The following is a 60,948-nucleotide window of genomic DNA, read 5'->3' as shown; positions in this document are numbered from 1 at the left end:
ATATAAATTATAAATTAACATATTTGGCAAATTTTGGTTCATCTCTGATTTATGTTTAAGGAAGATCAATGCCTTTCACCATAGTGAACCCAACCGCTATGATCATAACACTAGGAAAAATCAAGGAGCAGTAACTATTAGATAAGTGTGGGGAGGTGGTCTGTATTATGTTTATGAATAGAAAAGGCAAATAGGAATCATTCAAAGACTTGACTGCTGATGTATAAACTAAAAATAGGTACGTTTACAAAGGGAGAGTTGCTGAAGTTGACTTGGGCATGGATGGGATATTACTATGTAGCTAGAAGAACCCTGTGTTGAAAAATTCATCTTACCTTTTAGTCGTTGAATGGGTTTTTTTTTTCTTTTTTTTTTTTAAATATGAGCAAGAGAAAAGAACATAGAAAATCCAAAGGGTTTCTTAGAGGAAAAGAAATATAAGCCTGGTGAGAAAGCTGCACCGTGGTCCAATTATGAGAAAGACAGATATAAGATACATGTACCAATATCAGACAGCCAAGTTGGAAAAGTGTACCTCTGTCACAACGCGAGAAAAACAGTATTAGATCTGAGATGGGGGAATGGTTACAGTGACACGAATCAACAAGAATATTATTTTGTGAAGTGAGGAGGATGTTCTTTGTCAAATTACTCTTGGTTTTGTTACAGGCTTACCAAGAGGCCTAAGGTCAAGAGTAAAATTGGAAAACAGGAAACAACAGGAGAGAGAAGAAAAATCAAAATGCTGTTGACAAGGCAAAGCTTTTTTTATTAAAGTTTTACGTTGGAAAATTTGAGAAAGTAAAGAAGTTCAGCATTTTCTTGAGCTGAAAACACACCATTGGTCTTACTTTTAAAGCACTTTCTGAATGAAAACAAATAAATAGAGAGTCAACAATGACTAAGTGAGTCAATATTTGCTCTGTATGGTGACCAGAAATATCTGGTGGTAGTTTTTAATTCTGATAATGTAAAATTTTATAAATTTTTACTAAATGTTAAACAAAGAATTGGAAAGACCTTCCTAACAGTAGAAGAGGTTTGCTCTTATAAATGAACTCCAGTTTTAGAATGAAAAGTGTTTTTGTTTTAAAATTTTCAAAATATTTTTGTTTGTCAAAGTTGATGGAATATCTAAATATTGGGAAGTGGGAAAGGAACATACCTATGGAAAGTGCTGGAATCTGTAGTGGAAAAGGAAGCTCCAAGGGGGCTGGGCTTGGCCTGTAGTGAGAGCTGTCATTCTTGACAGCGGCTCTCAGAGGGCACAAAACATTCAGCCCTTATAACATTTGAAGCTTCTTATATTCATTATTAACATTTCATCATTTTCACATAAAAATCTACATTTCTGATTTCTCTTAGAAAAATCTGATAGCATTCCACCATAGCAACTGTCACTGAGTTGGACGGAATAAGCGGCTACTCCTTTGTGTAGGAAGGCTCCCCTTTGTCCCTCTCCTTCTCAACCCTTGATTGTTCTTCAGTCATGAAGGCTGAGTGTCAATTGCCATCCATCCATGTGATCGCACAGTTGTTTGTCTTACGGTGGAATTGATAGGATATTAGAATATGTCCTATAACCTAATCTGTATTAAAAGTGTGATATAGATCAAGATACCACATGAATTAAGAACAATGGGAGAAAGCCTATTTTCTTATACAAGTGAAGAGTATCCTAGGAATTCATGTGCATATAAGCTAGATCTGTACAACAATCACCTGCCTGTTTTACTTACTCATTTCCTCCCTTTTGTAAACTTTGAGTTTAAGATGCCTTTTTTAGCTTTTGTACCTGTGATCTCATCTTTGGGTACAGATCATCCCGGAGGCGGAAATAATATGTTTCCTATCCCAAATGACAGTCTCCTTTTCTTTCTTTTCAGTAAAACTCCAAGTTTTTATGGTGGTAAAGTGCCCACAGAAGGGTCTATGCTGAAATTTCTAATCACATTTCCTTATTTCTCAGCCTCCGTTATGGGTAGCCATGTAACCCAGTTCTGACCAATGAGATGTAGGCAGAATATGCTGATGAGCTGGGGAAGTTTTATTTCCCTGCAAAGGGGACAGGTGCAGTTGGCATGACCCTTGGCCATTCCCCTTTTCTTCCTGCTTTGAAGTGGACAAGCATTCTCTGGATATGCAAAAGCCATCTCGTACCCATGAGGAGACAGTCGTGGGGCAAAAGCCAATTTGTGAAGGGCACTGAGCAGAAATAAAGCAAGAGTCTGGGCCCTTGTGTGTAGCTGAGTTGCTAAACCAATTGCCAGTAACTGCCTAGATTTGGTTATACGAGAAAAATAAATCCTTTGTTGTTTAAGTCATGGTTGTTCAGCTTTTCTGTTACTTGCAGACAAAGGCATTCCTGATCAATACATTCCTCTTCCCTCCTTTTTATTGATATACGTACAATGCTTCCCATTGTTTCTGTACTCCCCACATCTGCCCAATTTTACCAACACCCAGTTCAGTTCCCATTGGACAATATTTTCAAGGCATGGTGTTAGCACTTGGAATGAGGGTCCTACAAAGATGAGGAAGACATGTTTTTTTTTTGTCTTTAAGTAGCTTGTTATTTCCAAGGGAGAATTAGACACATGTAGGCATAATTGCAACACAAAATAGGATAAGGACAATGTCATGGGCGAAATGGAGGTTGTTACTGAGTGTTCAAAATGGGCTGACCTAAGTGATCTTGCACCGGGTTTCTGACTGGCGTCATCTGGAGATTTCTTGGAGAAGTTGGAATTTGAGATGAATCTTGAATGGTGGATAACATTTTAAAGAATTGCCTTCTAGGAAGAGAGACTGGCAGAGGAAAGGCATGGAGGCAGAAACGTGCAGAACAGCTTGGGGAGCCTGGTTTCTGCAGCCTCCTGCTCCCACACTCCAGGCCCACTGGCCCCTCTCCCAGCTCTGTGCCCTCACACGGCCTTCTCCTCCTGCTTGTGGGTCCTACCCTTCGCCTGTCTTCTGGCCATCCTGGGAATATTGTTTCCTTAGGAGGGACACCTCTGAGTAGCCAAACTCAAGTGGGCCCCACCTGCTATTCTCTCTCTTATATTCTTTGTACTATATTCTTTGCCTTTACAAAATTTAGATGTTCATTTGTTTAGCAGTTGCTAGTATTTATTGAAGATCTGTTGTATTCCAGTCACTGGACTCACCTACTAGCTATATTAGTTAATAAAACTGTCCAGCCCCAGGCCTTTACCTTCGGATAGGTGCACAGACAATAAACAAAGAAAGAAAGAAAGAAACATATAATTGTTACCGATTATATTCAATGCTAGGAAGAAAATAATGGTGATCTGATTGGGAGAAACCTGGGAACTGGCAGGAAGGGGTAAACTCTGTTAATAACAGGACCTACTTCAGAGAATTTTGTGGTAATAATAAAGCTAATAGTATACATAAAGAGCTAAATAGAGTGACTGGCACATAATCAGCAATAAAATTAGTAATTATAAATTTGTATTTCTAAGCAAACTTTTAATTGAAATACGTATGAGTATACAGGAAATAGCACAAATCAAAAAGTATACAGTCTGGTGAATATTTATAAATGAAACACATACATGTAAGCAGCCCCAGATCAAGAAAGAGAATATGACTAGGGTGCTTACGTTCCCATCAAGCTTCCTTCTAGTCAGTTCTTAAACTGAAGGGGTTATTTTTATTATTTTGACCTCTAACAGCATAGAATTTTGCCTGCTTTTTGAACTTTATATAAATAAAATCATAAGGCATGTACGTGTTTGTACTTGGGTTTTTTTTTTTTCTCCTGAAAAATGATATAATTAACAGTGTGGGGATTTTTAAAAAATGTGTTGTATTGAAAATACTGATATTCAAAGAAATAGTTTTGGATCTATTCTAAAAATTTAGATTTCACTAATTAATTAAAATCAGTGCTGATCTTTTTCTTAGAATAAATATTCTTGTAAATCTTAATTGAGATTTAATGCCTATATAAATGATTGTTTGTTATACAAATGATTAAATATAAACCACAGGGTAGCAAGAATATAAATGAGCAAACATAATTATTTACCCAGCAAAAGAAACAATTAACAAAGTAATTGGAATGGGAAAAAAATATTTGCAAACCATATATCTGATAAGAGGTTAATATCCAAAACATATAAGGAACTCATACAATTGAATAGCAAAAAAACCCACACATAATAAAAAATTGGCAAAATACCTCAATAGACATTTTTTCCAAACAAGATATATAAGTGAGCAACAGGTGCATGAAAAGATGCTCAATATCACTAGTTATTAGGGAAATGCAAATCAAAACAACAGTGAGATATTACCTCATGCCTGTCAGAATGGTTATCATTTAAAAGACAAGAGATAACAAATGCTGGTGAGGATGTGGAGAAAAGGGAATCCTTGTGCACCATTTGTGGGAATGTAAACTGGTCCAACCACTATGGAAAACAGTACAGAGGCTCCTCAAAAAAACACACACAACAACACACACTAACTTGAAAAGATATCTACACCTCTATGTTTATAGCAACATTATTTACAATAACCAAGACTTGGAAACAACCTAAGTGTTCATCAATAGATGAATAGATCAAGAAGTGGTGGTACATATGTAAATGGAATATTATTCAGCCATAAAAAATGAGGAAATCCTGACATTTGCAACAACTTGGATGGACCTTGAGGGCATTATGCTAAGTGACATAAGACAGACAGAGAAAGACAAATACTGCATGATTTCACTTATATGTGGAATCCTAAAAAAAAAAAAAAAAACTCATAGAAAGAGATCAGATGTGTGGTTATCTGAGGTGGGGAGTGGGAAAAGGGAAATTGGAAGAAGGTGGTCAAAAGGTACAAACTTCCAGTTATAAGGTAAATGAGTAGTAGGGATGTACTATACGACATGGTGAATATAGTTAACATTGCTGTGTGATACATGAAAGTTGTTAAGAGAGTAAATACTAAGAGTTCTCATCACAAGGAAAAGAAATGTTTCTTTTCTTTTTTTAAAAAATTGTATCTATAGGGGCGCCTGGTTAGCTCAGTTGGTTAGAGAGCAATACTCTTAACAACAAGGTTGCCGGTTCGATCCCCACATGTGCCACTGTGAGCTGCGCCTTCCACAACTAGACTGAAACAACTACTTGTCTTGAAACTGATGGGTCCTGGAAAAACACACTTAAATAAATAAAAGTAAAAAAAAAAAATGGAGGACCACAAAGAATTAAAAAAATAATTGTATCTATATGAGATGATGGATGTTAACTAAATTTATTGTAGTATTAATTTTACAATATATGCACATAAAACCATTATACTGTTCACCTTAAACTTACACAGTACTGTATATCAATTATATCAATAAAACTGGGGAAAAATAATTATTTAATCAGTAGTAATAATCCAGACTACCTTTCTCCCATCCAAGTACTAACGAGGCCCGACCCTGCTTAGCTTCCAAGATCAGAGGAGATCGGGTGTGTTCAAGATCGGGTGCATTCAGGGTGGTATGGCCCTAGACCAGACTACCTTTCTAAGAATTTTGGATACATAAAGAATGAGAAAATATTGCAGCATACAAAAGCATTTGATCTTAGTTCCACACTGTTGATACTCCTTCTTCTTTAGCAGTGATGAACCTGCATTATCTCCTGTCAGTTCATTAGGTTTATTACATGAACCATAATGCAAGCATGTGTGCAGGCTAGATTTTGAATACCAACATGTGCCACAGGCTGCTTTAATAAGACCCAGGACTTCAATGTTGATTTTATTTACTAGGCTTTTCCTTCTTTTCTTCTGAGATGGATCATACTATCCTTCTGATGTTTTTTTAATTCAGGAGGAATGGATGAGTGCACTTGGCTGCTGGGACTGGCGATTACCAAAGAAGGCAGTGAAGAAAGCCACTCTGACACTGTGTGCTCTCAGGGGCCGGGGTGGTTTAGGACTCATCGGAAGTGGCACCTTCTCTGCGCAGGTGCATTCTCTAGCACCTCTCTGAGGACGTTTACCTTTAGTATAATAGAAACTGCCGCTCCTGCAGCAGGGTTGGCCGCCTTCGTCTTAGCTGGGCCATGCTGTTGCCTGTGATTGTAGTTTGTTCATTTTCATTGCTGTGTATCATTCCATTGTGTGAGCCTGCCACAATGTATTTATCTGTTTCACTGTTGATGGATTCTTTTTTAACATTTGTCATTCCATTAGGCTTCATCTCCAGGCAGGGTTCAATAGACTTTTGTTGGATGAATGGATACCGAGTGGGTGATGTGAGATAATATTGGAAAAGCTAGTTGAGGTCATATTGGGGAGAAATGTAAAAGTCTGGTAAGAAGTTTGCACTAATTTCTTAGGCAAAGAAGCTTCATGGAGGAGAGGGTAAAAGCATGGACTATAGAGCTGGACTGTTTGGGTCTGATGGCCGATGCTACATGTTAGCTCTTATTAGCTGTGTAACCTCGGGGTAACATACCTAATAGATCTGTGCCCCAGGTTCCTTAGCTAAAAAAATGGCTAGCATAGGGAGATTGTGAAGATTAGTGATTTAATACCTATAAGTTGCTTAGGCTAGTACCCAGAACTTAATAAGTTCTACAACAGTAACTGTTAAATAAAATGAGGGGCCTCTGTAGGTTTTTGAAAGGGAAGTGGTGTTTTTGGTGCAGGGTGAGAGGATGTAATAAAGGCAGGACCGTGGTCCAGCTACAGGTACTGTTTTTATCAGAAGGCTGATTCTTGCTGGCTAAGGCACATTGCTTGTGTAGGAAATGCTGGTGAGCAACTCACATGCAGAGAAAAAACTTGAAATGGGGAAGAGAAAATTACGTTTCAAAGATTCTATCCTTAGCCTTTGCAGACAAGTTGTGAATTGGCAGTTTGAAATTATAACTTGTAATTAGAAAATTTTCATCTTTTGTAACCATCAGTCAGTGAGAAAACTGTAGTTATTATAGTGATGGAATTTCAGAGAGCTGGAAGGGATTTTTTTCCATCCCACTGAATGTAAGAGTCTCCCTCTGTTGCCTATATGTAAGGCTGGTCTGTTGAGATTTGCAGCAATTTCTAGTGGAAATTTCCCGAAGTGAAGTTGTCTGTGTTGTGCTAGGTTATCGCACTGGAGCCAAACTGTGGAGAGTGAATATGTAGGAGTCTGGGAAGAAACAGATGCTACATTCCAACTGCGTAATTGGAAAAGTTTAAGGACCATTTACAGAGTTAGGTAAAACAACAAAGGATAGTGCAGAACCTTGGGACCAGCAACCTTGGGAAGACCTGACCACACTAGGCCTGAAGAGGCAATGGCAGGGAGGGCTTACCAGCACCCAGGGAGGGCCAAGGACAAAAGCTGGACTTTGGAAGAGGGGGCCTCCAGCCAATGACTCCCTGATAAGGCTGGAGTTGTGAGAGTGAATAGCAGACTTGCCTTTACCCCACCGTTTAATCTCTTGCCAGTGCACCCACTGGCTGAACCTGTATGGAAGCTGGAAGGAGCAGGAGTCCATTGATGCAGCTCACAACAGTCGGCCTTCCCAAGGCACAGAGCAGGTGGTGAAGGCGGGCATGTGGACCTGACGGGCCAAATAATGTATGTGCAGCAGAAACACAGAACAATGGCACGGGCCAGGCAGTTCATTTGGCTGCTTCCGAAGTCGACCTAATCTCATAAAACAGCTGTAATTAGTATTAACAGTAATAATTGGTATAGTAAAAATGTGACTTGATCTATTGGGCATCCCCTAGGGGCCAGGCTTTGGGCTCAGCGCCTCGTGTACTTGATTTCATTTAATCTTCACAATATTCCTCTAGCTAGTATCAATGCTATCCTGCAGATTAGGAAAACTGAGGCTTAGAGAACTTAAGTGACTTGCCTGAAGTCCCAGAGCTCATAAGAAGCTGTCAGTTTAGTCCCATGTTTCCTGAAGCCGAAGTCCAGGACCCTTTTTACCACTTGAGTCATTTACCGATCCCTTTTACTTATACATTCATTTACAGTATTTTCTACTTAGGTGAATATATTTACATGAAAATGGAAACAATACAGAAATTTTAGAGTCAAAAGTTCAGTTTAGTCCTTTCCATCTCTGTCTTTCAAAACACGTCCCTCCTCAGAAGTTATCACTGTTAATGGTGAGGTAAGTTTCCTTCCAGACTGCTTTATTTTCTATGTATTTACAAGGTTACATGTATATAAGCACATATATAGCTATTCTATTTTACATAGATAGGGTCATTTGGTTTATAATTTTCTTTAACTTCTTTTTATTCTAGCCTTTCCTTCCCCCTACTTTGGACCCGTCCGTACCATAGTGACTTGAATTATTTTATTATCCTGTGGCATATAAATACAGATATATAATTAGTATATGACTTCCATGTGTTTGGTGGTACACAACTATAAAACCCAAATCAATTAAGGACCAACAATATTTCAAAATAAAAATTATCAATGTTAATGCAATTTAACATGAATCAAATAAAGTTGTAGATAGTTGGGTTTAATTATAGGAAGATGTTTTATGTTTTACTTGATTTGATCCTTTTGATCTTGAGCATGATGGACCGTCATTTATGTTACCATCATTATTATTTTTCCTTTTAAACAGTAAACAATGCACTCTCTTTTGATCCTATGACAATCAATGTAATTATGCTCAAACATACTGAGAAATTTAAAAAGGACCATTTAACAAATATTTTCCATCTCTACAATGATATGTTCTAGTAATAGACTTTTACAAGCTGAATAGCACAGAAGGAGATACATAGAAAGACTCCATTTCCTTCCTGAACGGTATTAACGATTATACCACTTACCTGAGTTACTATGTATAAGGTGATTCGATTCTCCAACAAATTTTTTCCTCCTGAAAATATTGTTAAGCTTTTGCATAGCATAAGATGAGGTAATTTGGCCTCCAGCTGACCTTGGCAGTTCGTTTCCTTTTTAGGTCTGCCTCAATTGTTTCCTTATTAGCCTGCTCCATTAGAGTGTATTATTGCACAATCTATCATTTTCATGATGTCCTATCAAAATCCCAGTTTATTAAGTAACTTACAAAACTAAAGTTTTACTCCATGGAACTGTCTTTCAATTTTGAGTATCATTGCAAGTCTCAAGATTTATCTTCATCATTGGTTACGATAAATCACCTAAGTACAATAGCAGATATAGAATGTTGTCATTTGTATATTAGGATGTGCTGGCTTAAATGCATTCAGTTATGCCTATTAGCACGTAGAAGTTAAATGCTATCCCTTCAAATGATCCATTGATAATAACCTGATTACAAACAGTAATGCAGAAATGTAGGCACTGGAATTAATGGCTATTTGTGGGTCTTCTGGATCCAGATTGATGTTATTTTTTCACGGATATCAAACATATTTTTTTTAAGAAACGAATTAAGATAATCTCATGGTATTTGTCGATACCCCTGCTCCCCAACACTGTGTGAGAATTTCCCAGCTTGAGAATCACTGTGCACTATATTCTACTTTGCTGCATGGGATACAAAGGCAGTCAGGGCAGGGAAGAGAGAACTGTTGGAGAGAAAACAGACATCGTTCAAACTCTCACAGAGTTTCTCTCTGCTGCTGGCCAGGACGTTGGTGTTAAGAATGGGATCCTGTAGGCTGTGTGTGTTTATACCTCCCCAGACCTCTGGCCAAGGAGATATTTCTCCCTTCTGTAGTCACGTAGACTAAATTCTTTCTGTAGATGTCTAGGCCCTGTTAGATTGATGTCAACCTTTCAACTTACCACTCTGCTAGTTTGTACTGTGGCTTGAGGCCTTTGTTCCCCTATTCCAAGATATACTTGCTCACTATAAAGGTATATAATGGCCTCACAAGTGTATTACCCTGCTGTGTAACTCACCCAGGTGGCATGAGTGCCAGAAATATGTTTTATTTCTAGATTCAATGTGGGTATAACTCATTGAAAGGACAGTGTCCCCTTAAAGTACTACTTGTTTCAGAGTAACTGATAGTTAAGAAATGACACAAAGGTTAATGTTTTCTTTTTGCCCCTCTTTTCCGTCTCTCCCTCCTTTCCTTCTCTACCCTTCTCCTTTCTCCTTCCCCTCCTCTTCTTCCATCTTCTTTATTGCTGAAAGTTATCCTTTAGGCAACCTCCTCTGACCTGGAAGTATGAAACAGACATATTCCTCAGTTGATAAAGCTCGTTTGGGTCAGAGCTCTTACTAGACGAGGATCTCCAAGACTCCCAGGACCGTGCTCTCCATACTAGACATCTGCTGAGAAGCAAGAATCAATAATATATTGAGAAACCTCAGCCTTACATAATTCCAGTTATTACGTGTAGAAGGAATGAGGGAAATATAAAGGCACCCTTAGGCAAATGCCACAATAGTAACTGTTGCAGGCAAGATCCACTGATGGATAAAATCCATGGGTGAAAGTTGGAGTCGAAACAGGATATTAGCAAAATCTCAAAGCATCTCCCCCAACGTATTTATCAATTATAAAGGGAAAATAGTAACTTGCAATAGTAACTTACAATGGAGAAACCCAACTGATGCCATAGTAACCAAGTGATCAAAGGTAATATCACTGGCATTGAGACGTATCAGTTAGCACATACCTCTTGATAATGATGGACCAAGAAGGACACAACATCACTTTTGCAGTGATCTTGCCAGAAAGGCTCAAAACCTCTGTTTAATTGTGAGGAAACATCAGATAAACCCAAACTGGGGGACATTCTACAAAATAACCGCCCAATACTCATTAAAAGTGTCAAGGTCATGAAAGACAAGGAAAGATCGAGGAACTGTCACCGATTGTAGGAGACAAAGGAGACAACCAAATGCGATGTGGGACCCTGAATTGATTCTGGAACAGCAAAAGAATATTAACAGAAAAACTAGAGAAACTCAAATAAGATCTATAGTTCAGACAATAGCATTGTACTCATATTAACTTTCTGGTTTGGGTAACTGTGCTATGGTTATACAACCTATTAAGATTAGAAGAAGCTGAGTGAAGAGAGTATATGGAAACTCTCTGAACTGTTTTGGCAACTTTCTGGCAAGTCTAAAATTACTTCATAATAAGAAGTTAAAAAAAAGTTAAAGAAAAAAATAAAAAAGAAACCCAAAAATTCAGGGCAGAGACTCTCCACTTGACAAGGGAAGAAAAATTTGAAATTTTTAGGACCATCTTTAGCGAGTCAGGCAAGTTGACAAAGATCTTTGAGGCATCTGAAACATTTGTATATTGTAGTTTGTGTGAGGAATTTTATTGATTATATTTTGTCCTTACTTTCCCATTCTCCACCAAAATATCTTGCTTTTTCCTTGACAAGTGTGATTTGAAAATTGTGTTGTATTTTAAATGTTATCGCTATAAAATTCTTAGCACACAATTTTTCCTATTGGAAACTCATTTCCAAGTTTACAAGGAGATAAAATGAGTTTTGATTTTCCCAGTTATCTGTGGTAGTCTGCTTTAGGGACTGTAGCTCATCTTTTAAAATGTCACAATTGTATCTGAATCTGATAAATCAATCAATCAGCAAATGTCTCCTTATTACTTGCTGAGAACTCTGAACATAGTTGCAGTCCTCAAGAAGCTCACAATCTCTCTGGAGAAACAAGGTGAACCTGGAAAAATCAGGGCAACACTTTGTCGGAAACCCTGAGTGAGGTCATGGTGCAGAATTTCAGCCTTATGGGAGGAGAGGTTAGGGCAGGGGACCCGAATGGTCGCAGTAAGCTGCCTGTATAAGAAATTATTTGCATATCAAAACATCAAGTTGTACACCTTAAATATATACATTTTTAATAGGCCAACGATATCTCAAAGCTGTTAACAAAAAGAAATTACTTGCTCTCAGCCTCGAACTGTGGGCAGGATTCCACAGATGACAGAGAAGGAAAGGATTCCAGCTTAGGAGAGAACAAGGCACCACTCAAGTGGTCAACGCCAGAAGCAGCCTGCCTGGAGTGGTCAGTGGATGTTGATCTGAGGATGGATCAGTAGCCAGCAGCAGGGGACGAGGGAAGGGTGGATAATGGAAAGTCCTGAAAACCAAGTCAAGGATATTTGATTACAAACCTGCAGTAGGTAATAGAGACTCTTTGCATGTTTGGGAATAGGGAGGCCGTTGTAATAATCTAGATGGGACTTGAGGCCTTGCTAGGTTTGCATGTTGATGGTGGGAATGAGGAGTGGATATGACATAGATGATCACAGGAAACATTCAAAATGTGATGAATATGAGGGAAATGGAAGGAGTCACGGAGGAGTTGAAGATTTTAGGTCCCTTTTTATGCTGTCTCTGATCAGTGTGCTTTCCTGTTGGTCCAATCGTTTCTAAAATAGATCTCAGAGTGTAATAAGTGGAACCAGTGTTTGTATAGAACTCACCCAAATGTGGCATCTTTTCCTTTAATCCTCATCGAGGTACCTGCTCATCGCCTTTGATTCATTGGTGAGTCAGAAGCTCTCGACTATAAGAGGGAACCCTTCCCCTCATTCTCTGGTGCCCTTAAGTATTTTTTCCTCTCCTAATCAAGAGTTTCATGAAATTTTTCCCTCCCTTCCTGACAACCCAGGACCATCACCTGGAAGTGACATTTTAAGCCTCTTATTTTTAAGGCAAAGGTACCACAATTATGATAGGACTGAACTTTATTCTTGCAGGCGTTTAATGTTTTATTTGAGTTTTGGAGAGGAGTGGTCAATTTTGTTTACAAAAAGGATGTATTTTGGGGCCCAAGCAATTGTCAAGAGAAAATGTTTATATTAGAGAACAAACTGGTTTTAATTGCTGATTTTAATGCGATTAATTGCTATTTACCCTTTAATGTTTACGCAGGCATCACTTCATGTAGGAAGCCTTCTCTGAATACCCCCTACTCCTATCCAGAGACACTGGGTGGGCAAACCAGAGTGTACAAGGTTGGACAATTAAGTTCGCGAACTCATCCGAGAAAAAGTGCTACATACCACATTGCTGAATACCAATACAGTCACCTTTGAAGTACTTCCTTTGGGAAGCTATGCACTGATGTCAGCGCCTAGTCCACCCTTCAAAGAAATTTTGTAACTCTTTTTCTGTAATGGCCATCAGAGCTGTCGTCACATTACCCTTGATGTCCTGAATGTCATCAAAGTATCTTCCTTTCAATGTACCTTTTATCTTTGGGTAAAGAAAGAAGTCATTGGGGGCCAGATCAGGTGAGTAGGGAGGCTGTTCCAATACAGTTATTTGTTTACTGGCTAAAAACTCCCTCAAAGACAGTGCCGTGTAAGCTGGTGCATTGTCGTGATGCAAGAGCCATGAATTGTTGGCGAAAAGTTCAGGTCATTTTCATCTAACTTTTTCATGCAGGCTTTTCAGCACTTCCAAATAGTAAATTTGGTTCACTGTTTGTCCAGTTGGTACAAATTCATAATGAATATGAATAATATGAATATGAATATGTGTATATATATATATAGTCAAAAGTTTATAAAGAACAGAAGTAAAACTAATGAATCACCAAAGAAGTAATTAATAAAGTTTATTGTACACACACCAAAAAGACAGTTTGTGAACCAGGAGCACTCAAACCAAAACAAGGACTGAGGCTCACGGTAGATTGTTATAAGGCAATTGACGTAGTGGGAAGGCAGTGGCTGTTTATTCTTCACAGTGATTGGTTGTATTATGAGAACTGTCTTAAATGACAGTGAATTGGTTAGTGGTACCTCATGTCAATTTTGAGAAACCGTTTAAGTTTTGCTTATGATTTCCAGAAGCATATGTGAGAAATGACCCTGTCTTGCAAAATAAGCTAAATTGAGATTTGCTTGTATGACTAAACTAGTTTTCTCTGCTCAGGGAATTCTCAAGGCTGGTTTTCATTTGTTTTTTTATTTTAACGATATCATATATATGACATATGTGTGATACATATGTTACATTAAAGATGAATAGCTGCAAATAATTAAAAACAACAAAACAGCAAAGTACCTTGTTCCACGAGATGCCTCACAGCAGTGAAATGACTTCTCCTTACGTGATCTGCCGCCATACTGATGGCACTATCTATCTGACTGAACCAAATTATTGTGACATGATCTTGTACTCAGGTTGCAAATGAAATAGTTTCACCAGGCTCATCAGCAGCAGACGGAGTGTACTTAAAGCTTCGTGGCTATAAGCATACATTGTGATATCTTACTGCTTTCACATGATGCATGATGAAATGATTGAAGACATCATTACATGCAACAAAATCCAGAGAGGAGTGTGATATTCTTAACTGCTTAGTACTTCAAGCTGTTACAGGGGTGTTGAATACTTTTCCTGAAGAACTGTAGGGAAGCGTCTTTGTTGCAATTAAGCCTCTCTCTAGAGAAACGGTGGGGCCTTAACCACATTGTAGACATATTCAGGGAGCCCAGCAAGTGGGAGAGAGTAAGTGGAGCGTCCAGCTCTGAGCTGGATTTTAGTGACTTAATTAGCGTCCACTGAAACCACGGTAAAGTGCTTCTTCATCTTGGCTGAATATTAGAATCACCCAGGGAGCTTTTTAAACTACCATGCTGAGGGCTCCAGGGATTTTGATTTAATTTTTGTGAGTGGGGCCAGGCATTGATGGTTTTTAAAACTCCCCGGTGATTCTAATGGATAGCCACAGCTGAGAACAAAACTTGAGGAGCAATACGTCAGTTAGCCTTCTTTGGCCCTCCTCCTTTTTAACCACGCTCCAGTGGGGATTTCTGGGAGAGTAAGTGTACAAGCAGGAGAGAAGGAGCAACAGGTAGGAGGACACAAGAGAAGGTCCGTAATTTCTCAAAACCTTCACCTACTCGTTCGGACTTTGAAAACTCTCTTTCTAGGTGAGTCACTCAATATAAATTCTAATGACAAATTGTGTCTGGAATATGACTCTATGCCTCCTAAGCTGGAATAATAAAAAGGACTTAATTTATTCATCAATCCATTTAATGAGCTTTTACAAAAAAAATACATGGGGCAAAAAAACATGATTTGTGGTCTCCAGAAGCAGCACCCACTCCTGGAAACTGACACTGGAGAGGCACAGAATATGCAGATGACGGTGGGGGCAGCGCACTTTTCCGTCCTCCTTCTCCTTCTTTGGAGCCAGGTACTGTCTCTGGTTCAGGGAAATAAAACTCAGGGCTGGGAGGATGGGATCTCCTTTGTGTGATAAAGCACGAGAGATGAGCTTCCGGAAGGTTACAGTGGACCGTTAGCTGACTTCTGGATACTTTGCCCGTTGGCCGGACCAGGACATGAACGGCTCCCTGTTTCGATCCTACTCAGAGCCGCCCCTCCTCCCCTCAATCCCTCATAGTCCACCCCTCCGGCGGTGAAAGATTGAGGTTGCAGAGAACGACAGGAAACCCTTCCTGGGGCTGCATATAAGCGTAGGTAGGGTGAGGGCCAAGAAAAGGTAAAAAGGAGGGAGGGTCTCCAGGGAAGCCTAAGGAGGGAGGGGCTTTGGAGGGGAAGACCCCTGAAATGCAAGCCAATGAGGCCAGCCGAATGAGGGAGGCCTCTGCCTGTAGACCCACCACCCACAGAACGAACTAGGTTGTCTCACCTGCGTCTCAGGTAAAGGACTGATTGATTGCGCTTTGGCATTTGGTATCTGCGTTTGCTTTTGTTTATGAACTATATTGCCTTTCTTCCACAATGATGGTTGATGCGAGGGTAACAAAGGCCATAGAATTTCAGAGAAGGGTCAGGTTCCTATCAGTCACCAGAGTTAAGTTTCAGGAAGCTGAAATACTGCGAGCCACTAGAGTTTCATGCACTGCAGACTCGTTCGTTGGAAGAGTCTCTGGAGCAATTCCACTTCCTGATTTCCTAATGAGGTTATTGAGCCTCAAAAAATAGGGAGGGAGTGATGTTAGGGATGGTGTGTGGCAGAGAGACCCTTACAAGCCGCGTCATAGAGGAAGGCAGATGTGAGCGCCACGGGACGATGGAGAGGGGATCAGTGGCCTGGTTATTCACAAGGTTTGTTTCAGCCTTGGGCAAAAGTGAAGTATTTTAACAAAAGAAACTGATGGTAAGAAAGTGGTAAGAAAAAATCCGTGAGCTCAGGGAAGGTCTTTGAGGGATACGGACAGAAGAAAAGTGTTGCAGTTTACTTGGAAGTGAGGCCTTCCCAGCATAAACTTAGAAAACAAAAGGATAAGGCCTCTTCCTTTTTCCCTCTTCCCTACTCTCCCCCAATCCCTCTCCCCTTCCTCCTCATTCCTTCCTCCTGTCTCATCACTGAGTGGGAGTCCAAGCTGAGTGACATGGGGCTTTTCCTCAATCATGGTGTCCCTGGTGATCACGGTGATGCCATCCAGGGCATTTACCTGCCACGTGTGTGGTGTGGCTGTGCCAGGCAGAGGCGGGGAGGGTGGGACATAGGGAGCTCTCCTCTGTTTTTGCAGTCTCCCCATCCCCCACAATCAGACATCTGGGTTAAGTGCTGTCTCTGTTAGCGAGAAACAAAAATACAATAATAAAAAGGAGCAATCTGAATTTTGAGTGTCATATGGAAATGATGAGAGGTGTGAATATTTTCAATGGAATACATCATCATGGTTTACAAAAAAGCTACAGAAATAGGCTGTCATCATAGTAAAGGCACTATAATTTTATATTGGAACTTCTACCTCTTATTTCCTTATAATTTCTAAGCAAGTAACTAAAATTAAAAATTGGTCTGCTTTGTCCTACTAACCCCATCATTAAATCTTCTCAATGCGGTTGCTTTCATTATGGTCAACATGATAATTCAGGAATAAATAAAAAAGAACTGAAACTCTAAAGTTTGCTCTCAAAGACGTTTCAAGCTCTAGAATGGGTGTTGGGAAAATTTAATCCTGAGGAACAACCATGTTACTGGTATTTTGGTTGGTCAGTTTTGGTGATTCCAAGTACCTAGAGAATAACATTCTGTTTCGTGATGAAAAATTGGAGTCCTTTCTTCCAGTCAGAAGTATAAGAATTCTTGATGAGATATGGTGAAGCTTTAAAAGCTGGAAAAACGTCAAGACATATAAAGTTTGTTTTTTTCAACTTTTCGAAAAGGATCTATCCTTTCTTACGGGCAGCAAATCAGCTCTAGAAATAACTCCCAAAATGAGGAGGAAGTTTCTTTTGGGGCTAGGGGTTAGATATTTAAAGAAAAAGATTTTGTGTATTTAATGGAATTACCACTTTGATTCAACCCGTGAGCAAGATGTACTGACTTTCCAGCTACAAAATGTGTCAAATCAGACTATTTGTCTTTCTGTCTCTGATGTTACCACCTTAGTTCAGCTCTCGTCTGCATTGGGTCTCCCTGCTCACACTCATGCCCTGTCCCGTCCGCTCTCCCACAATATCCAGTGTCATCGTCTTAGTGCAAAGGACGTCCCCTCCGTCCCTCCCTGCCCCACTGTGTAAAGTCCTGCATTTAGAGAGGTTTGGATGTTATTCTAATGCAGCCCTGCAAGTGCTCTACCGTCCCCAACCCTCTTGCTTTCTCTCCAGGACCCTGCTGTTTGTCTCATAAGACCTTACCACAATTCGTAAATATTTTGTTTGCTTATTTTTTGTGTCATCTTGCCTACTGGATTGTATGATTCATCAATCCAGGGATTTTTCAGTTTCCTTCTCGTTCACCTTTGTTTCCTAGTGGCAAACTCAACAAATAGCATATGGTAGAGTTTTTCCCCAGCGTTTTTTGAATAAAATATTAATAATTCAAATATACAGTAAAGAGAATTTTACAATGAACAGCTGAATACCACCACCTAGTTTTTACTGTACTTTTTTCATCACATATCTATCCATATCTCCATCTCTCTATCTATAAATACATGGTGGACTTTTAATGCATTTGCTGAAAGAATGAATGAAAGAACGAATTAATGTTATTTTTTTGGTCGATAGCTGGAAGCCGTCCATCCTGAGGTTGGCCCGATACAAATACTGAGTTTCCTTGTTTCTGTGTGGACAAGGTATGGGGGATTATGTTACATTCCCCAGGATGTGTATCTTGCTAAGCTCTGTACCAGGTACTGGGCTACATACTGGGGATTCAGAAATAAGTATAAATTTCCTGGCTTCTAGGGGCACACATTCTACTAGTGAGAGGAACTAAATATATTAGTGATGGAAGAAGAAAGAAGTAGAAACTATGGGATAGTGACACTTTTTTTCTTCACACAATTTATTAATAAAGACTGACCAGTGTTGTCTTGTTAAAACTGCCTTATTTCTTGGCATTTTGTGGGGTTTTTTTGTTGCACAAGTAGATAAAAGCAATTGTTGACTTGGCCAGTAGCAGTAAAGGCACATTTTATGATTCCGACTTTAGTGAGTGACAAATGCAAGCCCACTTAAACCATGACACTTTTGGCTTTTTTTTGTTTTGTTTTGTTTTGTTTTCAGTCTGTATACACCATTGAAACACATAAATAATAGATGCAAAAGAAAAACATATAAAACATGTTTCTAATCTAGGCTAACTATGGTCAAGGTATAGAGAGCATCACTGCTAGTCCAGAAAACGGTCAGAGCGGGCAGGGCAGGCAGAGCTTTCTTCCCTTCTGCACGCACACAAGTTTTTTGTTTTTCTTTCTCTCTCAAACTGTGTTTGATTATATTTTGCTCGCTGTATTTATTATTTTGATTTCTCAAAATAATACTCACTTTCTTCAAAGTGACATCCTGGGGCAGCGGTTTGCAATATCCTTTATTAAGCTTTGCTGGGTCTATTCACATTTCTTTTAGTTCTTATTTTTAGAAGGAGGATTTTAAAAAGGTCAGTGCAGTAACTTTGTGATTGAATTCCAAGGGTACTTAGCAGGGGTCCATGTAATAAGGGTGTTGAATCATTGTGAACTGGGAATGCATCCAAGTTCATGCTTTCACTGAGCAGCCTCTGTTAAATATTTTAAAGTGAGCGCAATCTTTCAAAATAGGCGTATGGGCCTGGACAGCATAGAAATGGTGAACACAGTACCTGGGTAAGCAGCAAAGGCGGAAGCTGAGACTTGGCTTATTGTTTCTCTGACCTCAGCAGTCTCTTCCTATCTCTTCCTCCTGTTATTTGATGGGGTTCTGCTTTCCAACATTTTGGTGGCCCCCCTCCCACCAACTTTCATTTGCTCATGTTGTCCTCCCATGGGTTTCCATGCGGTAGATATTTTAGGGCCCAGTGTGGCTCTGACCTGGATTTGCTTCCTTGCTTTGCCACTATTAGCTAAAGATCCTTGAACAAGAAATGGACCTTTTCCAAGTTCCAGGTTCCTTACCGGTAACTGGGAGACCTTAATACCTACTTCAACATGTAAAGCGTGCCCACCATGGAGAAGACCCTTGATAAATGTTAGTTTGACCCTACCATTGTAAGATCAATTGACCCACTGGGTTAGTAAGAAACAATAATTTGGGGGAGAAATACGGATGTAAGCACCTAGATAGTACAATAGAAAAAAGCAAATCTGAGGTGAATATTTTACTTATAAAATTAATCCTAATTTTATTTTGCAAAAATCAACAAATACATGTTCAGATTTCATTCATCTTCAAAACACGTGTTTGTTTTTGTGTTTTTAACGAACATGCAAGTTAATATGGCATGCCAAACATCATTCTCTCCAGCTGTCTTTGGAAAAAAAATTTTTCATAACACAAGAGTGCAAATATTGTCTAAAAACTATTTATAGTTTTATCCTTCAGAATTACTAACAATAATATTTATTGAGAGGAAAGAAAAACTGCAAGGTTTGGTCTTTGGCATTCACATTTAATTCAACAGTATAATTAAAAACTTGTATTTAAGATAAACACTTTGAAGGAAATTTAATAAATCTTGTTTTTGCTCTGCAAAGAAGCCACTATATCAAAGCATTTAACTGGAGTTGTCAAATTCCTGCTGGTAGAATGTTACTTCCAGCCTATTTATTAGCTTTTCTTCCTGTAGCCCAGTACATGCTTTTTTTTCTCCCCTCCACTGAATGAAAGAACAGAAAGAAGGCAATTTCTTTTCTCTTACCCTGCCCCTCCCGCCCCGCCCCCTGCCAGCATCATGCAAGGCAAGGCAACATCACGAGTCACAATATCTGAATTTACTTTGATTATATTTTGTTTCTTATACTTAAAATTAATTTGTATTATAATACTTACTGGGTTATCTAAAATCAACATTGTTGATTTTAAATGGTTATAAAGCCAGACTTGTAGAGGCATTTGAAACAATTCACAAACCATGTCTGAAAGGAGATAATTACCTCCAGCCTATTCTTTTGCACTTGAAGTAAAGAATTTTAGGTATCAGCAGTTTACTAGAAAATAAGACTTTAGGGGGAGGGACATACAATTTATCTACATCTTTTTATACCTCGGGTGCCAAAAAAAATGTATATACGTGACTTGTATTCACCTTTTGTTATTGGTATATATTGAGTATTACAGTTTTAAGACAGTTTTTTCCTTTCTTAAAATGTGAATACATTTTTTTGGGGCACCCTCTGTATGTTATAAACAAGGATATGGTCCTTTTGACAGTAGCCTATGAAATAAATTTTTAAAAATATATCCTTCAGTATAGAATTGGTATCAAGGGAACATTTTAAACATGATTCTGGTAAGGGTCTTATGAGCCTACTTTCCAGAAAAATTTTATATGAAATTTCCTGATTAACAAAAAAACTTTAAAGTCATAGATGTAAGTTGAGAAACTATGGTATGTGAGTTAAGGTCATTTGTAGTACTTCTGCACAATGTAACACATACACAAGAACCTAAAGAGACATCTATCTCAAATGTCAGGCAGGATATCGGAGTGCATAGAGAAGAGAGGCCTTTTTAGGTCAGATAGTGAAAAAAGACACAGTGTGTGCCTCGAACAATAAACAGAGCAACACACACATGTGGTGCCAATTTATAGAATGCAGAGAAGATCAATTAGAAATTGTACTATGATAGCCACACATTTTGGAGAAAAATTCCCAAGCCAGGCGGATGTGGATTGGGATAAAAACATAGGCCGTATACACCACCATAGCAAAAATGGTCAGTAAGATGGTGTTGAACATGGATTGCTCCCAGGGCTCCAAGACGGCACAGCAGCTAATGATCTGATATTGATAGTAGAGCCAGGAGAAATAGTCCTTCACACGCCTGAAATCCATGGTTGGCTTCTTCAAGCTGCGGAAAGTCTGTCCTGGTAAAGAAGGCAACAGATTAGAAGAAAAATAATACCCGGAACCAAACACAAAATCTCCTTAGATTTTCATGATCTCAGCCTGTTAAAACCTTTCAAAGAATGTGAACCATCATTGAATGGACTGATATGACTGTTATATAGAAATAATATATAATATATTAATAATATCGCCATGACTAATAACTACTACTAGACTTAATAGCAACAATATTATTAATAGTAATATTCATCTTCAAATGGTAATTCCTAGTAACAACTCTAATGATAATAATACCTAAAAATTGAGGCTGACCACAGTTTCTTTAGTCATGTATACAGAGAGAGATAAACATGAATTTTCTATTTCCTACAACACATATTCTGGAAGAAGATTTAAAGAATTGTGTTCAGAAAAGAGTTACCATAACAAGCCTGAGGCTGCTATCTTTAGAAGGACCTGCCTGCTTGCAAGTTCCGGCCCTTGTCTGGCATCTGGGACCTTGCGTTTTGGAATGTTCGCTCCATTCCCTAATGGATAAGGATGATGCATTATGCCTAGACTGTACAAACACTGTAATTAATGGGGAACATCTGCTTTATTTTGGGAGTCTGAAATTTTGGTAATTACCAGAAAAAGAGTGTCCACATAACCAGTCCCAATGAAAACCTTGGTGCTGAGTCTCGAATGAGCTTCCCTGGGCAGCACCACTGCACATGGATGACTGCTCTTTTGCCGGTAGAGACAGGAGTGCACTGTGTGTGCCCACTCGTGGGAAGCCCGTAAAGGGATTTCTTCAGACTCCACCTGTGTCTTTCTTCCTTGCTGACCCTGTTGTATGTCCTTTCACTGTGGTGAAGTCCAGCTGTGAGTGCAGATGTATGTTGAGTCCTGTGAATCTTCCTAGTGAGTCAGTCACTGAACATGTGGCTGGTCTTGGGCACCTCTGAAACAAAGGGGAAGCCCAAAGTGTGCCTTTGGGTGGTTGTGTGTGTTCTGGGTACAGAACTTACGAAAACCACATAAAAATGTTTCATTGGCCCTCAGGACAGTTACAATCACATGTAAATTTTCCTAGAAAGAAGAGCGTCTATCCTTTCTTAAAATTATTCGTGGAAAGATTTTGCAGACTTTCACAGACAGGATGGGTGTCTATAGGGCTACAAACTGACCTTCGTGCCTGTTTTGCCTACTTCTAAGAATATAATGGTGCTACATTATCCAAGTCCACTTTTATAACTCTTACTATTCAAATCACAGTTACATTTTTTTGAACATTATTTCTATCTTCTGACCTCCAACTGTCTCTCTTTCCTTTTTTGATTCTCTTTGGAGTAAATAAAGCAAGATGTTTTTGCTCCATAAGACTGTGGACTCCTCAAGCTTTGGGGAAACTCTCATGATCCTAATGCCTGGCACAAAGATGGTAATCAGTGAATACTTGCTGAGTAATGAGTAAAGGAATGCATGTCGGGTAACCAACTTAAAAATAATAATTATGGATCACTCGTAGTCCCAACCTAAGTCAGTGTGGTTTGCCATTGTTGATTTTCAACAGCTTGGCTTTGATAATAAGTAACACTTTCTAATAAGGATAATTTCCACAAAAACTTTTACGTCTTTGGAAAGTCTTTGTGTTACCAGGTCACAATTACCTATAATAATGGCCAGGATAATTCAAATAAGCAGGTAAGCAACTGAAGATGTTTTACTATCTTACAAAAAGAAGTCAGCCTCCCATCTTCTCTGGAAGCCAGACTGGGAACTAAGTAATGTATTTTGCTGTGTATAACACACTTTTTTGGCCCAAATTTGTGAGGGAAAAATGAGGCTGCACATTATACATGAGTAGTACTAATTGTATATCTATATAAATGTTATCAATTCTTTTATTTATGCTTATGATTTAAACATGTAACTCTAGAAATCAGTAACAATATCCCTATGCAGAATAATACCCTGGAATAAGATAACCAGTTTTGTTGAACTTAAGGTGAAACTGCAACAATGAAGAGTTCTTGGGCTTCTATGATGTGTAAATATTGTATATTTGTTACCGGTACATAACATTTCTTGTACCTTGTATCTGTTCTTGTGTTTTGCAATTATTTGTTACATAAAATTTCTTGTACCATAATATGTTAAAAAATAAATGCTAAAATTCCTTTATAATACAAAAAACAAGTACCTAAATGTAAACAAATAAAAATTCAAATTAAAACATTAAAACAAAAGATTTTTTCCCCTGAAAATTTAGGCCAAAAATGAGGGTGTGCATTATACATGGCAAAATGTGGTAATGGGATTTAAATACCTTATCTTGGTAGGGGGGCCATGAGGAAAAGTCACCTAAAAAAATTCTTTTTTATTCCTAGCTCTGGTTGTAGAGAAAGAACATCGACCGATAAGTGCCAGGTCTTAAAGGAAATGCGTGACAGGACTGATCATTTCAGTGAGTGAAATTATACAAACAATAGAGATTTTTCCACAGAAAATTAGAAGTTATCACTAATTGAGCTTTTAGGCTGTCCCACTAGACAGCTGTATATTTCAAACAAAACTTAATTTTTAAAAATCTCATTCATGGTTACCCACACCTGCTGCTTCTTCATTATCTAGACAGCCTTTGGGGCGAAACCAGGTAGCTGCTGAGGAGCGTGCGAGTACATTCATGAGGTGCTGAGCTCCAGGCTGTGCTGGGTGAAGGCGGGAGAACAGTGGCTCAGGAGGGTAGAGGCACTCTGCTTAGGAAGCTGGGTCTAGTTGAGGAAGCAGGTAGCAATTAATCTATACAAAGAAGTAATTATCAACTACATAATTCCCTGAAGGAAGAGAGCAGTGTATCGGGCTATGGTCCAGTCTGAGCACGTCTCCGAGGAAGAGATATTTGAGATAAAATCCCAGGGATGATTGCAAGTCAGACACATCAATGGGTAGTCAGGTGGGAAGAATGGCCAAGACAGAGGGATCAACCTGTGTTTGTGAAAAGATTAGAGGTGGGAAGGAGCTTGACAGGTGGAGGTGGGGAGGGGCGGGAATGGAGCACAGTGATCTGGTGAGGGAGGCTGAGAGTACGAGAAAACTGAAGAGGAGGGAATGGTCCGTGAGACCAAGCGCTGTAGGGCCTAGTCGGATAGGCTGAGCAGTTTGGTCTTTAGCCTATGAGTGAAGGGGGCCTCAGAGGTTTTTCACAGGGGATGCTGTGATGGGTTTGAGGGGATGAGGCTTTAAGCTCCTATGGACAAACTGTAGTCTGAAACCAAGTTGAAATGATTTTGAATACCAATCATTTCAGAAAATCTGTGTCTCTGCTCTCCTGTGGGTGTTACTTATTCAGAATCAACCATGTACTGAAAATCTGTTAAAAATATTCTTAATATATTTTATAAATGAGATAAATTACTCATTTAGAAATGTTATTGACTTTATACATTTTAGTTTTTAAAAATGCATCAATTACTTGCCTGGCCATTGATTTCTATTCTAAAATGAAATTTCTTGCTTGAACAGCCCCGGTGGACATCTTGATCGTAGCCTTACGAAAGACCCTGAGCCAGAGGCATTCAGCTAAGTTGTACCCAGATTCCTGAGCCATGGAAACGGTGAGATAGTCAGTGTTCATTGTTTTAAGCTGTAAAAATCAATCAATCCATCCATCCATCCATCCATCAATCGAGGAAATGACAGATCTAAAGCATACCTACATGCCTTGTACCAAAGGTGGAGACCTGATAAGACCTTGGTCACATACTGCTAATGGAAAGAATTAAGACTTAAAAATTGTATTTTCCTTGCCAGTATCTACAGTCTCCTGTATCATTTCCCAGCTCTGTCAGCAGCCAGCTCTGACATGTAAAAAGGGCTTTTTATTGTCACATCTCACTTTAGTCTTATGTAGTCTAAGAGTCAGTCAATAAAAAGCATTGATTTCCTCTTTGCTTTGATTCTTTTCTTCCTTATTGATGAAAAGCAATTTTAAAGGTTGTTTATTCATTGTTTCTTATTATGAAAAAGTGAGAAGAGAGAGTTGGTTATCATTGGTAAACCATCTGCTACAACCTGTTATTAGAATATACACTATATTTATGTTCTAGGTTGGCTTAGGTACTGTATTTCTACTGAGTCCATTTTTCAATCTATGGGATGATAGGAAAGATTTTTAAAACAACTTTTAGACTATTTAAAATGAGTAACGTGGGTAGGAGAATTTATTAATTTATTGAACACATACATTTTGAGTACTATTATGTGGTTTCTTCTGAGTACGGTAGTGATGGCTTCAGAAGGAATCTGTCCCATTGCAGATAGAAAATTCTCTTCTAGGCAACAGCAAACTGGACCATGAAATTGTATGGGAGGGAAATAATTTTCCTTCTACCCTTCTAAATTCTTCTGGCTGGTCTAATAATCAGACTGATGTGAGACAGATTAGCAGGAGAAAATAACCAAATTTATTATGTATGTACATGCGGGGGTTCCATAAGACTATGAGCGCTGTGGGGCATTTGAAGTTTATATGACATTCTGGACTTAGGGGAGGCAGTCAGAGGTCTGGGACTTCAGAGGGAAAGTAGGTCATTTACAGGTAAATGAGAAAGAGCAAACATTTGATAAACAAATTCTTGCCAGGCACCCAGAAACAATGGGACACAGAGGGGAGTCTAACAGACTTACTAGATTCCTCCCTATCTGCCACCCTGAGTTCATATTATGCTATGGTGATAGCTCCCTTCCTTTAAGCAGGTTTTTCTATCTCTGCGCCATTGTTTTAAAAACATGATAAAGTCTCCTTCTTCTGGAGGACCAGTATACTGCCACATTCTAAGATACCTAGTGGATTTGATTTGTCAGAGTTTCTCTAGTAATAAAAACAAAACCATTTATATTTCCATAGGATTATTTGTAGTTTACAAAGTGCTTTTATTGCATCTGCATAATGCAGAATATGGGTTTGGGAATAAAGATAGCCGTTAACTCAAGTCCTGACTCCTCTACTAACTGGCTGTGTGACCTTGGCTCAGTCACTTAATTGTTCTGGCCCTCAATTTCCTCATCGGTAAAATGGAGATCGTAATCCCTACTGTTTAGGGTTGCTGTGAAGATTAGTGGAATTGCAAGCAAAGCATCAATTCAAGGAATTTGCATAGGGAGGAAATACATAAGTAGGAAGAAAGAATACAACTGGAGAAAGCCTTTCCTCCTTCCTTCCCTTCCTTTCATTTATCAAAAAATGTTGTTATCTGACTGATAATTGTACTAGGAACTGGAGATGCCATGGTGACCGAGACAGTCATGTCCAGTGCCCTCAAGGATTATAATTCCACTGAACATTTTCTACCAATATACATTTTAGACAATATTTCCCATATGTATTAGGTAGCTAAAGTGTAATGCTAGAATGTTAGTGGCCGGATGGACTAGAGCCGCTAGACCAAATCACTCACTTTAAAGAAGAGGACGGAGCTTAGGGGGCTAACCTTAAATTGGTTGGCATTAATTACATTGGTTTGTCAAACCATATTGAAGTGACTGGACCTGGCGAGGAATACTCTGTGTTTTGTGAATTGACACTGGATGAAAGAAGCAGAAGTTCCAATGGCGGTTTTCTGGTCTTAGAAGACTCAAAGTTGAGCAAGTACAATGGAATCAGGTGTGTAGACTATCTGCAAGACCTTAGCCCCACCCTCCCTCAGTTTCCCCAGACTCTACTCTTCCCTTACTCAAGACTCTTTCCTGAAATCCCACAGTTCAGATTCTCCTCTAGCCAAATGAGGCTCTGAATGCCTATTTACTGCAAACATTACTGGCAATTGGCAAAGCTAAGGTTCTTGTTAGTAATGTACATCTTCACATGGATAAAAGACCCAAAACAGAGTTTTGCCAGATAGAAGGGAGGCAGAGAGAGAAGGCTTATTAGAGTCTTGGGAACCAGAGGAAGAGACTGAATCCTGAAGGGGATCCAGTGAATGGATATGTACATTGGGACTCGGAGTTCTCCTAAGAGGTTATCTCATAATTGATTGGAGAATGAGAGGCTACTTTTTATTTCTGAATGTCACTGCTTTTTTATCAACAGGTGGTGACTTATTTTCCTCTCACTAGATTTGTGCGTAGTGGGGAAGGAGATACAATTTCATCTCCTCTCCTAGAAGGAGAGGTAGAGGACCTAGGACTTATGATCCACATTCCTCAGGGGCAGGATTTTGTTCTAACCTCAATGGAGAAGAAAGTTAAATAGAGCAATAAAAAAAAAAAGTCATGTGTTCACATGAACCTAGGTGTATGAGTCACAAAATGAGAGCGCTGTAAGGGGAACCAGCAGGGAAGTAATAGAAGTAGAGGCTGGGCTTGCTCAGAAAGTTCTTCATTGCTGTTTTCTGCCCACAAGAACGGAGTGGGAGAAAGGGAGGCACCTGCAGTGAAAGCTGAGTAGCGGGTGTTTGGGTAGGGTAGAATTTACCTGAGGGATATTGCAGAAGACTGGATCCTACTGACCCCTTCACCTGAAAAAAACATACTCCGAATTATTGGATTTTCTCAGTAAGGAATTTCCCTTTCTAAACTAGCTTAAAATGAATCTTCTCTCCTGGGGAGGGCAAATGGGGAGAACCCTAACACATTTTAGGTTAAATTTCCTTCTAAAATGTCAGAATCTGGGGCTGAAGAGAAAGGTCAGAAGGACCTGCAATTGATTTTGGGCTAACTCTTCCCCAACTTATTGTTGGAATTCTGTGTCAGTCACTCAGCTGTTTTTGTGCTTCCTATTTGGAACCTGAAAATCTGAGAAATGAAAAACGTGTCTTATTGCTGCAGGAAGAGATACTGTATCTAAAAAGAGACTGTGTCTGTACTCAGAAGGTGTGTTCTTTGGAAAGAACTCAGTATGACTGAAGTTCAAACCTCCCTTTAATTAAGTATTTTATTTTTAAGAGAAGCAGAGTAATTTCCTTCCAAAGAGTACAGTATGGAAGGGGGGTAAAAGAAGAGTAGATTTACAGTAGCGAAGACTGATAAAGCACTACCTCAGCCAGCTGATCAAAGCCCATATCAGCAATATTAAATCATGTTGATAGTATGTATCCATGATTTCAGGGCATGAAAATGGCACTTTTGTGGTCTTCTTCCCAGTAACCCACAACTTCAGTCTAATCATGAGAAAAGACATCAGGCAAATTTCCAATAAAGGAGCATCCTACAAAATACCTGACCAGTGCTTCTTAAAACTCTCAAGGTCATCAGAAACAAGCCAAGTGTGAAAATCTGTCACAGCCCAAAGGAACCGAAGGAAACATGACATCTATATTTGATGTGATATCATGAATGGAATCCTAGAACAGAAAAAGGTTTTTCGGTAAAAACTAAGGAAATCTGAGTAAAGTATTGGCTCTAGTTAATGACAGTGAATCAGGATTGGCTCATTAATTGTAACTTGTGTCATATTAATATAGGATTAACATCTTAGGAGAAACTGGATGCAGAGTATCCAGTTTCTCTGTACTATCTCCTCAATCTTTCTCTAAATCTAAAGCTGTTCTAAACAATAGTCTATTAAAAATATTTGAAGGCAAAAAAAAAAAAAGTTAAAGTCTTGAAAGATGTAGAGTGATTCCTATTCCAAACTCCAATGAACTTTAGGTATGCTATTCTGACCTTCTGGAAAACTCTTCCTAAAAACACTAAACATAGTTAAATAATACCCTTCCATAAAGGACTGGATTTCAAACATTTTTAAACATAATAGAGAGGAAAAGTATATTTTACATTATGATCCAGTGTACAAACACACAGATATCTAATAAAAACAAGCATCTCTTAATACCGGGGGTGCCAAAAAAAATGCATACACATGACATGTATTCATCTTTTGTTATCAGTATATATTGAGTATTACAATTTTAATACAGTTTTTTTCCTTTCTTAAAATGTGTATACATTTTTTTGGCACCCTCTGTATAATACTGTGAGGTACATGCTGGTATTTTCTTTATTCTGTTCTATTTGATTCAATTCTACTGTAGTCTATGTTATTCTTTGTTTATTAAAAAAAAAACCCAATTGTGAGCTATCATATTGATTTCTTAACCCACTTGCTGTTGGGAAAACCCTATTTTAAGGCTTAACTCAAATGCCATGTAAGATATTTCTGCACTGTGCCATAGGGCACCACTAGCCATGTGTGGCAATTTAAATTTTTAGTGCTCAATAGCCACGTATGGCTTATGGCTACCACAGTAGACAGAATGGATATAGACTATTTCTATCATTGCAGAAAATGTTATTGGGCATTTAACGTGTTATGTTAAAATGTGAACATCACATATTAACATTCTCTCCTTCTCTTGCTTGGACTAATGAAATAGCCTGCCAACATGTCTCCTGGTCACCTTACCATCTTCCATGCTGCTGCTGGAATTAACTTTCTAAAATTATAGATTCACTTCTCTGCTTGAAACCCTTCAACGGTTCTCCATTTCCTCTGAAACAAAACATTCATTTAACCTTCCATGGTTTAATTTCTCCACCTCTCCAGGATCATCTCTGAACTTTCCTGCTAAATGCCATTCACTCTGAAGCTTCCATGTTTTAGTTCATTCTCTCTTCTAGAGATGTTTTTGTGCCCCTTTCTCTTGTAGATAAAAATCCTACTTGCTTTCAAGACTTAGCTCCTATGTTTTCCTTTCTGGAAATATTCTCAGGAGACCACCCTTCCCAAGAAAAATGTATTGCTTTCTTTTATGTGTTACCACTGTAACACCGTTTCAGAACTTATATTGTATTATAATTAGACATGTAGAATCTGTTTCTCTACTAGACTATGAGGGCTATGAATACTGGGAACATGCTGCACTCATCTCTTTATCCCCACTGCCTGGAATGTGGGGTGCTTATATGTTTGCTGGTGAGCTGGCTGGCTGGCTGAATGAATGCATGAACAAATGGATTATAAATGTGTTCAGGGCAGGGACCATACTTGTACTTATTTAATATTTCCATAGTATAATGTGGGGCATATAAAAGGTGCTTATAGATTCTCTTTGCTTTCAGGCAATTAGTTTTAGACAGATTTTTTCCCCCTGCAAATCCAGTATAATTTGTCTTTTTGGAGGATGGAAGAAAACTGGTACTAAATACTTTTTTTAATATAGCAAATGCTTTTTTACTTTCTCACACTGTTAAAAGTTCATGAACTCAGTGGGGAATAAAAAAACACTTGTGAAGTGGTTTTAAATTCCATTAAAATGGCTTTTACAAGTGCTTACTCTGTGTGAGTAATAATTTAAGATTGGTAGGTAAAAAAGTGGTTCTAGTGGAACAAAATCCCAGGATGGGAACATCTGGAGATTATATTGCTACTTTTTCTTTTCTTTCTTTTCTTCTCTTTACTTATATCTTTACTCTTTTCTCTTGGTTCATTCATTCATTTATTGTACTTTATATCCTTGGGCAAGTTCCAAAATCTTTCTGTGTCACAGCTTCTCTGTGTAAAATGAAGATAATTTATAATTACCTCTGTCTCAGTGATGTGGTAAGGAGTATAGGGAAAAGTTTGGAGCTCTTTAGAAGTCATAGTAATAGTAGTGTTTATTTCTTGTGAATTGGTATAAATTTAAACCATTTGCAAGATTTTACTAAATTATAAAGTCAAAATCTTTGTGGAATATTCTATAATGGTTACGTCAATAATGGAGTGCTTTGTATATTTTATAGGGGGGAAAAAACTCAGCCCGTATTTTTGTTTGCTAATTGAATTGTCTACTGCATTACAAACAAACTGACCCAATGCATGTGTATAGCCATTACCACAAGTCACTACTTGACAGGCACTGAAATCTCTAAACAAATTTTCAAATATGTCTTGGGCAGGGCCACCATATACCATGTATGGGCTGTGCACTGCACGATCGTATGTGATGGTTCTTGTCTTGGGGGAACTAATCACAAGCTGCTTCTTTAATGTGAATCTGTTCATATGGTTAATGGCAAAACCTCATATTGTATCTATGTAAGAATCAGATACAGCATTAGTTTATTGGCTTTCCAGTTCCCAGATATCTTGCTCTAGGTTTTCTTTGGTTGACTCCCTTATTTTCTGTGCACCATCGAAAGTTCCATCCTTACTGGACATTTTCCTGGGAATTTCCTTTCCATCTTAGACTGCTCTCCAGCCATCCTTTGGCAAGTAATTCCTTGTGTTGGTACCAGGGTGAATATGAGAAGTCAGACCAGAAGTGGTGGATTTGAAGTCCAAGCCTTTAGAGTGAGTTGAGAAAACCCACTGAAAATTTTGTAATGAATCAAAGCCAAAGAAGAAAATCAAACAGCCATAGGAAAATGAAAGAACTTTCTTTATGCATTCATGAAATAGATGGACAATTTCGTAGACTCCTCAGAGAAGAAGAAACGAACAACTGTAAGTCAAAGCATGCTACTGCTTTTAGGCAACTAAGTTACTCTAAGTTTTACAATCTTGTACTTAGAAGTGAGTTACTGAAATAATGTATTGAAAGGAATAAGTCTCACCAACAATTTTTCTCAGTTGTTGATACAGTGTTACCATGTTTCCCTGGTCTTATTTTACTATAAGACCGTGTATAATATAATATAATATAATATAATATAATATAATATAATATAATATAATATAATATAATATCCCAGTCTTCTATTAAGTTTTGCTCCAAAAGACGCATTAGAGTTGATTGTCCAGCTAGGTCTTATTTTCGGGGAAACATGGTAGTTTGAGTTATATACAAGAGCAGAGTGTTTCTGTGGCTACCTGAACCAACCTTACTACCTCTAATTTTTATCAACACTAACAAAAGCAGAACAATAGAAAACATGTATTTCCAGTCCAACTGTTAGCTGAGGCCATTGGGCAACATGGCATGTGTTGAGTAAATGTAATTTCAAAGCAGTTCTTGTTGTTTGGCATTTCCTGACAGACTCCAGAGGGATTTATGAATGAAGGACTTCTGGCTGGGAAAGAAAATTTGGAATTTGGACTTTAATAGGAAATTTCATAGTAATTTAAGAAATGCTAACTGCAGATTAGCTCAATCTCAACGTTGTGTGGTTATCAAAAAGAAGATGTATATTTTGAAAATAAAAAGAGCATCAAGTACATTAATGTTGAGTAGATGTTACGAATAGGAAGAGAACTGTATAATGGGGGGATGATATAGCTTGTCTTGTTCCTCGAGTCCTTTCATTTACTCATATAGAAACAGGGCAAGTATCCTTGTTTATTTCTGCCAATATTTGAGTGGCAAGTAAGGTTTCTGGGCCAAGTTTTTAACTATAACATCATTTCTTAGGATGAGCCTCTTTATTACTATTTTATTTGGAAAAAAAGAACCAACAAAAACCTGGTTATCCTATGAGCTAGGAAAGAGTACATCTTCTGGGTGGCTTTTCCCTTCTGAAGATATTGTTCCCAAGGGCTGCCAAGTTGTTTTTAGAAGCAAGAAGTAAACAGAGCCACAACACTGTGGTCTTAAAGTCATTAAAAATCATTTTTAAAAAGTTGTTAAATATACACACATGTTAAAGCAGCATGATTCACAATAGCCAAAAAGGGGAAGCCATCCAAGTGTCCTTCAGCAGATGGATAGATAAACAAAATATAGTATACACATGCAATGGGATAGTATTCATTTAAAAAGTACGGGAATTCTGATATATGCTACAACATAGATGAAGCTCGAGGACATTATGCTAAATGAAATAAGCCAGTCACAGAAAAGATAAATGCTGTATGAGATATGCAGAATAGTCAAACTGAGACACAAAGTAGAAGGTCGTTACCAGAGGCAGGAGGAAGGAGGAAATTGGGAGTTGTTCCATCGGTATGGAGTTTCAGTTTTGCAAGAGAGAACATCCTGAAGACTGGTTGCACAACCATGTGAATATACTTAACATATTGAACTGTACGTTTAAAACTGGTTAAGATAATAAACTGTTAGAGTATTTTACTGGAGTTAAAAAACATAAACGTCAAAGAAGAACTCTAAAATAAGCACTGATATTTAAAAATATACTTTAAAATAATCTGAATAATATTTTTAGAAAGTCACTGAGATTCTCCATTTGTAGTGGGGGCATTACTAGTCTAGCAAAATAGCATAGATATACCATCTGAAACTGAATAAACAAATAACCCCAAAGATCTTCAAGTAATATTTGTGAGGTCCCAGTTGGGATTCCTTTCTTCTTGATCTTCAGGATATAAGGAAAATTAGGAACTGCCAAACTATTAAAAAAAAAAAGAAAAGAAAAGAAAACACCTTCTGAGAGGAGAACTGACGTGTTTAGGTTCATTCTTAGCATCAGTGAAATCCTAGTAGTTTCATCTCCTACAGTACTTGTGGGAATTATAAATTCTATGATACGCTTATCCGTTTCTGATAATGATATGAAATAAGGGACTTTAGACCCCCAACATCCAGAGCACTTGAAAGGAAGGAAGAGTGAAAAAGTGGCCAAAGTATGGCTGACATTACTCTTCTACTGTCATTACAAACCCCTTTCCTGAAAACTGTATTCCATGCATATCACAACAGTTCTGCTTTCTCTTTTCATCTCCAGCTCTTAGCCATCAAACCCACAATTGTGTAAAAGAACTACTTGCTTACTGTTCGTTTTTAAGGACTTGATTTTCTTAGGATCTAGGAGCCAGATCATGAAAAATTAAGCCTTTATCTCATTCCTACCTCTCATTATTATATTTGATGTGTCGCCACCCAAGGAACAAGTTGAGGGCAAGGAAGGTGAGTTACTGCAATACTGATTTGTCAAAAGCACACCTGCTGAGCACTTGTTCCCAGAGTTCTGCCAAAGGAAATCTGGTTGTGTAGGCATCTGGCCAAGCAAGACTCTTCCAATCGTATTTTCTAATACTGATTTTCTGTTTTCTTTGCTGTTTTTGGTCACATTGCATACATTTGCTCATAAAACTTTTTTGTTTTTGTTTGTTTTTCTGCCCTTCTTCCTCCTCCTTCTCATTTTTCTGACCTATTCTTTATTTCTTATGACACGGTCTGGAGAGCTTCTGGTGATGAGTTCAGGGTTTTTCCTATTTTGTGATCAGCAACACTGAACTTTCATAGGTGCGATTTTTGTGGCAATAGTAATATAGCCTGTTACTTCATCACATCCGTCAACTGACCTGCTTCTGTTTCTTAGTTATCACCACTTTTAGGAAAAGGAGTGAAGAGCTAGGCTGACTCTAAGGGTTATAGAGATAGACATAGCATTGGTGAAGTGTCCTCTCTGCCAACCTCCAGATCAAGGGACATTTTCCTACTTGGTTGATTAGCATTCCTGGTCAACTAGTTTCTGGAGTTGCGATTTGGGTGGTGGTGAGGTGGGGAGAGGAAAGAAGGGAAAGGCAGTTTATAGAGTTATGTCAAAACTTGCTTTTAGGCAATTATATTACATATTCTAATTAGATTTTGTAATACTGTACTTAAAAGTGAGTTACTTAAATGATACACTGTACTAAAAGAAAAAAAATTACTGACAAGTTAGCTGAGTGTATTTCTCATTCTTCTGGGAAGAACGGTGGACATATTCCGTATTGTTGGCTTCATTCTCTTTCACCTTCTCCCAAGTGCATGGCTACCTGTATGCCTGTAGTGAAAAGTGGAGAAATGTTGAACTCCACACTTGTTCTTTTAAGTGAGTGGCAATTGTTTGGTTCCTAAGAACTTTGTTGATTCTCAAGTAAATGTGGAGAAAGCCAATGAGAAGTGGGCATATAAGAAAAACATTCAACCAACAGATTTTGTAACCGATTTAACTACAGGCCTGAACTGGGTGAGATGCAATGTTCTTTTCCCTCTTTGAATAAATGTGGGCTTTGTTTAGAATACCAGAGGGAATATCCCAAGATATAAAAATATTTGGATTAAGATATTGTATGGTGGCCCCCAAAAACATATGTCCACCTCCTGGGACCTGTGAATGTGATCTTATTTGGGAAAGGGGTCTTTGTAGATGTAATTAAATTACGGATCTCAGCAAGAGATCATCCTGGATTACCCAGGTCAGTCCTAAATCCAATGACAAATGTCTTTAGAAGAGAGACACAGAGGAAAAGGTCGTGCAAAGACAGAGGTAGAGGTTGGAGTTATGTAGCCATAAGCCACGGACCACCTGGAAGCATCAGAAGTGTTACAGGCACTGGAGAATTTTCCCCTAGAGTCTTTGGAGGGAGCGCACCTGCTGACACCTTGATTTCAGATTTCTATCCTCCAAAACTGTGACAAAACACATTTCTCTTGTTCTAAGCCGCCAAAGTAGTGGTGCTTTGTTACAGCAACCCTAGGAAACAAATTCAGATCTCTTCCTTAAAAACACTAGAATCTTATAATGTGGAACTTTAGGGAACAGAAACAGCATTTATTTATTTATTTATTTATTTATTTATTTATTTATTTATTTATTTATTTTTAAAGTAGTGAAAGAGCAGTTTATTAGAAGAAAAAGTACACTTCAAAGAGGTAGAAGTGCACCCGAGCAGAAGGCAGTGGCTCAAGGGCCATTATTAGAAGAGAAAGTATACTACAAAGGGATTGGAGTGGGCCTGAGCAAAAGCGTGCCTCAAAAGGCTCAAAAGGCCGAAACAGCGTTTATTAAGTACCCCTGTGGCAGGTACTGACTAGATGTTTAACTTAAATGATTCCTATTTTTAAATTATATTTATTGAGGTAACATTGGTTAATAACATATAAATTTCAGGTGTACAGCATTATAATTTGATATCTTTACACTCTATTGCATGCTCACCATCAAAATTTAGTTTCCATCTGTCACCACATATTTGACCTCCTTTGCCCAATTCCCCCTCTCTCCACTCCCTTCCCCTCTGGTAACCATCAAACTCATTCTATGAGTTTGTTTTTGTTTGTTTTGTTAGTTTGTTTGTTACTTTTTGTTTTATATTACACATGAGTGAAATCATATGGTTTTTGTCCTTTTCCTTCTGATTTGTTTCACTTAGCATAGTACTCTCAAAGTCCATCCATATTTGTCGCAAATGGCAGTATTTCATACAGTATTTCATATACATATATATACATATACATATATATACACACACACACACACACACACACACACACATACATACATACAAGGGGTGCCAAAAAATGTATACAAGTGAACACTTTGGTCAACGTTGCTCAAGCCGTAGTTTGCTGTAATTAGAAGTGTCTGGATGCTGATGGTAACTGCTTTGAGCATCTCTTGTAATTGCAGAAGTCAAACGTGACTTGTAGTCATCTCGTTATTGGTATATATTATTACAATTTTAATACAGGGTTTTCCTTTCTTAAAGTGTATATCCATTTTTTTGGCACCCTCTATATATAAAACATCTTTATCTATTCATCTGTCAATGGACACTTAAGTTGTTTCCACATCTCAGCTATTGTAAATAATGCTGCAGTAAATATAGGGATACATACTTGTATATCTTTACGAATTAGTGTGTTCATATTTTTTGGGTAAAGATCCAGAAGAGGAAATGCTGGATCATGTGGTAGTTGTATTCTTAATTTTTTGAGGAACCTCCATACTACTTTCCATAGTGGCTGCATCAAATTATATTCACACCAACAGTGCATAAGGGTTCCCTTTTCTCCACAACCTCTCCAATACTTGTTATTACTTGTCTCTTTCATAATAGCCATTCTAACAGGTACGAGGTGATATTTCATTGTGATTTTGATTTGTATTTCCCTAGTAACTAGTGATTGTTGAACATCTTTTCATATGCATGTTGGCCATCTATATGTCTTCTGTGGAAAAATGTCTATTCAGATCCTCTGCCCATTTTTAAATCAGATTGTTTTGTTGTTGTTGTTGTTGTGGTTGAGGTGTATGGGTTGTTTATATATTTTGGATAATTGTCCCTTGTTGGAGATATCATTTGCAAATATCTTCTCCCATTTGGTTGGTTTGTTTTTTGTTTTTGTTGATGGTTTCTGTTGGTGGGCAGAAGCTTTTTAGTTTGATGTAGCTCCATTCATTTATTTTTGGAGTCAAAGTCACAAAAAGCCTTTGGAGTCAGTCACAAAAATATCTACTTCTGAGACCAATGTCCAGAACCTTAATGCCTATGTTTACTTCTATCAAATGATTCCTATTTTAAAGATGAAATCGAGGCCTACAGTCCCACAGTGGACACATAGGGAGCTGGGTGAGAATCCTGGCAAGAGGCAGCTTGGTGAGTAGTTGCAAGCTCTGACTCTGGATCCCGTCTGGGTTTGACCCTGGCTAAGTTCCTCAACTACGTGGATTCGGTTTCCTCAACTGGAAAACAGGAATGATAATAGAACTTCATAAGATTTCTGGGAAGATTAAAAAGTGTTAAGCCTTTAGAATAATACATAGGAAGGGCTAAATCAATGTTAACTCTTATAAGTACTACATACTATACTAATATACTATTGCTAAGGCTGTGAATACCAGGCAAAGAGTAAAAGAGAATGAGATCATTTTTAAGGCAGAACATGTGAACTTGTGAATCAGTTATCAAATTAGAAGTCGCTTTGAGAGAGATTATTCTTCAGAATATTTTATTCAGTTCCAGTGTGGCTGTCATAAAGGAGATAAAAAATATATAACCTCATGTCAAAGATGAGAAAACTGGGGCTTATTAAGTTTTGGTACCTTGCTTATTGTCCAAAGCCAAGGAGGAAATAACACTGGGAGTCTGTCCTGGATTCTCTCACCGCAGAGTGGCCTATCACACCAACTGCCTCCTACAGCAGTGCTTTCAAAATGCTGTCCAAGTGTTTTTTGAATAAGTAGAATCAAACCTTGTCATCAATAACGTTAGAGTAATACTGGAGCTGCCTAAACTATTTTGAAATGAAGAAAGTGTTGCCAACCATTTCAGAACCATAAATCTCTTAAAAGATTATAGCAAAAGGGAAGGATTAAGAAACAATCATTCAGAAGTGAAATCTATTTCTTTTTGTCCACACCCACCACTCTTTTTCCCATTTGCTATCGATGTAGTAAAAGTGGGCTGGCAGCTAGTGGTAATATAGTAATGTTTTCTTCATTCTATTTCCTTTTCTTTCTTAAGAATAAAAGAAACAGAAAGAAAATGAATGTCCTATTATGAACACTGACCGTCCTCACTTTCATGGTTAACATTTTTGAGAGAAAATGTTTTCATTTTACCATATTTCTCTCTTAATTTGTCCCACCGGGCTAACAAATAACTTATTAAAACACTTACTCCTCTCTTGCAACCCAGGTCTTTCAGGATAAGATGCTACTCCATTTAAATAAAAGATGAAGGATGCCGAAACAGAAGCAGCCTTTAACCAACAGACCCATAAATAAGACAGTAGCTGGTGCTATGCAATCTTGATATTGGCACTTGTACTGGGATTGGCCAGAGGTTCTTAACCTGGAGGACAAGAACTTGGGGGGGAGGTGGGGGGAGCATCTATGAATTCCTTGACATGTGCACATAAACACTTTTCTGAATATACTTCAAAGCAGCCTCTCCACTCAAGGCCTCATTACTATAGCTAATTACCATATTTAACTCCTTTGTGTCATCTTAAATGCCATGACAATGTCAAGTACATAATAAATGTTTCTTGGTTGCTCAAGTGAGAACCAGAAGCTTCCTGTTGTGATCGGAAGGGTCAGGTTTCTAAAAGTGAGACTCCATGATACAATCAGAAGAACGTACCTGCCTAGGAGGGTCCAGGTTTGGCTTCTTGTCCTTGCTCCTCCACGGAATGGTCTTGTATGGGTTACTTCTCTCTGCGGTGCTGTTTCTTCATCTGCGAAACACATATTTTCATCAAGCCAAAGATGCTTTCAAATTTTAAAACAGTTCTGTTCCATGTAAAAGGTTATTGAGCCTCTTAGATGGATGTCCTTCTACAAAATTTTAGAATGTCTTATAAACAAGGTATGACCAGCTAGCCTTATTTTTAGAAATGATTACAGTTTGAGGACATGCCGTTGGCTAGTGACTTCCCAATGTACTCTAAGAACTGCACAGTGTCACGTGACCATGTATGGCAGGGTTGAAGGGAGGCCCCAGGCAGAACAAAGAGATGAGGCTAAGAGCCCTGCACCTTGCTTCTATCAGAGCAGCTTGCTTTTAATGTTTTGTATACTGGATTTCTGGTTGATATTTTGTTTGTAGAAAATGCGTCTTGATTTTAATTAGTCTCTCTTGATATCCATGGGGAAAAAAGGAAAAAATAGATTAGGTTAATCACTCTGTTTCAAAAATCTATCTTCGGAAAAGCACTGGGAAAAAAATCAGAAACTCTGAGGCTTGTTTCCTGTTTTGTTATTTATTAGCTGTGTCGTATGAGGCAAGTCAGATATTCTGAATCTTTGTCCTCACGTATAGAATGATGATAGTATCTTGTTCACAGGGTAGTTGTTAAGAATTAAGTGAAATAATGTTTTTGAAAGTGTTTTGTAATTGGTGAAGCGTCATAGAGATGGGGAGTGGGTCTGTAGTGGTGAGCCCCAGGGCTATGTATTTTGCCCTGACCATTGCAGCATTTTTGTCCATCTGAATTAAGTCACAGAGAGTATGGATGACCAAATTTGCAGATGAACCCAAGTTATGGGATGGAGTTAGAAAAGACTTAGCAGATTCCAGAATTCAAGAATGACTGAGGGTAAAACTTTTGGGGAAATAGGAACTCTTGTTCTTCAGTTCAAAAAGCCAATTGTAACATGGGGGGAATGTGGCTTACTCTCAGTTTAAGTAAAAAAGACTAGAATCTTCTTCGACTTCAAGTTCATTAGGTGGCAGTAGTGTTATGATACGGTTGGCAAATAAAGTGATCTAATTGTCTTAGTCCATTTTGGCTTTTATAACAAAATATCACAGACTGGGTAGTTTATAAACAACAAAAGTTTGTTTCTTCCAGTTCTGGAAACCAAGCAGTCCAAGGTCAAGTTGCCAGCGTGGTTGCGTTCTGGTGAAGGCCCTCTTCCCGGACCATAGCCAGCACCTTCGTGCCGGTCCTCACCTGGTGGAAGAGGCAAGGGCCCTCTGGAGCCTCCTTCATAAGAGCACTAATCCCATTTGTGAAGACCCCATCCTCAGGACCTAAGCACCTCCTGAAGGCCCCACTTCCCCACCTTTGGGAGTTAGGATTCAACATATGAATTTGGGGGGGACACATTCAGGCCATAGCATCAGTATTCTTATATATTTATAGAAGTACTGGGCCACATGAGAGGGCTACAGCTCTTGACTTTGTTTAGCATCCTTCTTCCAGCTATTAGAAACAGTCATAGGAAGCTAGATGGAGAAAGTCTGGACAGTGGGAAATAAAATGCAAGACATGGTTTTAAACAGGGCTGTCGTAGAGGGGAAGGTTTGGAATTGTTTTATTATTTTCAGAGGCGCATCTCGATAAACTTTAAACGTTAAGAGGTATCTAAAGTGGAAGAGGTTGCCTAGTTGAAATAGTGAGAATTCCATTAGGGAAACTTTTCGCGCAGATACTGGACAGCACCGTCGGAGGGTTGCTTTATCATCATTGCTACGTGTCCCTCATTTCCTAATGTCGACCGAGCATCAATGAATCAGGAGGTTTGGCTAGAAATCAATGATAAAGACATATTCAATGGTCTTAGAGTTTGCACCCTGGAAACACAGCTAGGCAAAACCTAGACCTGTTTCAAAGAAAAAGGAAAAGCGTTCTTATTGTAAAAGTCACATCCTGAGAATATCAGTCCTGCATTTTTGGCCCTCGGATTGGTCCAGGATGGTTATCAGCCAAATGTCAGGCGGTCCGGATTGGTGCCAGGTGGTCTGGTCATGTAAATGTGTTTTTCCTAAGTCCTTCAGGGACTGTTAGAGAGTTATCTTATAGGCTTTATATATGTATATCTCCAGGCACAACTGGAAGGTTCAAAGGTTTAAGTTCCCAGGCTAGTTAAAGCAAGAATAGAACTGTTTTTCAGTCCTTAGCCTACTTGATTTTAACCATTTAGCAGCCTGACCACAGTGACTCCATTTTATTTATTTGCTCTATTCCTACATGCATTTTGTTTCTTCTCCTTCTAAGAGATTCCTTTCAGGCGACCCTGTGGAGTCCTTCAGAGATGTATGATGTAAGAGGGTAAAATGGTGACTCCCATTGGTCTGGGAGAAAGAATTCACCCCAAATGTCATGCGGGTACCATGTACCTGTTTTGTGTTTGCATCAGTGCTTGTTCTATCCTAAAAGGAGGAAACTGCGGAATAGCTTTTTGTCCTATATTATAACCTGATTTTTCTGCCTGTCAAAACCAGAACTAGGCCAATCTGATTGATTTTTTTCTTTGTTTAAAGTTTTAGGCAATGAAACATCCTATTAAAAATGTAAGGACCAAGCTGTCCTGTGGAGCAGATAAAGTATCTGCAGCTTCAAGGAATAAAAAGAGTTGGCAACTGAAGTATTAGGGTCAGTTATATATTCTTTCTATGCCTAATTTTTTCTATCAAAAGGTACAATAAGCTAATTTTACTTAAAAATTACTTTTCAGTGGACGAATTAATAAAGGAAAAAGCAGTTTACTATTCTTAGGAGAAGATTAAAAACATGAGGTTTCCCCCATGACTGGGGAAGAGGCCAAGTGGATTCTCTCTGTTGGAAGTAGACGGAAGCATTGAAGTTACTGGGTGTCCATTGGTTGGTCACAGGTTGGTATTTTATCTCATTTAGAAGGTAATCGATAACTACATATAAGGAAGCGGTATGATAATTCTGACTAAAGGTCTTACACAAAAAGAGGATTATTAGATTTTCCAAAGAAACAAAGATAACGGCTCTTAGGTTTACATAAGAATTCTTTGTTTTCACTTTGCTTTCTTCTTTTGCATCAGTGAACATTTATTTATGCTTATTGGGCATGACATTCTATGAGGCGTAACAAGTATGTTCCAGAACAGAGATGAACTGGTACTTTGGCTGTCTGTGGGGGGATGTAGGTATGAGCAGAGGTATTATATTGCTCCAGAAAAGTTGCTTTGGACATGCCATCTTGAGCTTTTATCCTTCTTTCTTGTTTCTAGTCTTTTTAATTTTCTTGTGCAATATCCCACTTGCTATATTCATTCCCAAATTTTCTTTTTAATTTTTTTAGAGATCTTGAACTCAAAGTGATAACTTTAGCTTGGAACTCCTAATGGACATCCCTTGATTTTGTAACAGTGCTGAAAGGGCAGGTATGCAATATTTGTATAGCAAACCATCACTCATGAAACTGCCACTCTACCTGGTAATAGTAGCGGATACTTATTGAGCAGCTCCCAGAACTTTGCTAACCACTTCTTATATATTACCATATGCAGTTCATTTAACATTATAATGGAGGCACAATTTCTACACCTATTTTACAAGTGAGGAAACTGAGGCATTGGGAAATTTAAAAACTGACCCATAGCCTCAAAGGTAATGTACAACATACACTCTTAACCACTTTGCCAGACTGCCTCTCTATGCAGAGGGCTCTGATCATAACCTGGCAATCCATCTGTCCGTCCGTCCGTCTATCCATCCATCCATCCATCCAATCAAATAAGTAGTCAACAGCATCTACTAGGAATATACATTATGAGTAAGACTGACGTGGTCATTCTCCTCCAGTGGCTTTCTAAAGAGGAGGAGGGACATTTATGCGAGCATGCCCACACAGTGTGATACATGCTATGACTAATCACTTATCACTTACCTGCGACAGGGAAGTGAAAGGTACGCTAGGGTTCAGAAGGAGCCTCTAACCCAGTCTCGAATGGGGTGTTAGGACAGGCGGATCAAAGAGTTCTCGTCCTCATCACTATGTGCTTCAACTTTTTTGTAGCAAAAGGCATATAATGGAACCTCTAGGAAGAAAGGTCTTTGAAACAAGGTCATCCCTTGTGTTGTTCCCCTGGCGCCTGGCACATAGTGGCTGCTCAAGTAAAATCTGTTGAATAAATGAAAATACTAATGCTCCATAATAAATCCATTATAACAAGGGGTCTTTTAACTTATTTCTAACTTGACTCTGAATAGTTATAAATGCTTCTCCTCTAAGCCTGAAATAACTATTCCCTTTTGATTTTAAAAAAAGAAAAAAATCAAGTCCCTGCTCCTTTTTAACCCATTTTCTGACAGCTCTGTTCCAGGAAAGCTGCCATACCCATCATATTTTACTAGAACAAGGTGTCTGCAAGTACCTTTTAAAACAGGTGTGTGCCCTGAGTAGAGATTCTGGGACAGTCTGGGAAAGTGGAGACGGGTTGCTTTGTCCCTTTTTCCCCCAGTTGCTCTGTGGGATTCCACGCTCTGCTCTGTAGTTATCAAATATTTGTTCTCCCTTCACCTTTCCAGGATGACTTGGATATTTTTCTTCCCCTCAACTTCTTCCCCACCTTGTCACTCTTCAACAGGTGTTAATTTGGGGAAAGTGGTTCTTAATTATTTACCACACAATCGTCTGGCAGACTGTAAGGACCCAGGGCAGAGTGAGAAAGACTAACACAAAACTGAAAGCCCAGGCTAATGATTTCCCTCAACAAGAACTTGTGTTATCATAAGGCAGTGTTTTATTTAGGTTGTAGTTCTTAGCTGTAAAACAGGTATTACATTATGTCTTCTTTGTGCCTGCTTGGAATGTGTTGGGGTTAATGTCATATTTTCCTTAGTGAAACAGCCACAATTCCAAGGTAACAAAATAATGCTGATGGGAAGGGAACACCAAAGCTCCTCTGGGGAGAAGTTAACATAAATACAGGGCCCATCCCACAGTTATGGGGCCAGTTTTGTACACCATCTTTGCATGATTTAATTATATAATTTTACTTCCTAGCCTGATGCCACAGTTTAAAACTGTACCTCATTGCCTTCACTGCTTAATTTTTCTCCAGAGCCTTATTTCCTTCTCATATGCTATATAATTCACTTACTGTTTTTATTCTATTCTATTCTGACACCCCTTTGAAAATTTAAGCTTCTCAAGGACAGGAATTTTTGAATGTTTTGTTTATTATTCATCCAGGACCTAGAATTGTCCTGGTACAGTGTAGATGCACAACAAATAACTGTTGAATAAATGAATTGTGAATCCCAATCAAAGCAAAATTAATAACAAGGATCAACGTTTTCCTACATGTATTTAATATAGACAACTGGTTGGACATGTAATATTATTTTATAGAAGTCTTCTAATTGGACCAAATATGACCGTCATGGGAACTTTGTAAAGAAGTTGATGGTCAAACTCCTTTGTAAAGGAGTTGATGGAGCCCATTTTCATCAGCATGATATACTCTTCTAACCATATACATGGAAAGACAAGCCTGTGCTGGGGAGAAAGGAAACTGTTGAGGGCTCCTGATGCAGGCAGACTGACTCGCACCCCTGAAGCGGAGGGTATGGTTTGGCTCAGTGTACTCGAGCCAGTTCCTGGCCACAAGTCCAGGTGCGGCTTCCCACCCCCATGAAACTCAGTCACGCATTTTGTATTCCTGGTTATCACCCAATTCCATGGTTCTTAGTACAGGATCACACAGTTTATGGGAACTCAAAACACAAAAGACGAACAGGGGAGTATATTAATGGTTGGGGAGCTTCTCTTGTAGTTGAGATTGTTATAATTACAGGAGATGTGTCCTGGCAATGACATGTTGGTGTGCTCGGAGGACCACAGTGGCTGCTCCCGCTCTTCCTTTCCCCCAAGACGGCTACTTCCCTGGGCCAATCTAATGTAAGGGAAATCAGGCTAATCTGAGTGTCCTCCCTCTCTCGTCCAGTGCGGCCTCTCAACAACTGGCCTGAAGAACTTATAAAGGAGTAGACTTATCTAGAAGCAGGAGGAACAATTGGCCTCATAGGGCTTGGATTAACATGAGTCCAAAACGATAGGGCATTGCAAGCAACTTCTCTATAGGACTGCATTAATGGCATTTGATTTATTTCTAAACAGCAGAAAGTTTGGGCAAGTTTGAAAATATATGCAAATCACATAGCTGTAACACCTGTGCCACTGTTAATTATTTCATATATTTCAATGCAACCCTTGGGAAAAAGCCTAATGTAAACTATTGGTCTAGTGGTATATGGGAATTCATGAACTCCAAGTTCTAAACCCATCTTTTTTTTTTAATACCTTGGATAATTTATAAAAAAACAGCTTTATTGAGATATTATTTACACACCACACAATTCACCCTTTTAAAGTGCACATTTCAATGGGTTTTAGTGTACTCATAGTTATGCAACTAGCACCAGTCAATTTTAGACTATTTCTGTCAACCCAAAAAGACACCTTGCACCCTTTAGCAGTTATTCCCTTTTCTTCCCAACTCCACCCCTATTCCAGCCATGTGCAACCCTGAATATACTTCCTGTCTTTGTAGGTTTGCCTATCGTGGATATGCTATCTAAATGGAACACAAAGTATGTGGTCTTCTTTCACTTAGCATAATCTTTTCAATGTTCATGTTGTAGCCCGTATCAATACTATATTCCTTTTTCCTGTTGAATAATATGCCATTGTTTCATTCCATATCACATTTTATCTATCCATTCATCAGTCAATGGACACTTGGGTTGTTTTCCTTTTGGCTGTTCTGAGTAATGATGCTGTGAACATTTGTGTACAAGTTCTTACATGGACATAGGTTCTCAGTTCTCTTGGATATATATACCTAGGAGTAAAATGGCTGGATTTTATGGTGACTCTATATTCAACTTTTTGGGGAACTACCAAATTATTTTCCACAGCAACTCAACATTTTACATTCCCACCAGACATATATGATGGTTCTAATTTCTCTACCTCTTCAATAATTGTTACTATATGTTTTTTTGATTATAGCCATTTGGTTGGTGTGACGTGGTATCTTGTGGTTTTGACCTTCATTTCCCTAAAAACTAATGGTAGTAAGCTCATTTTCATGTGTTGATGGGATGTCTGTACATTTTCTTGGGAGAAATTTTATTTCTAGAGAAATGTCTAAAATCCCTTGCCCATTTTTAAAGTGGGTTATTTGTCTTTCAGTTGTTGAGTTTTTCTTCTTTTGCTTTAAGAACAGGATAATTGGAGAAAGAGAGCTCAGACCTCTGACCCACTCTTGCCCAGAAAAGAGCTTCTGCAACACAGAGCTGGGTGGGTGAGATGCCGGTGGCCTGCATTTCCCAGAAATATATCGTAGCCCGAGCTTGGGATTAGATTGGGATGCAGCCCTGTGCTCTTGGTTGCACCTACCTGGAGTGGAATACGGTCATACCCCTCAGGACCTGCAGGGAAGTGAGTCGTGGCTCAAATGCCACAGACTCCTGCTGTTCTTACTGCAATTTAGTAGATTGTCTGAATAAAGTTTTCTTAATTTGTTGTATTGTCTCAGGACAATTTTTAGAGACTAAATGGTTGTTTATCTATAAATTTCAGCAGTTATTGTTATGTTACTAAAGAGTAGGTTCCAGGAGCTCTACACGCCATCACTCTGGAAGTTGAATCCCACGTGGATAATTTTTAATGGAGATTTTGTATCTTGTATACTGGTGGTAAAAGTTTATGTTGACATAGTAGATATAGAATTAGGAAGGACAGTTTTTACAAAATTATTTGCAAATTTATAAACATTGGGTTAAGAAAACAGGTTGAAGTTGAGGGCTGGTTGACTTTCAACTTCATATCTAGTCAAATTCTAGAATGCTGATGCATTTGGTTTGATAAACCATTCTTAATTTACTGTTATTCAATAATTGTGTAGAAATAGTTGAATAATGAGGGCGACAGTGCATTTCATATGAGAGTTTGTTGTCGCTTTAGTAATCTATGTACAAAGCCATCGCAACTATTGAAACAGTATTCAAAATGATGCCTATTTTAAAAAGCATAGGAATAATTCAGAGGGGAAAATCAGGTTAGTAAAACCTCATTAGTTTTATGAATATAAAAAGTTCACAAGCAGAAATGACCATGTACTTCTTAATTTTTGTGTAATTCAAAAGAATCACCATCCCGCAACGTCTGTTAGAAAAACAAGTTTCCTAACTACCTTGATGCATTTATTTGTAGTTTGAGGGCTAAGATTTACATTTAACAATTCTCCAAATTCCTTATTTGAAGTATGGGCAGAGCTCATATGTGAATGGCCAACCAGATGAATGTCACTTTAGTTGAAACAGATGTAGAATCTCTGCTTATACCTAAAACCCTTCTCTACCCATTTCCCCACACCTCCCACAGCAGACTTATCTGCATCTTTCTTCTTGGATTTAGAAGTCTGGTTACTTACAAAAGATCACCTCATCATTTTTGACAAAACACATACTGCTTAATAATCATGAGAAAATGTTAAAATGTATTCCTTGGAAATTCATCTTTTGGTGCGGTTGAGTTGTGTGTATTATTGCCTAAAGTAGCTTATGGGCAAAAATTATTGTATAAGAGCATGCAATCAGATAAAGATGAATATTTAAGAATGAAACCATGCACCTCCCAATATTTCCTTGAATATTATTACTGAACTCACAAAGATAAGTAATGAAAGTAATTTGCAAAGTAATGTTCTCTTCTTTTGGCTTGGAAAGTTTCAATAATAAAGTTTGGTTTCTTGGGAGAAATTTCAAGACGTCTTAGTTTCCGACATCCAGGCAAATGGAAAAACCCATTCGATTCTTAAAATTTTAATGTAGTTAAATAATAAACGGATAAACTGCATTAAAACTCGGTATTATTTGTTCCCCTATAAAGACAACTTCTGTCCTACTAAGGCTACTTGAAGTGGCAAGCAGTTATCCTGGAAGATGCTTACCTCCGGGTTGGTCGTGTCTCCCTGCAGTCTGAGTGAGCACCGGTGCCTGGCTCCTCTCCAGTGTTGCGAGTTTCCCACTGCGCTGGGCGCCTAAGAGCTTCCCACAGTTGGGTGTTCGGCCCCGCGGTTTGCACTGTTGCCAAAACTCCAGTGGTGCCAGACTGATTCTGGTGATTAATTATTGACAAAAGGAAAACACTCCCACGCAAACTTGTGTCCAACCGCACTGCTCCCAGAGACTCCTTCCAGAAGACAATGCTGGTTGCACCACTCCCCTTCCCCTTGGCTCCCCGGTCCCAACTTCCCACACGCTGCCACTCAGTCCTGGGAGACGAGGCTCATCCTCGGAGGAAAGCAGCCCAGCGACTTCTACATTTTTTAATTTGGTTTTCTGTGGCTCGTGAATACTTCTCCCGGGGATCAGCCTCTCAGGAGGGGGCACTTTGCGGATGCGGGGGAAGCCAGGGCTCTGAGAGCAACCGAGGAGGCTAAAGGCGTCGCTGTCACCTCGGGCTGCTGCAGTAAAACCCCAAGCCTTGGCGGGGATGCGGAGGAGGGATAGGGAGGCGCCCTCCTCCTGCCTCAGGCTGGGAGCCGGGACACCATCACAGGGGCATGTCCTTTGCTGGAGGTGGGTGCGGGGCAGATAAACTGGAGGCACAAGGTGGAAGATTCGGGTCTTTAGCTCAAGCCAGCGTTAATCCGCCCAGGGAAAGCCTGTGCCCCGCGTTCGTCCATCCGCAGACTTCGGCAAGGGGCCGAAGCCCCGCGGACTGAGCAGGACTGCGGTGTGACACTCAGCAGCAGGCTGTGAAGTGAGCCCAGGTCTGCGCCTGGGCAGCAGTCGGCGGCGGAGCAGGGATCAGACTCCATTTGTTTTTCAAAAACCGAAGAAAGCAAACCCTTTTAGCGTTGGCAGTACATTTTTGTGCCTTTGAACGTGCAAAACATCTCTCTCCGCTCTACTCCCTCCATCCTGCCACCTTCCCCCACCCCGCCCCTTGGCTGGGAGGTTAATCTTTGAAAAGCTGGACCCCGTAAGGCAGACAGATGGACAGACAGATGGAAAGATCGTGCCCCAGGAACTTGTGTGTGCTCACTCACAAGTGAAGAGAATTAATTTGGGCCTGGACTGCAGCAGGAAGGCAAATTGGGGAAAGAGTGCTGGGAGGCGGCTCGGTGATGCAGACACGCGTGTCGCGGGCTCCCGCGGCTCCAGGGCGGGCGTGCCCAGCACTCGCGCTCAATTATCTTCCTGAGGAGGTGTGGGACCCTGAAGACCATCTATCCTGGAAACCCGCCTCCAGAACACTATTGATCCCTTTTCTACCGAGGGAAGAGTGCTTAGATTTAACGCCGCGGCTGATGGCTGAGAGCGCAGAGGCCCTTGGAGGCTCTCCTCCCTGAATATATCTGTAGCCCAGACTCTTTCTGCCCAAGACCCAGGCGTGTCCAGGGGAGAAACCGTCTTTTGATTCATGAGCATTTGGGCAGCATCCAACAGTCGGGCCCCCACTGCCTAAGGAGGAGGCACTGTACATGCTCGGCCAGGGCTGACTGGGCTGGAGCACGAATTTTGGCTGCGGGCAGGTTTCTGTTCATTTTCACAACGCGCTTCAAAAGCAGGTTCCACATTGCTGGTGCTACATAGAGGGAGACTCGCGTTATGGGACTGAGGTTTCTCTTGCGGAAAGGAGGGTGTTCCCAAAGGAAACTGAAGGTGTTTGGGGCCAGGAAAGAGAAACAATAGAAACTGGGCGCCCTGGAGGCTGGGTTGGCAGTTTTACATCCTTATCTTTCCTTCTCCTGTATGTAAATATTAGCAACCACTGCTAGTATTTAAATTCTTTCTTTAGCACGTTATGATGTTTACATTCCTGATGTCCTGGCTTCTCCTGACAAACCTGGTAGTGTTGGCAGAGCAAGTATGACTATCCCCATTTAGAGAGATGAAGAAATGGGAACCTAGAAAATGACTCGTCCAGGGTCACGAAGCCCGTTTTGTTCTAGGGCCAATACCATTTAAATTAGTTCGTGGGTCTCATTATTCATCATCTAGTTTTCTCACTGGATCATGACACCTGCGGCCCCCAACCCCAGGTGACTGTACCTTTTGGGAAGTATAGAAACATCTCACTTCCTGCCAAAGGTTTCTGAAATAGATATGAGACCTTGCAATTACTCCAACTGGAGGATGAAAAAAAGTGGTCCAGCTGGCGGAAGCATCCAGACCATTAAAAATAATCTTCAGTGACACATAAGCAATATAACCATACACAGACACACATTTATGTATATGTTTGCACCTGCAAATGGAGAATAGATAATTTTTCTATACAAAGGTAAAACATTCTCAAAACTTAACTACGCCACCAAATAAAGATCAACACATTTTAAAAGGCAGAAATCATAAAGACCACATCATCCCTCAAAATGCAATAAGGATAAAATTCCCCCTGATTGATACACAATTGGAAATGATTTAAATCTGGATTAAAGAGAAACACAAATGAAAAATTGCAAATTCTTTACTTTTATGCTCCCATAAAATATTATTACTTTACCAGATTAGAACTCTTTATGTTACTCAGTAGAATACTAAAGGTATTTGAAGGGATCGTCCTATGTTAACGAAGTTCACATATTCCAGTCTTTACTGAGTCACCAACTACCTGATTCACAACTAACTTCGGCTAAGCCAGCTAACTTCTTCAGAACCATATCATGGTTAAACCAGGTACTTGGATAAATTACTGGAATACATTAATCAATTAAAGGAACGAATTTCACCTTCCTTCAGGCTAGTATAAGGAAAGCCTGTTAGTAATCTTCCATTTACCTTGTTTTCTCAGACTGAGTGGGTAATTCTTTTTTTCTCAGAATAAGTGGGTAATTTCGTAAAACGGAAAATATTTTTCTTGTCCCCGTTATGTTTTTGTAAAGATACACCTGATAGCCTCCATCTTCAGGGAGACAAACTCTTGTTTTAGTTTCCCTCTATCAATGTAGAATTTTACTTTCTTCGTTAATTAGAACTGTCAAGTTAAAAACAAAACAAACAAACCAACCAGGAAAGTTGTACGGCTTGGATCTTTGAACTCTGTCAAGCTTCAAAATAATAATAACGAGGATGACAAAAATGAAGATAATGACTATCATTGGCTAAACTACTACCACCAAAGGTTTCCATAAATCATCTCTTTTTCTTGCCATGAGTAGAGCTTTTTTGCAAGGTAGGAGCTTTTATCTCATTTTTATGGACAGTAAGCCAAAAACCAGAGTGGATGTAATTCTTTCTAAGGTGACACAACTTGAAGAGTTGGACACCAAAACCTGTGTTTTTATCCTATACTCTGTTGACTCACTTTAAACAATTTCTCCATGACTTCTCATGTGTCATATTTCTCATAAAGAGAACAGATATTGGAGCCAGACCTCCATATTTAAATCCCAACTTGACCACTTACCTTGTGAATTCAACTTGTGAACAAGGAGAGCTTACTTAAACCTCTCTAAAGCCTTGATTTCCTCATCTGCTATAAAGGATAATAACCATATTGAATTGTTTAAGTTAATATACAAAAAGTATGTAGAAGAGTGAGTGCCTGGCACTGAGTAAATATCCCATAAGTGTTCACTACTTTTGTTTTGAGAGCTCAATGAGATTATAATACATGTAAAACAGCGTCAATCTTAAAATAAAAAGCCAACATAAGAGGAAATTAAGGATTCATTTGAGATCCAAATTGCACTTCTGGGGAGCACTGATTCAGCCAAAAACCCAAATAGTTTTCTGATGATGGAGTGAAGGCAACGGGGTTTTATGAGAAAGGAAATAATTTCTATTAGTGCTAATAAGCTAAATTATGCTTTAGCTATACATGGCTGTTTACTGATTCTAAAGAATGCCTTTAATTTCCAGTCCTTGTAGTCGGGATGTCTGCTTTCCTGTTAGCCCTACAAACAGTTGTTTGGAATGCGGTGTTGGTTTGGCCCAGTTCAAAGGTTATTTTGCCCAGTTTAAACATTCCAAAGGTTCAGGGAGGAAGATGTGCAAGGCAGTTCCTCTGGTGTGGTGGCTCCAACTCCACTTGGAAATGGCTGCGTTTGTATAATTGTTCACAGCAGTTAGCTCAGCATCTGGCTCTTAGAAAATGCTTAGTGCATCTATTTTACTTTTTAACATACATTTTACATTTTACTTCTTATAACATATAATTTTAACTAGTCTCTCATGAGTATGATTAGTCTCTCATTCCATCCGTCCTTCTCTTCTTCCCCCCCCGCCCCCCCCTTTTTTTTGTGCCAATTAACTATGACTTACTCAACTGTGTTTTTTCTATGAACCATTTTTTTTTGAGGGCGACCATTGTTTAGCCTAATATTACAGACCGATATAAAACACACGTTAATTCAGTATCACATATTCAGAGACAGAAGTCTTCACTTCCCCCGTCTCTTTAAAGACTTTTAATAAAATCATAGTCGATAAAAAATAAAAATGTTTCTGTTTTGAAAGTAGAAATTAGCTTAAAGATAAAAGCTTCCTATTTTATGAGAGATTGATTGATTAATTGAGTCAATCAATTAGTCCAATTGACTATTGGATAATAGAACTCTCGTTATCTGAAATACAGCTTGGTCTAAAGTTGCTGTATTATTCAGGGCTCTCCAGATACAGAACCAATTACATACACACACACACACATACACATACACACACTGGAGGTTCCAAAAAAAGTACACATTTCAAGAGATGTTATCTATGTATTACTTTTCAAAGTTGAATTACGGTAGCAAAGTGTAGTATGACGTTCACTCAAAAGCTGGCGTTAATCAAATGAATTCTAGTGTTATTTATTGTTTTGCAATTTTAATACTTTTTTAAAGAAAAGTTTTTTTCTTTCTTAAAATGTGTATACATTTTGGGGGGCACTCTCTATATATGGAGAGAGAATGAAAGAGAGAGAGAGAGAGAATGAGAGAGAAAGAGAGAAAGAGAATGAGAGAGAGAATGAGAGAGAGAATGAGAAGGGAAGAAAGAATTGGCTCACTCAAAAATGTATAGTTGACAAGCTGGAGACTCAGGAGAGCGATGGTGTGAAATGCAGTCCAAAAGCTGGCAGACTTGAGACTCAAAAAGAGTTAACTTTTGAGTTCTAGTCTGAAGGCAGGAAAAGACTGACATCCAAGTCAACAGTCATGCAGGAGGAGTTACTTCTTATTCAATCTTTTTCTTCTATTTAAGCCTTCAACTGATTGGGTAAGGCCCACCCACATTAGGGAGAGCAATCTGCTTTACTCAGTGTATAGATTCTAATGTTAATCTCATCCAGAAACACCCTCACAGACACTCTCATAATAATGTTTGAACAAACTTCTGGGTACTCTGTGGCCCAGTTGAACTGACAAATAAAATTATCACCATGGCCAAATATTTTGAATGAATCACCCATTTTAGTTTGGATTATGACATGTAATTGCATCTCTGCCCAGAACAAACTTACTTTGTCTGTCTTTGCTAAGGGATTCATTGCTTCTTTTAAGGCTTTTGATTAGCCATAATCTGTTGACTTCTATTCTTATTCTTAATTAGTTGGAGTAAAGCTCTTTAGCTATAATGAATAGCTGCATGATGAGAAAAGGAGGACTTCAGCCCCATTATTGCCTGTTCCCCCCTGAGTGAGGTGTCACCCATCTTCAACAAAACAGCTTTCACTCCTATGTACTATGACAATCCATAGTTGCTCTAGTGTTGTGGCGTTCTACTGTGGGGCATTCAGCATTCATTGTAAAGGTATTATTTTAATTACTGTCAAATTAAACTTTTGGGTCAGGGTTGCTATTAAGGATAAAAATAAAAATCCCAGAGTGCAAATAAGTAATAAAAAAATAAGGCAACAAGAAAATTCAGACAACAAGAGTAAACAACAGGAAAAGAAACTCATGGAAACACATGGCAACAAAAAATGAAGCCATGGTCCTTTTTGGGTAGCCTGCCCCAGTCTTTAATATCTGATCTAGTGACCTGTATTTGAAACTGATATGACAGTTTTATGGGAAACATCAGGGAAAATAGGTGAAGCGTGTCACAAACTATGTAATAATCACCAAAGACATTCTTCTCAGTAGGACTAGAATTTTAATAATCAGGCAAGTCACAACATGTCATTGCCTATGTAAATTAAAACAGAATCTCACCACAAATAGTGACCAAAAGTTTATGTTGATCTCCATCTTTTTATTTCTTTAAATGACTGTCATACATTCCTACCTATTAATTTTTAAAACAGCATTATTGAGATATAATTCACATACCATACAATTCACTCATTTATAAGATATAGTTCGGTCATTTTTAGTGTGCTCACAGAGTTGTGTAAATATCTTCACTGTCTAATTCCAGAATATTTTCATGACCCCAAAAAGAAATCCCGTATTCATAAGCAGTCTCTTCCCATTCCTTCACCCCACCTCCCGGCCTAGACAACCACTTATCAACTTTCTGTCTCTATAGATTTGCCTATTCTGGACATTTCATATAAATGGAGTCATGTGGTCTTTATGACTGGTTTATTTAGCATAACATTGTCAAGGTTTATTCATGTACTCTGTATCAGTTATTCGTTAGTTTGCTGAATAATATCTTATTGTGTGGCTATACCACATTTTATTCATTCATCATTTGCTGGTCATTCATGTCTTTTCCACTTTGGGGCTATTATAAATAATGCTGCTATAAACATTTGTGTACATCTTTTTGTGTGGACATGTTCACATTTCTCTTGGGTACATATCTAGGAGTGGAATGACTGGTCCTATGATAACTCTTTGTATAACTTTTTTGAGTACTGCCAAACTATTTTCCAAAGTGGGTGCCCTATTTTACATTCACACCAGTAATGTATATGGGTTCTAATTTCTTTATATCTTGGCCAACACTTGTTATTGTTTGTCTTTGTGATTTTAGCCATTCTGGTGAATGTGAAGTGGTATCTCACTGTGGTTTTGATTTGCATTTTCCTAATGAATAAATATATTGAGCATTTTCTCCTGTGTTTGTTGGTTATTTGTATATATTTGAAGAAATGTCTATTCAATTTCTTTGCCCATATTTTAATTGGGTAATTTACTTTAATTGGGTAATTTACTTTAATTGTTGAGTTGTAAGAGTTCTTTATATATTCTAGATATAAGTTCCTTCTCAGAAATTATTTGTAAACATTTTCTCCCATTCCTATGGGTTGTCTTTTCACTTTATTGATGGAGTTCTTTGAAACATAGAAGTTTTAAATAAATTTTGATAAAGTCTAACTTATCTCTTTTCTCTTTGGTGTCTTGTGCTTTTGTTGTATGTAGGAAACCATTGTCATGAAGAGTCACTCTTCTATTTTATTCTAAGAGTTTTAGGTTTTACATTTAGGTGTACGATCCATTTTGTGTTAATTTTTATTTGCGGTATGAGGTAGGTATCCAAATTCGTTCTTTTGCATGTCAGTATCGTGTTGTCCCAGCATCATTTGCTGTAAAGACCATTTTTTCCCTTTTGAATTGTCTTAGCATCCTTGCCAACATCAACTTACCATTGTTATGGACTGAATGTTTTTGTCCCCCCAAAATTCATATAGGGCAATCTAATCCCTATTGTGATGGATACCAGTAGTGTTTGGGAATGGGGCCTTCGGGAGGTAATTAGGTCAAGAGGGTGGGGCCCTTACGAATGGAATTAATGCCCTTATAAGAAGAGGCCAAGAGCTAAGCCTCTCGCTTTTCATCATATGAGAATGCGACAAGTCCACAGTCTGCAACCTGGAAGAGGGCTCTCACCAAAACCTGACCATACTGGTACCCTGATTTTGGCCTTTCAGCCTCCAGAACTGTGAGAAATAAGTTTCTGTTGCTTATAAGCCACCTGGTATATGGTATTTTGTTATAGCAGCCCAAGCTGACAACCATAAATGTAGGGGATTATTTGTGGACACTCAATTCTATTCCACTGATCAGTAAACCTACCGTAGGCCATACCATACTGTTTTGATTACTGTAGCTTTGCAGTAGTAATAAGTTTTGTAGTTACAAGTTTTAAAATTGGGGCGTGTTGGTTTTCCAATTTTGTCCTTCTCTTTTAAGAGTGTTTTGAATATTCTGGATACTTTGCATTTTCATATGAATTTTAGAACCAGCTTGTCAATTTCTGTGAAAAGGCAGCTGAAATTTTGATAGGGATTTTTATCCCTTCCTACAGATTGAATCTGTACATCAATTTGGGGAGTATGTCATCTTAACAATATTAAGTCTTCTGATCTAAGAACATAGGATGTATTTTCATTTATTTAGATCTTCTTTAATTTTTTTTTTTTCAACAGTGGTTTGTAGTTTTCAGTTAAACTCCTGTTTAAACTCTAAATAGGAATGAAGCTTAGTGATGTCCAGGAACTGTGTCTTTTTTTTTTTTTTAACTTTTATTTATTTAAGTGTGTTTTTCCAGGACCCATCAGTTCCAAGTCAAGTAGTTTCAATCTAGTTGTGGAGGGCGCGGCTCACACTGGCCCATGTGGGGATTGAACCGTCAACCTTGTTGTTAAGAGCAGCGCGCTCTAACCTACTGAGCTAACTGGCTGCCCCAGGAACTGTGTCTTGATCAACCCTGCATCCCTCCCACCTGGCTTAGTGCCTTGAATTGTGGTTGGCAATCCCTGTGATTATTGAAGTGAATTGAGAAAATACCTTTTATATCTATAGAAAGCTCAGGATATTATTTCCTTTTAAGTACAGCATCCCATTAAGGAAACAGAAGAAGAATTAACCCCATTTAATGAGAAAGTTAACTTATGGATAATATATTAAGGTCAAGAAGGTTAATTGGCATGTCCAAAGATACCCAGTCCATGTCAAATATAAAATTAGAGCACATTTCAGCATTTCCTTCTGGTATTAAATTAATTCTAAAAGCCTTTAAGCCAAGAAGCACATGGAGAAAATCAGGAGAAAAAAAGGGGGGTGAGGTGGCACTTCGTGAGTTTTATTGAATGACATTAAAATTGTATATTGTCATATCATCCAGCTCCTTCAGAGATAAAAGATGGGTTTCACTCAATCGATGTATTTCTTTCTTGACTAAGTTAGCCAACAATTTGGAAAGTGGCTTTCAGTTATATCTATACCACATTTCAGTGTCTCATTCATATGAGGATACAAGAATTTTGACTTAATGAAAGTTAAGGTCTGACCCCCAGGAATGAAGTTAAAGATGCAGCAAACGTTCTAAACTCTCTTTTCTACTTACGCTTCAAAGGTAGGATCTTTTTTAAGAGTTGACTTCCTGGATTCTTGTCTCTGCTTCAGGCTTTAGAATTGAGCATCTAATTAAGCATTTGGTTGAGCATCCGATAGAGAAGCTTGTGATAGGGTGAAACAGGTGCTAAGTTACTGCGATGGAGAGGAGAGCAGGGAGTGGGTGTCTAGCTTGTACTGAGGACACTGACCAACCAGAAGACATTGTCGAGGGGAGGCAGCCCTATGGACAAGAGGAGAGTGCTCCACCGGGGTGGGTGTTATTGAGCACACCACTTTCATTAGAAAGGGGAAAGGAGGACTGCTGAGAATTTCCTGATGATGAAAAACAGGAGTTTCATGAAGAGAAATAAGCACCTGTTATCTGGGGTATCACACATTGTGGTCTAGACGGAACCTCTGTGATTGACTGATGACTTTCAGGTTGAACTGGATGCATGATGATGGCTGCCTGGGCCCAAGGTGAAGAAATCTTCCATTATAAAGGGTTAAAAAAGAAATGACCTAATAATCTGGAAGTATTTCCCTAGGAGACCAGGTTAAAATCTGTGGTAAGAGAATATTTTCTGTGTGTCGGAAAATGAAAGTAGAGGGTCAAGGGAGCTTCTGAAATGGGAGTGAAACACAAAAGAACTTGCAAATGAAGGTGTGAGTTGAACGGCTGTTAGCCACATATTTATTATTTTATCAATTGTGTGAGAGTCAAAACAATGAATATAAAGGATAGGTAAGCATTTAGTGGAGGCCATGAAATGGATCCTTGGCATATGTGAGTGTAACATTTGTAATTCCACTGTATTCAAATCATTCTAGAGTTCGATGATATTTGCGATTTTGCTGAGCCACAAGCTTCACTTCTGATTTAAGGTTAGTGTGAGAGAGCAAGTTGCTTATTAGGAAGTGGCCTAACTAGTGAATGAGACATTATCTTTAAAAAGTTGTTTGGTTTTCGGTTTTAATTTGCCAGCAACTCTGGTAAAAATAGTAGGTAACATGAATATTTACAGTAAAATATTTGAAGTACTTGGGTTTTATTTCATGCTAACCTTGTCTTCCGTTAGCATAGATAATGGAGTTTATTTGGAGGAGATAGAGCAGTCTGACATTTCTATTTAGGAGTATCTTAGAGAGGACAAATAGTAGGAAGACGAAGACTTTTGTCATGAAGCTGAATTTCCATAGTAAATATCCAAGCCTAATTCAGGAAAAAATTAAGTAAAAAATGGAAGACTTTATTTTTTCATCTTCGTTTCAAGTAGGCTCATAGTTTCTTAAAAAGAAAAGAATCAGATTATTGTGGTTGCTAAGGAAAGCTGAGATATAATTTTGAGTAATAGGTTACTAGGTATCTTCCTCACAATGTTGTGTGAACGATATCTGATCAGTTCCAGGTTGTAAGGCTGAACGCTGTTTTTACTGCGGTGGCTTTGGGATACAACCCAGTTTTGAGAAGAACATAGTCAGAAGTCTCTTTGGGATGTCTCTGGAAACTGCAAATCCAAACGTAAGTCGTTCTAAAGATGTGTCAGTTCCCAGGAGAGCATTTAGCAACACAGGACCTGATGTTGAGGAACACATAACAGAACTGAATGTGGATCTGTGGCAGGACCTGATGGTGGCTCTGAAGCTGTGCAGAGTCTTGGAGCACAGATTTTTGTTCTTTGATGTTTATAAGCAGGGCAAGTCGTTTCAGTCAGCAGTAGATCAACATTTGTGTCCTCCCTTTTGAGGCGTTTGGCTCTCAGGCTGTCTCTAAGTTTAGAAACTGCAGAGGCAAGAAGATACTGTCGTTTTCCCCATCAGTTTCCCCTTACCCCCACCTCACTGCAGGCATTTGAGGATGAACAAATGAATAAATGGTAAGCCCTCCTTTTGCTTTTGAAATCAATAATAACAAAGGAAGGAGCAATTAAGAAGTAGATCAATAGCTGAAGCGAAACGAGTACTCGTAATTTTCCTTTACCTTTGAAAAATGTCTTATATTCAGACACTGTGTTTTTTTCCTTTTCTACTTTAGGGTTTTATTCTTTATACTGAAACAATGTAATAGTTTGAGTTCACTATATCTCAGTGATGGCAGGTTTTATTTGCCCCAAATCTTCTATACTGGGATTTTTCTTTCATTGTGCCTTTTATTTGTTTATTTTTTAATTCAGTGATTGGCATTATGAGTGGTCAGACATTCCTCGATACATACCCTCTTGTAGTGTGTACTCCTCTGCAAAAATCTGCTCCTCTGCAAAAGTCTGCAAAAATCTGCTTTCCATGAATCCATCTTAAAGTTATCTTTCATGGAAGCTCAGAACAAGGTTTCTCACCTTACCAGATTTCAAGACAATTTTAGTAGTAATTATTACAAACTTGAAGCTTTAAACAAGACTGGAGCTCATTTAAAAAAAGCTGAGGCATTCTTAAGGGAGAAGTATAAAATTTTCCAATCTAGGACTATAAAATTGAAGACTTCAATTCTACGTCACGGCCACTAGGAGCGAGAGGGAGGGAGGAAAATCCATTCAAACAGCTGAAGGAAAAGACAGGTCAGGAGGCTGCCTTGAGGCCTAGGAGAATCCGAACACCCCCAGCTTCTCTTGGCACATGCCAGTGCCCTGTTCCCTCCCTCTGAATTGCTGTGTGTGTGACCTAAGCTGATTTATTGAGCACAGATAAGTAAGTTATTTGGCAAGTGAATGAAACATGGCAAACCGTAGTTAGAGGTGGTTGAATGGTATCTATTTCCGCCACTGTCGCTGCCAGGACATATGAAAGCAAGCTGTGGGCACAGTCTGTTACGTGTACAGACACCTATTAAAGCGTTTTTAAAAAATGATTTCTTGCTTCTCTACTCAGTTAAATCTTTTTTCCCCCTTCCCCTACCCTCTTCCCCTTTGGCAACCATCAACTTGTTCTCTAGATCTGTGGGTCTGTTTCTGTTTTGTTTTGTTTATTCATCTGTTTGTTCATTTGTTTTTTTAATATTCTACATGCAAGTGAAATCATACAGGATATGTCCTTCTTTGTCTGACTTACTTCACTTAGCATACTACTCTCTAGGTTCATTCATGTTGTCACAAATGGCAAGATTTCATTTTCTTTTATTGCTGAGCAATATTCTATTGTATATATGTACCACCTCTTCTTTATCCATTCATCAATGGATGGACACATAGGTTGCTTCCATATCTTGGCTATTGTAAATAATGCTGCAATGAACATATGGGCGTACATATCTTTTCAAATTAGTATTTTTGTTTTCTTCAGGTAAATACCGAGAAGTGGAACTGCTGGGTTGTATGGATGTTCTATTTTTACTTTATATTTAATTTAATGTTTCATATTTGCCTCTAAGGCTTACTATACTTTAAGTGTCCTCTGACTACTTTGAAGTGTCTCTTTGGTATCACTGGCAAGTATTTTAGGTATAAAATATAGTTCCTACTGATCTGAAGCCAAAACTCGTGTTTTTGCAGCCTTAGGGGACCCTCAGTAATAGAACAAGTCATTTAGGTTTTTCTGGAAAGTTACACAATGTTATTACAGCTATGAATACCTATGGTGTTCTCATTAATTTACCCGATGAACATTTATTGAGCATCTGTGTTCAGCCGTGTCCACTCTGACATTCAGCGGTGATAAACACAGGCTGACTTCCTCTGTTTCCAGAGCTTTTATTTTTGTTA

At 38.7% G+C, this 60,948-nt stretch overlaps 1 protein-coding gene across 8 annotated transcripts; it reads right to left on the bottom strand.

Annotated features, from left to right (window-relative positions):
- Positions 1-20,077: 20,077 nt before the first annotated feature.
- On the bottom strand, positions 20,078-48,892 carry SPTSSB (serine palmitoyltransferase small subunit B). 8 transcript variants are annotated; one of them, XM_033133251.1, is made up of 3 exons: positions 47,978-48,892; positions 38,897-38,990; positions 20,078-21,195 (listed from the first exon to the last, which is right to left on the bottom strand). In XM_033133251.1, the coding sequence occupies exon 3, from the start codon at positions 21,166-21,168 to the stop codon at positions 20,938-20,940; it is 231 nt and encodes a 76-aa protein (XP_032989142.1). In that variant the 5' UTR covers positions 21,169-21,195; positions 38,897-38,990; positions 47,978-48,892; the 3' UTR covers positions 20,078-20,937. The 8 variants fall into 8 exon arrangements, with proteins under 8 accessions (XP_032989142.1, XP_032989132.1, XP_032989118.1 ...); XM_033133241.1 differs by having other exon boundaries at positions 38,901-38,990; positions 47,978-48,891; XM_033133227.1 differs by having other exon boundaries at positions 20,078-21,200; positions 47,978-48,887.
- Between the last annotated feature and the right edge of the window lie 12,056 nt (positions 48,893-60,948).

Source organism: Rhinolophus ferrumequinum, chromosome 2, assembly GCF_004115265.2.
Source record: "Rhinolophus ferrumequinum isolate MPI-CBG mRhiFer1 chromosome 2, mRhiFer1_v1.p, whole genome shotgun sequence".
In the NCBI taxonomy this organism is placed as follows: domain Eukaryota; kingdom Metazoa; phylum Chordata; class Mammalia; order Chiroptera; family Rhinolophidae; genus Rhinolophus; species Rhinolophus ferrumequinum.
This window is presented reverse-complemented; position numbering and strand designations above follow the sequence as displayed.

Coding starts and splice junctions, on each gene's coding strand:
- SPTSSB (XM_033133251.1), bottom strand. CDS start 21,168: ATGGATTTCAGGCGTGTGAAGGACTATTTCTCCTGGCTCTACTATCAA.